This window comes from Dipteris shenzhenensis, chromosome 28 (assembly GCF_047967505.1).
Source record: "Dipteris shenzhenensis isolate YYH24624 ecotype China chromosome 28, Dip_SZ_1.0, whole genome shotgun sequence".
NCBI classification, from domain to species: Eukaryota; Viridiplantae; Streptophyta; class Polypodiopsida; order Gleicheniales; family Dipteridaceae; genus Dipteris; species Dipteris shenzhenensis.
In genome coordinates this window covers 17995185-18067273 of record NC_141623.1, presented here as the reverse complement: position 1 = coordinate 18067273, position 72089 = coordinate 17995185, and the positions used below count along the sequence as shown (strand labels likewise).

General features: G+C 39.4%; 1 protein-coding gene across 1 annotated transcript; it reads left to right on the top strand.

The window, feature by feature from the left end:
• Positions 1 to 35187: 35187 nt before the first annotated feature.
• LOC147883271 (uncharacterized) lies at positions 35188 to 40445 on the top strand. Its single transcript, XM_087399454.1, has 6 exons — positions 35188 to 37323; positions 37539 to 37740; positions 37849 to 38505; positions 38702 to 39488; positions 39604 to 39676; positions 39958 to 40445. Exons 1-6 carry the CDS (start codon positions 35188 to 35190, stop codon positions 40042 to 40044), a joined length of 3942 nt encoding a protein of 1313 aa, XP_087255580.1. The 3' UTR covers positions 40045 to 40445.
• Positions 40446 to 72089: the final 31644 nt, after the last annotated feature.

Sequence of the window (72089 nt, the reverse complement as noted above, 5' to 3'; positions counted from 1 at the left end):
TTCTATATTCTTACCTTTAATTGGTGGTGCTACCCATACATTATGGATTTCCTTGGAAATTACAGTCTTGTTATAATTAGAAAATTTGGACTTGGAATTGGACCATGGGCCTTTTCTTTAACTTGGCTATAGAACCCTTTAAATTTGGAATTCATTTAAATTAGAATACCTTATATATAGAAAATAGAAATGGCCATGAGAGTCTTATTTTAGGAACCTTGGAATTCTTTGCACACATGGCTTTTTACATATGGTAATTCCTCTTCATCTTCCTTGGCAAGTTGTATCATAGTACAGGGGAGTATTTTAAGGGAGTATCATGATGGATATTGTACTATTATGGCAATATCCTTTTATTTCATGTAGATTACAAAAATTTTTGACTAATGCCAACCTTTGTGTTACAAGAATTCCAGGATTTTATTAATGTTGATCTCGATAGAGTGACATGGATAACAATTGTGTGCCAGCATTGAAGCATGGCTTCCACAACTAAAATGGATTGTTCTAACTTTCTTTTGGCTGTGATAGTGCTAGCTGAGTTGGCACACCTTTGTAATTAAAAAGGGAAGACATTGATTTTCTTGATTTGTGTAGATTGTCCCCCCCCCCAACCTATCGAGTACACCCCCTCCATTGCCACCCCACCCACCTCCTAACATGTGGCTCTGTTCCACAATGGGCAACACAACATAGGATAACATATTGTATGCCTCAATGTTCAAAACAAATGGTGTATATTATGTGGCATTCACATAAGAAACATAATGTATCTTATGTGGCATCCACATAGAAAGCATGTGCATCTACAATACATTATGCAATCAAATGGTGTATCTATATACACCACCTATATGTTGAATTCAACAAACTCTTTTCCAATCAAATGGTGTATCTATAGACACCACCTATTAGGCCATATTTGTGTGGAGGTGACCTTTTTGTTGCAAATCTACCCATCTTGATTTATAGAGTGGAGGTCATCACTTAAAACGTTGGGGTTAGCTTTATTAGGCCATATTTGTGTCAAAGTGACCCATTTGGTGCTCCAAAAAACCTAATTTTGGAGTTCACCAGGTGATACTGAGTCAAGGGGATTATCTCAAAAAAAGGTCCAAATGAAGAGAAACAGTCCAAAATTTTTGAATAGTGTGTTCAAGGCCTTGTATGCTATAACTATTAGACATAGAGGAATTGGAAGGATGTGCCATAACCATTAAAAGTCTTTGCCATAAAACATAACTATATACAATGCATGAAGACCATATCTTATTGCTTGTCCTATCCATTATTTCCTAGTGGATTGAAGTAGGGATTGAGGCTCCTAGTGGGTCTTTTTGAAAATAAAGTTTCCACTAGAATCATTCCATGCTCAATAATAAACATGATCCTTTGATAAGATAATGGCATACTGCATTCTCAATGTAAAGGTGTGTAAATAAGAATTCCTTCATACATTATTAAAATTTGACAAACAATATTGCACAATCTCCACCATATCTATTCAATTGCTCATCATAAATTATCCTAGTCATGGTATAATGGCTATCTGTGGTCAATCTAGGAACTTTATTTATGTCTTTAGTGGTATCCAAGCTAGTGGGCCCAGACGTATCCACTTCAGCCTTGTTTGCCATATTGGAAATCAATGTTAGGGAGATCTAGAGTACCATGATGAAACAATTACATATATGAGAAATAGTAACACTTGCTTTCTCTCGATCATAAGACAAGGAAGCTAAATTCTCAACAAATGTGTACCTTGAATCCTCGGTCAATGGAAGAGGGAAAATGTTAATCATGTTTGCCAAGGTCCTCAAATTACTCATAAAACCAATGACATATAAGAGTACACCCATGTTGTTATGATCTTCGACTCTCCAAAATTATCTCACGTGGCTCCAATAAACTCTTTGGCAATCAATCATGTCTAATAGAGAAATAGCATAATAATCATAAGTTGACAAAGTACTGTATAAAGTAAAGGCTCTTTCCCAATTAAGTTACCATACTATCCATAGTCTATATAAATCTTGTACTGTCAATAATGTTTATCCATGATCATTAAAGTGATCATAAACCCCAAGGACTAAAAGGGTCCACAAGTGTGTGTGTGTGTTTTGCCTACTAATTCTATTTATTTTTACCTACTCCCCCATTCCATTTTCACTTCTCTTATTCAAATCAGATGATGTACAATGTATAAAGCTCCCTTATTTTTTTGCATTCTCTGACCATATTATCTTGTCCCAAAAAATATATATGATAACTTTTTTAAGGTTCTATTGTTACTTATGTTCCTAAAACAATCTATTTCTAGAAATTGTAACCGTCATATGAGGGGGATTAGGTAGGTTCCTTCCTTCGTGATCCTGCCTTATTCCTTACCATCAATTCCTAGAGGGAACTTCAAACGAATCATATCATTCCAAAGTTTTTTTTCAAAAGAGTATCCAGGATATCTCATGTATCCTATTGTTCATCTTACAAAATAAACTTCCATGTAACAATCCAACCATCTTAAATTCCAAAACTTAGTTTTTTGAAAAACCATAGTTTCTATTTCTAGTTCAGAAAATTCATATAAGATGTCACTGCAACTAAAATCTTTAGTCCAGCTTCCAAAAAGTAGCCATGTAGTGCTACATTGTCATATGATATGCCCCTATCCTATCCTTATGCATCAAAATGATGGGAAAGGTGGCCAAACTCACCTGCATTCATCCACACAAGCACATGTTAGAACATGAATACAATGCAATGTGGGACTACAGGATTCACAGCCCAACCATGGTTGTTATCCCTATCAAATCCAACACTTTTGGTTAAGGAGTCAGTGATGATGACTTTTAGGGGCTATGGGGGATCTTGTTTAAAGATCATAGTGTTCATAAGGTGTAGCAAGAGTCCTTTTTCCTTTCAAAAGCTCTTAATATTCATAGGATGTTTATAATTGTATTAATTAGGGAGACTGTAACCGTCTATATTATTTACATAAAATGCACTTGATCGTAGCAATGTCTCCCCCCCTATTGTGCTACCCAACAAATGAATGTCTTCCATTTTTAATTACCAATAATGCATCATAACCTAGTGGTAAATTGGAATTTTGCCAACAAAGAGATCATGGGATCCATTCCTCATTTTGCATTGTAGCTAGCACCCCCCCCCTCCCATCTCTCTCTCTCTCTCTCTCTCTCTCTCTCTCTCTCTCTCTCTCTCTCTCTACCACCTCCCCCCACCCCTAAACAACCTATTGTAGGGGGTGGGGGGAGTTTATAATTGAATTTTTATGAAAATAAAGCCCCCCCTCCCAAACTGCTACGACAGGTTGGGGGGGAACCCCCCCTCCTCTCTCTGTCTTTCACCCTTGCCCCTCCCCCCCACTCTTATACACCCCTCCTCCCCCCACCACCGCCTTCCACTCCACATCCTAACCTCTCCCCCCTCCTCTTCCCCTCCATCGCTCCCCCCCCCTCCATTAACTCCCCTTCCACTCCTAACCTATGGCTCCCTACCACAATCAACAACACAAGCACTTGTGCAATATATTTAATATATATATATATATATATACATATTGAGAGAGAGAGAGAGAGAGGGGAGAGAAAGAGAGAGAGAGAAAGAGAGAGAGAGAGAGAGAGAGAGAGAGAGAGAGAGAGGCAAAAGGGAGGGACAGATGAGACGAGAGGAGAGAGGAAGGGAGAGAGGAGAGAGAGAGGGAAAGGGAGAGAGAGAGAGAGATAGATAGATAGAGAGAGAGAGAGAGAGAGAGAGAGAGAGAGAGAGAGAGAGAGAGAGAGAGGTAAGGATGGTGTAAATTGGACCATACTTATAGGGCATTAGGGGGAAACCCTAACCCTAATCCACATCATCTTGCCCCAATGCCACATCATTAAGGGTACCACCTCATAGTGCTAGGTCCTACTCTCATAGCCGACTCTACAAACATAGGAGCATGCCAAGTGACGTGTAGTGCTACTGAGACCAACTATGCCAAATGAACCTTCATGAATAGTGGCTCTAACCCCGACCGTCTACATCAAGAACCAACTTTGATGCAACGCAGACAACATAGGCTCCTAGCTAGCCCTTAAGCAAACATCTGCCATAGCCAACATCACCATAGCAAGACACTCAAGCGCATTGACCCACGGCTGACCTGACATTTAACGAGCTGCAACAAAGACCACATCAACTCCATTTGAGGGTGGAGCTCCTACCAATGACACAAGACCTCAACACAACAACCTTCCTCCATAGCGGCTATCAATGAGCAAACACCTCACATACAATGCCGAGTTCAAGAGAGCATCGGTAGCTACATATAGTGCAAACGGTCCTCTAGCAAGCACATGGCCAATCCAAGAGCTCCAAAGAGCAATGTCGAGATGAACCCAAGCAAGGAAGGAATTTCCATGGCTCCACGACATTTGCATACATCCACCAACCACATCGACGGCTCGTGATGAAAATTTGACACCTGACAAAATCTTTAAGATTTTGTAAGCATCTTATCCTCATGGTGGGTGGCTCATCGATTGCCACTTGGCAACTTATCCACCCATGCCAAACCTAAGGGCCACACATCAAGCACCACATCACCACCATTGACTGACTGCCACGTGAGTAGTGGCCTGCTCTCTTGCCACATCAGCAACTCCTCCCACATCATTGGCCTTATCTGTCATGACACACAAAATGTGACACATCATCACTACCATGGTAGTATTCTATCCATGTCACTTGACCCCGAGGATTACCACATCATCAATTCTTTGTAGCCACTTCATCACCTTGGTCTATGCCATGTCATACTCCAACCATGTCAACAATGTCATATCCAACCACATCATCCAACTAGTGGCCATGTCATCATGACATGTGGACTACCACATAAGCCTCGTGTGCCACATAGCTAGCTACCATGAAAACTTATTTAATTAATTTTGGAATTGTCAATGTACAAATTCATTTTTATAGATACTTTTGGACTAGTTTATTGATAAAATTTAAGGAAAAACTCACTCTTCAAAGGGCATGATATTTAGCACACGACTCAACATAGATTGTATTGATGTGTCTGCAAAGTATTATGTCCATTGGATATGAGTGCATTCAAATGGCACACCTCAGATACATTTTATGGAGGTTGTGCATAACACTTGGTGAAAAACGTGGTTTCTGGCCACTTTGACCATCCATGACATATCTGATGGGCATGATACTATGTACATAGATCAACATAGGTTGGATTAACATAGGTGCAAAGTAGCATGCCCATTGGGTGTGTGCACATTTGAATAACAAACCTAGAGCATGTTTTTTAGCGGTTGTGCATGACACTTAGTGAGAAATGTGATTTGTGGTGAGTTTGACCATCCAAAGAATATTCGATGATGATACTTGGCAAAAAGCTCAAAAAAGGTTAAATTGACATGAGTGCAAGGTATCGTTTTCATCCAGTATGTGTGCATTTAAATAACACACCTAAAATACTATTTTTGGTAGTTGTGCAAAATACTTGATGAAAAACTAGGTTTGTGTCGGCTTTAACCATCCAAACCATATCCGATGGGCACAATACTTTGCATGCACATCAAAATAGGCTATATTGATGTGTGTTCAAAGTATGGTGCCCATCTGGTATGAGTGCATTTGAATAACACACCTTAGATACTATTCTTTGGCAACTGTGCATAACACTTGGTGAAAAATGGGGTTTGTGGCACGTTTTACCATCCAAAGCATATCTCATGGACACGATATTTTTCATGCATCTCTAATTAGGTTATATTAACATGTGTGCAAAGCATCGTGCCCATCGGGTGAGAGAGAATCCGAATAATACACCTTAGATACTATTTTTTGGTAGTTGTGCATAACACTTGGTGAAAAGGAGAAAAGGGGGGAGAGGGAGGGGGAAGGGGGGAAAGGGGGGGGAGGGGAGAGAGAGGGGGGGGAATGGGGGGAGGGGGGGAAAAGGGGGGAGGGGGGAAAAAGAAGGGAAGGGAAAAAGAGTGGGGGAAGGGGAAAGAAGGGGGGGCAAGGGAAAAAGAAGGGGGGGAGAGGGAAAAAGAAGGGGGGGAAGGGAAAGGAGGAGAGAGAGAGAGAGAGAGAGAGAGAGAGAGAGAGAGAGAGAGAGAGAGAGAGATACTTTCCCTCTCCCTCTTGCTCGCGTTGCGCTCTGTTCCCCCTCTCCCTCTTCCTCTCCTTTCTCCTCCCTTCTCTCCCTCTCTCTTCCCATTCTCCTCCCTTATCTCCCTCTCTCTTCCCCTTCTCCTCTCCTCTCTCCCTCCCTTGCTTCCCCACCAGTTTCTAGTCTCCTCCCATGCCTCCCAGCCCTCATTTTTGCTGCCCCCCTGCAATAGTGGGGAGGAATTTTTTTTAATTTTAAAAAATAAATAAATATATATGCTTATTTTCTACCATGGTAGCATGACTCCCTCCCTTCCCTCTCCTCTTATCTAATTAAATTTGTTTTTAAAAAATCATTTCTCCTCTGTCCTTTCTCTCCTCATTGTATAGCACATTTATGCTATTTTCTTTCAATGGATGTAAACAATCACTACTTGTTGATAGTGATCATTGTCCCATAGATCCTGAAGGGTCTCACGAGGATGTTAATACAATCATATAATCTCTCTCTCTCTCTCTCTCTCTCTCTCTCTCTCTCTCTCTCTCTCTCTCTCTCTCTCTCTCTCTCTCCTCCCCTCGCTCTTTCCTTACCTTCTTTCCTTCCCCAAGGCTTCCCCCTCTCTTTTCCTTTCTTTCCCTCTTTATTCCATGTCTCTCCTCCTTCCCTTCCCTTTTCCTTCTTTCCCTCTCTTTTGCTATCCAAGATGTGTCATTTGAAGATTTGTGCTTTGAAACTATTGCAAGGTGTTTATAAAGTTCTTTGAGATTATACCGATGTTGCTTTCTGAAACTTTGAAAGGTGTTTATTGACACCATTATTAAGTTGGCAATTTTTTAGTTCCAAAACTCTAAAAGGTGTTGATTAACATCGTTATTAAGTCTTGGAGATTTTAGAAGAAATTAATCTCATGCATGGACCTTAACTATATAAATATAAATATAAAACCCCTACAGGCATGCCCATCCCACATCGACAAGTGTAGTGCACTGGTCCTACCATATGTATCAATGGCCTTCCATCGATGAACCAAGGAGATGTACGTTCCATGCATGCATGTGCAGCATCTTGTGTGACTCCATATCTACCAAATTTTAGAGTTTTTAAACTCTCAAAAGGTTTTTTTTAATCAAGCCAACATGAAGTTCAAGAACAACCATAAAAGGGAGTCCAGTTGGACATTGTAGCTGACACACTCCATGGGCAGAAAACTTTGCCAACTTCATCATGTGATTCAAAATCATCAGTATAATTCTAGGTTCCATTTTAGCAACAAAAATCATTGATATTTCTTCAACTAGTAGGGAATAAAAAATAGGGTTTAGGGTTTAGAGTAGAAAACCCAACCAAATTTTATGATTTTAAACCCAGGACATCCTACCACTACTACCACTTACCCTTGCCAATCCATTTCTGGAAATAATTAGGTTATAATTTTGTAATTTAGGAAAAAAATATTAAAAAAAAAACAAATTTGGGAGGCCACTGACACTCTAGCAACCATGGGCATCATTTTCACGCAAAAAAACCCCTTGAAAACCCTAAATCTAACATCATGCAACCAGAGCCCTATTTCTGCCGATGTCGGATTTAGGGTTTTCAAGGGGTTTTTTTGCTTGAAAATGATGCACATGGTTGCTAGGGTCTCAGTGGCCTCCCAAATTCGATTTAGGGAATAAAAAATAATGTTAAGGGTTTAGAGTACAAAACCTAGGACGTCCTACCACTATCACTTGCCCCTGCCACTCCATTTGTGGAAAAAATTAGGGTTATGGTTTTGAAACATAGGGAAAATAATAGCTTTGGAGTTTTTATTCAGGCCACATGGAATACAATTAGTTTTAGGGAACAAAATTAGGGTTTAGGGTTTAGAGTACAAAACCCAACAAAATTTTATGATTTCAAACCCTGGACATCCTACCAATGCCACTTGCCCCTGACACATGCCCCTGGCACTTGCCCCTCCCACTCCATTTGTGTAAACAATTAGGGTTATGGTTTTTGCACAGATGAAAGATAATATCTTTTAAAAATCATATTTGGGAGGCCATTGAGACACTAGCAACCATGTGCATCAATTTTATGCCCAAAAAAACCCTGCAAGCCCAAAATTTGACATCGTGTGACCAGAGCCTAGTTTCTACAAAAACCGACATCATGCAACCAGAGTCACACGATGTCAAATTTTGGGCTTGTAGGGGGTTCTTTTGCATAAAATTGATGCACATGGTTGCTAGGGTCTCAGTGGCCTCCCAAATATGATTTTTTAAAGATATTATTTTTCATTTGTGAAAACCCTTATTCTTATTAATTCTTGAAAAATGATATTTTATTAATTTATATAATCTTTGGGTTTTGATGTAATATGTTGGTGGCAGGATATCTTATGGGTTGATGAGTATACCGAGTGCAAGGGTGGAACCAAAGGGTCTTCTGGTGGGGGGATGGCTTCAATCGGCCACTACATAAACAAGGTGGCTCAACACATTTTGGTGTTCCATCGACAATTATCACCGGATGGAAAGATGAACATCATGAAGTTGAAGGTCCTTAGTTGGATGGTGAAGATGAGCCCATCTGTCCTACTACAGATCGTGTTGGTCTAATTAGGCATAGTGTAGCCTTATTTTTGTTCTCAGACACACGATTCGGTCCTCTCCATAGTATTATAGCTATTGCAGGGCTAGCTGGCATTACAAATCCCCAGGCTATAGAGAATGAAATTGTGCAGCCCTCTCTGCTTCAACAAGCAAAAAAGGGATCTGAGCCGCAAGCAGGAAGAAGCATAGACTAGAGTAGCTTATGCATTCAAGATTTGATAATCTTTGTGATAGTACTCTATGTCAATAAAGAATACCATTTTCAAATTATTTTCTCTTCCTGCTATAGAACATTGTTTACTTTTCTATGTTAAGTAAAATTGAGTATTACTTCCTTTTGCATGTTCTATTGAGATTTGATGTTTATTACTTCATTTTGTTGTTGTATACATCATCAAAAAGTCTTTCTTAAGTAAATTGAGATTGCATGTAAGTAAATTAATAGATTGCAAATACACTGAAAATAAATTTGAGATTGCACATACAAAGACAATTCTAAAAAAGACATTTTATTATATTGAGGCTTATAGGCAAAGTACAAGGTAGATGCATGTAGGCAGAGTACAAGATAGATGCCCATAGGTAGAGTACAAGGTGGAGCATACAAAATCCTTAAGTGCCCTTGGGCTTCCTAAGACGTACAATAAATTGCATGTTTGTGGCGGTCACCATGACCCTTTTCCTATGGATGGCAGCTAGCTGGGTGTCATTTATGAGGTCTACTAGTTAGGCCTGAGCTGCATGCTGCATGGCAAGCAAGGCATCTCTAGAAATACACCAGGGATCCTCCACAACTCTCTATAAAACCGAGACTTTGGGCTAAGGTTGAGGTCCTGCATGACCTCGCGTAGCTCCCTTGCAAAGATCACCATTGGGATGAGTAGATTGATGGACTTTCTGATCTCTTGAAGTGCCACCATTCCTGGCTTGAATTTGTACCACCTCATTGGAGGAGGGCCTCTTTGCCCTTGATGTGGAGGGCTTCTTCTTGGATGTTGAGGGCCTCTTTGACCTATACTTGAAGCTCGGGCTCCTCTCCGCCGTTGGCATGGACCCTGATTGTCTATTCTTTCCTTGGTCCTCTGCTCTATCCTTCATTGTTCCTCCCTCATGCTCCTCCTCTGTGCTTTCTGAGTCATCTGTCTGTACATAAGGATCTTCTTGTGTCTTCCTCTGTCCCTCTTGCTCCCTGTCTGGCTTCCAGATTGGTAGTTTCTCCCTTCGATGGGGATCATCAGGGGGAGAGGAGGGGAGGTTGTCACTCTCAGTCTCTGAGTCTGGAGGTGGGTGTGGCTTTGCCAATCTCCTTGGTGCCTTGATCTTAGGCCTGGCCATGGGGGATGGAGAGAGTGTGCGAGACAGAAAGGGTGAGGGTGCGAGAGATAGGGTGGAAAAATCAGGGGCAAGTGGGAGGTGGTGTGGGAGTGGAGAGCTCTTTAAACAATGAAATGAAAATGAGGGCGCATTATTTTATATAGGCCACCCAAAACCCTAAATTTTGAAAATATTTGTTTCAATAAAAACCCTAAAAAAAGTAAAATTAGTGCAACCTTGATCTAAATACTTATAATTAACATCCAATAACACAAAATTTCTCATTTATACTGCAACTCATGTCCATTATATGTTAGCTTTACTGCAAATCACATAACTAAAATTACAAAGAAATTCTGAAACCATCCACATTGGAGGAGTCTACACCATCATTTTTATCTGTCTCCACCCATATGCGCCATTTTCTATGATAGGTTGCATGCCACCTTGCATGATTCTATCTTGCATTCAATGAGTTTATATTCTTCTTTGACGTCCTACGTTAACATCTTGCATTGCATGGGACACTAAGGACTCTTTGAATGCTAGTGTTGTAGCTGCTCTTATTTTGATATGCCTATATCACCATTGAACCAATTGAACCATTGGGCTTGACTTAGTTCTACCAACCCCTGTGTTGGGTCGCTCTATTATATGCACAACATGCTTGCCAATGTGATATTTCCATGCCCTAAGTGGACCACACTCCGATGCTTCCATAATTCCATGTCATGTATGGTGCATGAGCATATAAAATGTGCTGCCACATAGAAAAACAAATCAGCAAATATAGGACCATTAAATATGCACATCTCAATGTCCAAGTTAGATATTACCATGTACTATGTGAAATGATTATTTCCCCAAGCTATCTCCATATTCCGGCTAAAGTCATTCACAACATTGATGAAACACTTTGCGTCATCTTCTTCAAATCTTTTCTTTTGTAGTAAAGGTACCAAGCTATCAAGAGCTAACCACACTCATGCCTTTTCCAGTCTTTTTTGTCCCTTCCTCCCTTGTTCACAACAGGCATTATGTAACTTTCTCCATACATCAAACTCATTAGCACGTTTGATCTTGTCATTCTTCTTCTTTGTAGGAATTAATTTTAAAGCCTTGACACCACCAAAGCTTGGCTTACAAGGAACATTGCCTATTTTTCCAGATCTTTTCTCATCTTTTGTAATATTTACTTGCCCAGAGTGTAGTCCCATATCTAAAAGAACCTTTTCAATTCTTGCAATCATCCTCTCACTCTCTTGCTTGGGGCTTCAAGTTATATGCATTAATGATGTACAAATGCACCAACTTTTCAATTATTCTCACAATAGCATGAAGCACACAAATGTGTACTCACTCAAGAGGAATTTCAAGAATTGGGCTCTATGATGGATATTTCCCTGAAGCATCCCTATCTGGTGCCTTAGTTTAATCTATCTCTGCAAGTTTAGAGGCCCACTGCTTTTGATTCTTTTTACCACCCTTTGTAGGTACTCTCCATTAGGAAAAAAGGGAGCTCATTTTGGGGCCTTTTAGGGTTTCAGAAAAATGTCTCTCAACCAATGAGAAGGCCAACGTAACGTAGAAATTTCACAAAAATAGGCAAAATTATAAAAAAGAGAATAGTACTTTATGTTGTTACAAGCGTGTGGCATTAAGAGAAGATTTGTTTTTTATTCTTTTATGGTTCACCGGTCGTAATTAAGAGATCTAAACCCAAAATCTAAATAGAGCTCCATTTTGAAACCTTCCCACATGGTGACCCAAAACAACCATCCACTTTCTCTTGTTCTCTAGCGCCATTCCTCTACTTTCACAACGACAAGCATTCCTCATTGCATCATTGTTGTTGTGATGCTTTTAAACTTCAAGACAATAAGCTTCTTTCATCGGTTATTCGCTTGTTCTCAGTTTCGTTCATTTTTGTTAAGGTCTTACTATTTTATGTGTGTTTCTTTGACTTTGCAGGTATTAGAGTGAGGATTTCAGATGGCAACCAAAAACTTTGGTCATGCCACTAGGAAGCGGTCTATCGCTCTACCCAGCGAAGATGTGGATGTACAAAGTATCTCTTTGCCACAAAGACCTACCTCACTAATCTCATGTGTAGAAGTTTCCAATACTATGAATGTGGATGGTAGCTGGAAAAGGATAGCAGTGTGGCAAAAGGAGATTGGGTTCTAATGCAACCCAACAAGCGGAGAAAGCAGCAACAATCAATAAACACTTTTTTGGCTTCTTGAAAGGACAGAGTGAAAGATTTCAGAGTATAAAAGGAAGGCACAAGATGCATCAGAGAGGTTCGGATACAAAATTAGGGGAATTTCGAGCTCAAAAAGGGCCTCATAAGGGAGAGATTAAGAAAATGGATTAATTTCTTAATTCTAGGTGAAGAGCTCATGGTAAGGATGGATTTTGGAGGCGTTTTGGCTTCTCTTAAAGGGAATTAATACATGATTTAGCAATTTGGAGGGCTTGGATGCATTCCAACTCCCATCCAATGGTGTTTAATAAGGCCCCTTATGGCCATTGGATCTCTGATCATGATCCTATGGTGTGCATTTTCTATGCTTTGGAGACCCTTGGATGGGTAGAAGATCCAATGATGTGCAATGGTTGGATTGTTTGGTCCATTGGATAAGAAAGTGAATTCAATGGCAACAAATGGAGGTATTAATAGGCCAAAGGCACCTGCCAGACCATGTGGCAGATCCAACGGTGCACGAGTAGCATCGACTTTGAACCATGGGATCATTTGGCGATCTAATGGTGCGCGACTCGCGGAAAATTATCACTGTCGATCTTCAGATGACAAGAGTCAACATCCATAAAGTTGCATAGGATGGCATGGAAGAGAAGCACACCACATGTCCACTGTGCAGGGCCTGCCTACTGTACAGTCAATCTCAACCATTAGATCTAGACTAGATCTAATGGCTCAAAGCCGGTCGCCATAGCAAGTGGGTGCACATTAATGGTCGATGGCACCACCAAATGTGAGCTGTTGGATCCTCCATGATTGACAACTGTGGTGAATGTGTAGTGTAGACCCTTGAGGGCATTCTTTAATCCAATGGCCACAATTGCTAGTTCAAATTTCAAATTTCAAATTTCCCTTTATGGTGGTGAAAGGGGGGAAATTTCTGACAAGTTCTTTGTCCACCAATGAGGAGTGCTTTAGAATCATCCATAATTTTAATGCGTGAGGCTTCTCATTGGCCAACCCTCTCCCAACCCTTAATCTCAATTTCTTAAGGGCTTAATGGAAGAGGCCCTTTTTGAGCCCAAAATTCCCCTAATTGGCATGTCTACATGCACTGAGAACTTGTATTATGAGATCATCCTACTTATCTTCCACACTATAGACCCAATTGTAAGTGTATTTGTGTAATGAAATAATTGAAATGAAATATCTGTTTCTTTCAATGACAGACAGTCTCTTTGTTTTTGTTCAGATATATAACCCTCATCATACAAAGAGTGGCAACCACTAGAGTGCATACTAGGATTCTTTGATGCTTTACATGGTGCTATTTGGGAGCTATAGTACCGAGGTAGAAAATCAACAACCCTAGCTGAATCGGGTATATTTTTTTATTATCACTTTTATCAATTGATGGACAATGCTCACTCACACAGTTTATTAAAAAAGCAAGATCTCCGGGCATGGAATACTGTTGATTGGCCAGTCCCTGATGGCAGCATGACAGAATCCTACAAATCCAAACTATTTTTGAAAGTACGGCATTCCTTGAAACCAAATATTGCTACCAAGATAGTTAAAATCAATGTTTTCATGCCACTTACAATTTTTGTAGAACCTTTTTAGGATTATCCAGTTAAAGTTTATAAAACCATGTTGACTTTTAGAGCAAAAGGGTATGATGAAGTCCCAATTCCAAAATTTTTGGATAATGGTTGGGGTAGAATGGTGGCCAACAATGTGTATTGTGAGGTTGCTCATAACTCCATCAACATTAAGTACATGATTGCCTCGCAAAACTTTATTTTCTCTTTTTACTATAAACGCAGCAGGATGATAAGCACAAAACTTTTGGCAATGGACCAAGATGAGAGCTCATCAGGTCCAATAATTGAAATCAATGTTATTGAGAATGACATCCTTCTAACATCCATCTCACTAGAACAATGATGCACTCTCTATCAGTTACACAATGATATTATTATGGATACTAAGAACAATATCCAGAATGAATTTTCATTCATTTTGAACAATAGGAAAGTAATTTGGTTTCCACCTTGTGTTTCTCCTAATTTGATTCTCTTTACATTTGCATACTACATTTACATATTGCAAAAATTGTATTTTTGTAGATACTTCAAAGGAGCAAAAACAAAATTCAATGCAAGGACATTGTAACTAGAACAATTCAGATAGTACAAAGCTATTGGCTCAGGTATTACTTGCAACCAAAAGCAAATATTTGACATTTGATGTATTAATACAAAATGATTACAAGTATCATCTGTTTTTCTATTATTGCTCAAAATCTCTCTCCTGACTTTTTTGCAGTGGAGACTCTTGAGAATCTTCCACATGCTACTCAGGTTGCTACTGCTGTACACCGTGCCATGGATGCAACTGCTCTACATCCTACTGTGGATCCTGTTGCTATGGATCCTGCTACTGTGGATCCTACTGTTGCACATCCTCTGTCAATACTACCTCCTCCTGCATCAACTCCTCCTGCATTGACTTCTCCTGCTACTTTAGTGTCCTTGCCTCCTCGTCCATGGGCTTGGGCTCTCAGCCTCATGTTCCTTTAATGTCCCTACCTCATCGTGCATAGTAGGCTCGGGCTTTTGGAAAAGATCAAGTAGCTCATCAACACTGACACCTTCTAGAATGTCTTCTAGATTGCTAGTGCCTGGGACATTCTGAGCCTCTTGTTCAACTTGGAGATCCTCAGTGCCTTTTGAGCCCTCTCCTGTATGGATTGGTTGGTCTGGTATTGGAAAAGGGTAAGAGTGCTCTAGCAGCTTTAGAATTGTCTTTGCTTTGAAGCTATGTACATAATTAGAGCCAAAACTATCCTCTTTCATCTCCAACAAAAACAAAGAATGTTTTCAATATTTTTATATCAATGCATTAAATTTAAAACTTCTCAAATAGTATGCAATGAAAGCACTCACAAATTCAAGCTATTTCTCTGAAAAGTATGTGTCAATCATATATTTGGCACTGATGAGAGTCCTTCATCCAGAGGAGAAAGGATCCTCCTGATGTGGTGTCTGTTTTATCAAAACAGAACGCTAAGATGTATATTGGACTATGCAGAGTGCAAAAATAATAGGGAAATAAAGATAAGTGACAATGATTACTGTACCTACAATGACATTGGGTGAGTTGAATCTAACATCTTTAACTTTGGATCACAAGGTCCAGTGCATCCATTAGTCTTTTGAGACAACTACAATGGGAATGAAGGGCAACAAATTATAAAATTCACACTTCAAGTAAATGTGATATGGCTGACTTTTCAAGAGAAAACCTGAAAATTGCATTTTAGATAAAAACTATAGGCAATGAGTAACTTACAATTCCAAATCCTGGTGGGTACCCTTTAAGGAGTTGAATGTATAGCATAGCTTTTGCTATACATCTATATGTACGAAACTCCAATGATTGCTACAAGAGAAACAAATAACATGAGGCGACTAGACCAAGAGGGTGTAAATGTAATTTAAACAATTAGGATTTTGACAACAGAGGGTAGTAGTGGAAAAGGTCAGGGAACATACTCTGAGCAATGTGGGAGGAGAATCATATCAACCACATCAAAATTACAAAAACGAAACCACTTGGAAATGCTTTTGGTTGATGTCTTGTTATCTTTCAGCTTGAAAGATATAGCTGGATCAACTACATAGACAGAGTGTTGAAGGCTCTGGTGGATCCGACTCTTCAAAAAACTACAAAAAATAACTTCACTTAGCTTATGAAAAAGTGAATGCTATAAAGACATAAACACAATTGACATGGAAAGATATACTAACTATAGAGCTGCAAGCATGATTGTGCAAGTCACATGTTTTTCTTTCTGTGCTAAAGCCATGATGCAGTCTTCTGTCAAGTCCCAAGTCACAGGTCATCATTCACAGTCTGGATGGCTACTCTAATCCTTGGTCCAAGTTGTAGGAGCTTCTGTTTGAATTTGCACCATCCTCACTAATGTCTGGGATTGCAAGACAGACAATGTTTCTTTGACTCTTTCCCTGAGGGACTCTTCATAGGCAACCTTGCCTTTGGTATGAAGTTGGTGAAAAATCTCTACAACCTTGAATCCATCATCTTTAGATTTCCTGGCTGGAGGTATCAACAAGATATCTCTCATTTTCAGATCATCCCAATCCTCTGCATTAAGAATCTTATCATATCTATATCTAACCCTAACAAGTGTTTGGATGTCTTTCTTCATGATGGTGACCCTGTGTGCATGTGCTACTACAATCATGGTGTCCATGAAAAACTCTATGAGCCACTCTTCAGCAGCTTCTTGGAGAGCAAGTAGTGCAATCCTTTGCCATCTAATGTCCACATGCCAGTTCATGCATACTACCCTGACTAGCCTCTGGAATGGTGCCATGGGTACTGCATATCCTATGGCTTTCTGAGCCTTCCTGATCTCCATCAGGATAGATCTGCTTTGGCTCACTCTTCTTCTTCCTATTCCTTGCTAGCATGTGCACAGGCTTCCCCTTCTTTGAAGATTTAGACTTGGATGGAGCTGTGGCAACCCCTGCAATGTCAGGTCATTTTCCTTTCCTTCTGGTTGTTGCTTTGGCTCTTGCCATAGTATATTGTGCTCTTCTCCTGGAAAAAATCCCAAATATCACAAGGAAATCAACAACCTAAGAGTTTGCTTGAAAACGTGATATGGTGTAAAAAGATAGAGAAAAGGCTAAAATCACATTTCTTAGCAAATGTTTTTGGACATATCCCAAGAACACCCAACATGCTACAAGTTTTCTAGAAAATGCGATATGGAGGAGAAAAAAAAAAACAAGCTCAAATCGCGTTTGCTCAAAAAAACAACTCATAGAGTGCCTTCGAGAGAAAGCTATGGAATGGTCATTTCACCTTACTAACAGGAAAAAACAATGATGTGATAGATTGCTTACCTAGGCTTGTGTGTACAGTTGGAGCTAGAGCTAGGGAAGTGTGAGATGGACTTGGGGAGGTTGTGGCTAGAGCTACAGTGGGTGGTGGAGCTGGTGAGGGATGTTGGATTTGGAGCTGCAGTGGGACTCTATGATGGAGGTGGTTAGGTAGTGAGGTTGGATCTGGAGCTAGAGCTAGGACCTGGAGCTAGGAGCTACTGAGGTAGTGAGGTTGGAGCTAGAGGTGGTGAGGTTGGAGACAACTGAAACTAGAGATAGGGATGAAATGAAGGGTAGCTCTATTTAGAGGGGGTTTTGTCTCAAAATCTGTGCAAACAATGATGAGGAAATAAATGCATAGGAACCTAGAAGACCGTTTTCCACACGTGTTGCTGACAAGACAGATGTGACATTCATTGGGAACTGTGCCCTTTCCTCTTTCTACACTTTCTCCATCCCTCTAGTAGTTCTAATCTATACTTTCCTCGATCCCTGTAGCAATTCTGATCTGCATCCATGCCATCATCATCCCCCCCCCCTTTACTCCTATCATCCCCCCAACCCCAACCCTCCCCCCACCCTTACTGCACCTGTGCAAGAGCCACAGACAAGTCACCAGGGCCAGTCATGGATAGAAAAAATCCAGGTACTCATTCTACCACTTAGGAATCTTCTATATTTTGTTTGCAGTAGTGTTTTCTTGATTTGTGATTGTGTAGACCTCATCTTTTCTTAGGTGCCAGTACTTGGTCCATAGAGGATAACATTTTTTTCTAAAAAGTGCGATTTGAGGCTCTTTTCCATAAAAACAACCTATATTGCGTTTATCAGCAAAACATGCTAGGTGTGCACAAGCTTGTAGGGAGGACAAAATGAATGATACTCTAAAAAGCCTGGTCTAAAAATAGGTGCATTCAGTCACTAGATACTCTAAATATAGTACCTTGAAGACCAGTTTTGGCATGTGTTTTCTCCCATCATTAGCCCCACCTACCTATACTTGTGCAAAAGCCATAGTCTTGATCTATCTATTTCTACTGCATCAGCAGCTATTAGGCATTTACTTAGACTTGTCTGGACATGATGTTTTTGCATCAAGAGGAAGGAATTTTTGCTAGAAAACGCGATATGGAAGAGAAAAACAAAGAAAGAGCTCAAATCACATTTTTGAAAAAATGTTGCTTAAGCCCAATCTAATCAATTAGTTGTACTCCACCATCCTCCTAAACCCTAGATTACAGATGAGATGTGATCAAAAAAACATTTCAAGGATTTTCTTTGAGAGAAAGCTATGGAATGGTCATTTCACCTTAACAATAGGATAAACCAATGATAGGAGATAGATTGCTTGCTTGGGCTTGTGTGTAGAGCTGGAGCTGGGGTGGTTGTGGCTAGAGCTATAGTGGGTGGTGGAGCTGGTGAGGTTGGAGTTAGAGCTACAGTGGGACTCTGTGATGTAGGTGGTGAGGCAGTGAGGTTGGAGCTGGGAGCTAGTGAGGTAGTGAGCTTGGAGCTAGAGGTGGTGAGGTAGTTAGGTTAGAGCTAGAGCTGGTGAGGTAGTGAGGTTGGAGGCAACTAAAACTAGAGATAGGGATGAAATGAAGGGTAACTCTACTTAGAGGCAATTTTGTCTCAAAATGTGTGCAAGCAATCATGGGGAAATAAATGCACAGGTACCTAGAAGACCGTTTTCCACACGTGTGGTTGACAAGACCTACACCACATCCTTACCTTGCATCATTGCCATCATCCCCCTCGCCCCCCGCTTACTCCCATCAACACCCCCCCTTACTCCCATCATTCCTTTAAGTGCTCGATTTATCAAAGTGATATAAACTCTCTCTATCTTTTTTTCCTTGACGATTTCACACTCATCGAGCTTCACAACAACAAACTTCAAAACTCCTTTACATTCTTCAAATGTGATACTGTCGAACTCAACCATAAGTCTCAGCAATTGTTCAAGATCTACAAAAATATTATTCCAAGCATTATATGTAGTGTTTCCCTTTTCACTTTCATATACACTTTTGATATAAAAGTACTGTCCAATAAACTTATCAATTTCTTGGTTGAGATGACCTCGTTCCTTCCACACTTGTGCTGGTGTTGGTAACAACACACGTTTTATCCATTGATCTTTTAATGTTGCTGACACAACTCTAAATATTGAAGCATATCCCTCTCTTCTCACTTTGCTCACATCAAGAGCCTCTTGAATTTTTGTGACATCAGCTTTACTTTTTGGTACAAAGTCTTCAAGCACTTCATGTTTTACCTTCTTAAACTTCTTTTCCTCCATCATGTTCTTTGCAACAATAGTGGAGACTAAACCCTTCATTTGTTTGACGGGAATTAAATTAGGATCAATGTTTTCTTTCTAAGGTCCTAAAATTTCCCTGCAACAAGTAAACTTTGCAATATTTCAGATTTTCTTGCAAGATAGACACACATATACAAATACAATGGCTAAACAAGATGTACTCTTACCTTGCTTTTTGTACTCTGTGCTTACATCCTCTAGTGCCAACTTTCAACTGCGCTTCGTTGAATTCTCTTGCTGCGTTGTCTCTCTCCAAGAACGGTTCTCTTCATTCTTGCTCTCCTTAGCTCATTCTTTGTCTTTGAATGCTCCTCGAATGCTCTTCGATTTCCTTTTGCAGCTGCTCTTTCAAGTCTGAATTTATCGACATTTCTTGGTCCTTCTCCATTCTTTCTTGGACATACAATGTTTTGTACATTTCCGTAGTTGAATGTTGAGACGAAATGTATCCATACATTCCATTGTTCCCATCACCCACAAACCTCAATAGCATTGTCGGATTAGAAAATGGAGGGCTCGAAATTCTCAATGGACATTTTGGGTAAATATGTCTGTCGCACCATAAGTCGATATGTTGGGAGCCTTCTCTTCTCATGTTTTCCTTTTGCTCAGCATTCACAAAGGCAGAACCTTTCCTCTTTTCTATAGCGGCACATTTTTTTCTTTTAAATCAATATGTAAATGGTGTTGTCGCTTCTTTTGAGGTTCTTTTTCAACAGCATGGTTGCACGCAGCCATTTTGTGAGGGTTGGTTCTTTATCTTGTTTGCTTTTTATAAAACTCATCTAATCTCTCGTGGTAACCATTCAAATATTTAAAAAAAAACGGATTAGTGATGGCGTGATGGGTTCTTTATGAGAGGCCACCATCGAAAGAGATGTAGGATCTATATGGAGAGAGAATCTATATGGAGAGTTTAATGCAGCGTCTTCTCAATTATTTGAAAGGACTTTATTATTCCTCCGTGGACTGACACACCTGTGGTCCTAAACTGATAGATATCCGTATTTTATTGCTTTTTGAACATTTTAGAAGAGATAAAAGAGAAAATAGCGAATTTCTTATAGGGCCCCAAAATGAGCTCCCTTTTTTCCTAATGGTTTGCATGCATAGTGGACAAGGATGGCTTGTATTTGCCCCATGTGCCATATTAAGCATACATTTAATAGTCTTGAGGTCAGCAACAACTAGATACCATTCTACATGGTAGGATCCATAGCCCTCAACTTCAAGTAGCTTGCTATTGTTATGACGTTTGATCACACTTGGGATATCGGTTTGGTCAAAAAACCACTTCAAAATTGAATGTGACTCTTTCGGCACGTGCAAAAAAAACTCACATGTTATTTCAAAATATTCTAAGCCTTTTTGCATTATTGCATTAAAATTCAAATTTTCATCATACCTCAAAGGTAGCCAACCACGAAATCTCATGTTCTAATTGCACGGTTCTAATTGCACACTAAACTGTCTTGCATCAGCAAGCTCAACTTCAAGGTCGATTATTCTATTCATCATTGTCAAACTAAATCTTTCTAATTTTTAACCTTTGACCACCTCACTTTCATCAAGCTTTAGTAAAATCTTCAGAGTACCATTGCATTCCTCCATAGGCATATCATAAAGCTTCACCATGGCTTGTAGAACTCTTCGAAGATCCATCACAAAGTTATTGTTGATTGTTAATTCTAGGTCTTTAGACTCTCCAGCCTTTGTTTTCAAAGTTCGTGTACTACATACATGCTGGGCTCACTGACTAAATCAAGTACGCCCAAATTGAGTGCATGCCTAGCCTTATCAACATCAGTCAGTTTAGGAAGCAAGGCTTTAACTTTTGCTCCCACAGAAAGACATGCTATTTCTAAGCTCTTAAATATGAGCCGATATGCCCTTGTACTTATCCTTGCAGTATCACAAACTCCCTATGTACTAGTTGCATTGAAATTCTCCACAACTTTGTTCATTGACTCAGATGTTATCTCTGATTTTAGACTTTTGAATTAAGATGTTGTATAATAGCTCCAACATTTTTTTCGTAAACACTTCACCCATAGCACCATAGTGTTCATCATAGATAGACATGAGTTCTGAAACACTCCTACAAGCCTCAACGCCGATGACTACTTTTCTTGGATATTTCATCCATTAGATGCAATTTCCTCTTACATAGTCTTGGACCCATTGGAGTATCCTTTATGAATGATTATGTTTTTTCTAACTTCTTGATCTCATCCTTCAGAGTTGTGTTTTGCATCTATAAGTGAATTGCATTTATAGTGCTCTCTCCCAATTGAGCATCTTATGTATGAACCTTTACTTGTAATTCCTGATCTTTCTTCTCTATGCCATCATATGCAGACATTTGAACACTTGTAGCTTGCATAGATGATACCAAATGTTGATTCCAAGCCTCCAACATTGCGATCCTTTTGTCTCTTTCATTCAAAAAAGATTGATATTGGCTATGAAGGCTACTTGCTCCATGACCAATCAACCTTGGACAATATCCTGACAAACCATTCTCACCCTTACATAGGAACTTTATTAAGCTAGTCAATCCATGGAATTGAGGAGTCTAACAAGTTTGTGGATCTACTGGATATATTTTCCCTTCTAACCACAAATCCATATGTGCTTTTCCTTGATTTCGAAGAGCTACTAAATCACTTTCACTTGCTAAGGAGGATTCATTCCTCTTTAAAAATGGTGCATTCTCTGCATCTATTTGAAAATGGATATCCACCTTTTTTAAATTCCGAGTGGCTTGCATGATTTCATGCACTTTCCACCAAATATAATATAGCATTGACATCAACAAAGAATATACAAACATGATATGTTTTAGAAAAGTATCAAACCAAGCAAAAATGAAAACCCCAATTGCATGCAAAATCTAACGATTGAAATCTACAAATTCAAAAAACCATATACTTATCATCAAACACTATTAAACTATGTGAATGAACAATACCTCACAGGGATCTTTGAAGAAAAAACATGATCAAACTTGTCCTCCTCAATGGTCCCTCTTGTAATCCAGGATGCTAAAGTTGATGGATTTTTCTCCAATATTAATTATATGCTTCCACAACTCCAAATCTATTTCAAACCATATTCTCTAAAAAATCTCAATAGTAAGAGTGTATCTTTCAAAACAAAAAAAATATTTCTTCCTCTTCAAATCATGTATTAAAAGAAAACAACAAAATTACCAAAACAAACTATAAATTAACTGCTTCTTCAAAGTTGCATCATAAAATCTCATTATTTTCATTGTCTTGCATTGTTCTAAAGGGTTTCTCACATGAATCTCCATTCAAGTTGCTTTGATAGACCCTGATTTGAGTTGAAAGCTAAAACCATTCTAAAACTACATGAATGAATAGTACTTGATTCTTGGAGCAAGGTTCTTTGAAAGAAAAATGTGATCAAACTTGTCCCTCCCAGTGGTCCCAAATGTGTTCTAAGATTGATGAAGTTGATGGTTCTTGCTTCAAAACAAATTATATGCTCTCAAACATCTCGAGATCTATTTCAAGCAGTATTATGTAGAAAACGATTGATAGTAAAAGTAAAAAAGACTCATCTCTCATGGAATTTCTTACAAAACAAAAAAAAAAATCAACGTTTTCAAACCATGAAATAAAGCAAAACAACACAACTATACAAAATAAACTACGAACTAAGTATCTCTTCAAAGTTACATCATTAACAAAAAAATCTCATCATAATCATTGTGTTGCATTGTTCTAAAGGTTATCTCACCTAAACCTCCATACAAGCTGTCTGAATGGACCCCAAACCTTCACAAATGGTTCGAAATCATGCACCCTTATAGATTGCAGCAGGGAAAGTAACTAGTATTGAGAGATGGGCAAAAGAAAGATTGATTCTCATGCATCAGCAAGTGCAATGCGTGAAAGTCAATCTTCTTTGATCCTTTCTCAAAGAATCTCGTCCAATAGCTCCTTCTAAGCTCCAAACACCTTGCATCATTCATGGCTCACTCAAAAAATTGATTGCCTTGTCTTCCTAAATGAAATGATTTCAGATCATGGGAGAATCTCAAATGAGAGAGGAAGTGGCGAGATTTGAAGGAGAAGTACCTAGAATAGAGAAAAAAGAAGGTAGGTTGAATCTCATTCAAAAATCTTGCACATTTTGAAAGAATGAGAGTGAAATGGGAGGGAAATGCAAGTAGAGAAGAGAAGTGATGAGATTTTTGCTTGAGAGTCCATCCCATGAGAGGGAGAATAGAGAAAGAAGCTTCCTGCTTAGGACCCAGCAGGAAATTTGAAAAGAGGGCTGGAGCAAAGAAAAATTCGAAATGGTGCTCTGAAATGAGGGGCAAGAAAGAGGAATGAGAGAATGAAAGGATGTGGTAGTTGGATGGGAGGATTTGGTTTCAGATAAAATGGTACAAGTTTGGTTGAGAAACTAGGTCTCTAATTTTGGTTATAGTTAAAAAATGTGATGGGAGAGTTGAGGTGGCAAGTGGGTGCTCCACCTCATTGTTTGGGCCATTGAATAAAGAAATAGAGAAGTCAAGCCACTTCCCTCCATGAGCAAATCTTCTGTTGGGTTTTATTCACCTTATTCTTCCATGTCACCAGCCTAAGGGCTCCCTTACAGGGCCCTTTTTTAGACCAAATTTTTTGTAATGAATGTCACATTCTCTTTGCTATCACAATGCTACAGTGTGATGTCACCAAGTAACATTATTTCTTTGATGAGCTGCTCTCTGACATCAATGTTCTTTGTCTTGGAGTGATATACCAGATTCTTGGCCAATGCTTGAGCCGATTAATTATCACAATATATTGTTGTTGCTAGCTTTGATTCATCAAAGTAATTTTATTTTGACAATACTCTTCTGAGCCATATAGCCTCACATGCACATGTAGTGAGTACTCTATATTCTGCTTCAGTTGAAGACAAAGAAACACTTGGTTGTTTGTTTGACAACCACGATCTAGCACCTTGACCAAGGAAAAATGCATATCCCTGTGTTGATCTCCTAGTCTCATGATTTTCGGCATAATCACTATCATAGTATCCATGCAACCTTGGATGACTTCCTCTGTATTTATATTCCAAATTTTCTTATACCTCTGATGTATCTCAAGACTCTTTTGGTTGCATTCGAGTGAAAATGTTTTGGATTCACCATAAATTGTGCTAGTGAACTTACTGCATAATAAATATCTACCTGTGTGATAGTCAGATATATAAGATACCTATCATTGATGGTAGACTTTTCTAAATCTTTTATAAGTTTCAAACTCTAATCCATGGGATTGGTTGCAATCTTGCAATTTGTAGATGAAACTTCTCCAAGAGACTCTCAACATATTTCAACTGACTCATAAAGGTGCTGTCTGAATCACTCCAGAACTCAATACCAAGATAATGGTGCATAAGTCCAAGATCTTTCATGTTGAACACTACAGATAAGTCTTGTTTCAACCTTTTGATGAAGCTATCATTGCTTCCAATCATAATCAGATCATCTAGTAATGTCTTCCCCTTGAATTTTGTAGTAGAGAGTATGATATGCATTGGACTTCATGTATCCCATATTAGCAAAATACTTATCGCTTTAGCTATACCAACTTTTGTCTAATTGCTTTAAGCCATAAAGACTTTTCTTGAGATGGCAAACCTTATTATCTTTTCTTGGTTCAACATAACCTGTTGATTGTTGCATGTAGACTTCCTTGTCTAGGTAACCATTGAGAAAAGCATTCTTAACGTCTAGGTGGTACACATTCCATCTGTTGAGTGTTGCTAGTGATATCAAGAATTATATGGAATCCATCTTTGCTACTAGAGCATAAGTCTCATCATATTCTTGACCATATTGCTGTGCAAATCATTTTGCAACTAGTCTGGCTTTATATTTTTTTATACTTCCATTTGGATTGTACTTCACTTTGTAAACCCATTTGTTTGTTATGGGCCTTCTTTCCTATTGGAAGGTCGCATAATTCCCCATTATTATTCTTGTACAAAGATTCCATTTTTTCATTCATAGCAGCTTGCCATTTTGGCTTATCAACTGCATCCTTGAAGTACACTGGCTCTTTTGTAGCCATGATGGTAGTCATAAGAGCATAGTTGGTGGTTTCAACCTGAATTGCTTTGCTCTTTTGAACATATGTCAATCTGGCTGGTGGTCTTGTTTCCCTAGTAGACCATCTAAGTTGTTGTGGCTCTTCTCGAGGTACTTCTAGAAATTCTTGCTCTTCTTCATCAACCTTTTCTATAGATGACTATGTAATCGGTGTGTCCATGATGTTTTCCATTCTCATTCCTCATCAAAGACTACATCTCTGGAGATAATGACCTTGTGGTTGATGGGATCATACAACTTGTATGCTTTGATTTCTTCATTGTAGCCAACCATGATGCATTTATTTGACTTTGCATCTAATTTCATGTGATCGTTGTCATGTACGTGGGCATATTCTATGCAACCGAATATGTGGAGATACCCAATGCATGGCTTGTGTCCAATGAATATTTCATAAGGTGTCATACCCTGAATTGGTTTGGTCAGAACTTGATTAAGCAAGTAGTTTGTAGTGGCAATTGATTCTTTCCAATACTGATTTGGAAGATGCTTCTCACTAAGCATTGATCTAGCATTGTTTGCTAAAATACTATTCTTGATCCTTTCAGCCTTGCATTCTACTAAGGAGTATCTACACATGTGAATTGTCTTCAAATGCCATTCCTTCTTTAAAAATTCATGAATGCTCAAGACATGTATTCACCTCTCTATCCAATCTCATGACTTTGATCTTAATGCCTATCTGGTTTTCTACCATGGCTTTGAATTTTTGAAATCTGGAAAATACTTTAGACCCAACAATATCTGTTGTAGTCATTGATGAAAGTTTAGTAAAGTGAACAATTGATGCTGCGGGTCTGGGCATAACCCCATACATTTGTGTGTATCAAATCAAGAATACCTCTTGCTCAAGAGCTGCTTCTTCCAAAATTGGTTTGCTTTTGTTTATCGAATCAGCATGCTTCACAAACTTTTCCAAGAAACTAAAGCTCATGAATACCAATTTCCATATTTTGATTTTTGAGCTCTATCAAGCTTTTGAAATTGACATATCTATATCTCTAAGACTTGTTCCATTTTGTGGAAAGTTGCATCTATTGTGGTTGAGGTGACATGGCATGCAAATTTGGTACTAAAGCTAGCATTATGAGTAAGCATCCTGCCTTGACTGCTGCTGATATCCTCTAGATTTGTCTCTGATCATGCATTCATCTCCATCAAAGATGCCTTGATAGTTGTGTTCTATCATTTGACCAGCTACTGTGACAAAAGGTTCTTGCTGAGATTCACAACATAGTACATCTTTCACCAATCCTTTTGTACCAGTGGGATTGTTCATAGGGACAATGCCTTTCCCTTGAATTGGATTTGGTGTATTATTTGCCGTGTAAATGATATTCTTGTATCCTTATAATGGTTTCATCTCATTGAACCATTCTTGATGTTTTGTCATATGAGATGATGTGCCACTATCGATGTACCAAGGATATTGATCTGGTTGGTCGACTTGATAACTCAATTTCCCTTTTGAATTGCAATCAATGTCAAGATACACTATTTCAATCTTCTGCATATCCTTGCTTGCAAGGGACATATTCTCAGGTTCATTGGCATAATGATTGTGACTTGAATGTCCACAACAATGATTTCCTCTTTGTCGAAAATTCCCTCTATTGCTGTTGGATTAACATCCTTGGTTGTACTGCTTCTTGCGGCAATCTCTTTCATAGTGTCCAAAATTATGACAATAGTTGCACTGAATGTTTGACATGTTGGTGGATTCATTCCCTCGTCCTTGGAATCTTCCTCTGTTGGAATGATTTCCTCTTGGATTTTGATGCTGATGTTGCTGAGGATAATGCTGATGCTAACTTTGCTGCTGACTACTGATGACCACTTCACTACAATAATCTTCATCTGCCTTTGCCTCTCCCTCTACTTGTATCTAAAGCTGCAAATTCTTGATCATTGGAATGACCTTTACATGCATGAATGGCTTGAGTCTTGAGTTCTTCACCAAGTAAAATTGACCAGAGATATTCCAGTGTCAGAATTTTTTGTTGAATGGCAATACTCTGGACTAGATTATCGTATCCCTCTCCTAGTCCATTCAGGATGACTTCAACCATTTTTGTGGGATTCATGGTCTCTCCTGCTGCTGTGAGTTGATTTCTGTAATCCTTGATCCTCCTTGATCCTAAGTACGTAAGCATGACCGATTTCACTACTATTGCAAAAACTTTGGTTGATTTGGTTTCTCAATGTGAGAATCCTAGAAGTGTTCTTAGACTCGTAAGGAGCTACGAACATATCCCATGCTTCTTTTGATGTCTTGACTATGTTGATTTGTCCTAGCATGACATCTTGCACATTCTTCTTGATCAAATGATATGCATATTTGTCTTTCTTGTCCCATTCTTCCTAGTCTCAAGAAATGGCAGGATCTGCTATTATAGGTGTGGTCACTATTGGTGTAGTTGTAGATCCCGCTATTGGTGCTACGGTAACAAGTGGAGTAGAGCTACTACTAGTTGGATCATCCAATGGTCTAGGTGTAGACCCATAGACATACTCCCATTTTTTTGAAGTACAAGAATGGTCTTCATTTATTGGCAACAAATCCACTTCTTGCATGCACATCAGCCTCTACATCGATGCATTTGACCCAACACCTAAAATGAACAAAGAAAAGGAATTATTTGTTTCTTTTTCATCGCTTGACGATTGGTCTAGATCTAGTTAAGAGTACATTAGATCATCCATAGCAGAGAGAACTCCCAAGGAGCCAATCGAAGCCATGCCAAAAGATTCCTAAATAGTTCCTAAGTCCCTTCCCTCACATGCAATTTCACATCATCACATTTCCTGAAACCCAACGTTCCACACTTCAGTGAGTAGACTTCAAAGTGTTCAGAGGCATTGACCAATTGTTCAGTGGGTAGATTGCACATGATTTGATTTCACACACACATGCGATCGTTGTAAAGCCTATTTGGCTATTTTTCATCATCGTGCATATTATTTCAAGCCTTGTAAAGCCTCTTGGCTATTCCCAGCATCATTTTCCACAAGCCTTGTAAGAGATTCAATTATATATTGCACTTCTATCTTCATTGATAGTTCAAATTTCACTTGATACAGTCGGTGTTTTACAGTTGATTCATACAGTGATTTCACAGACACTTTAAGTACATTTCTTGCACAATGTCTACGACTAGAAACCTCAATTTGAAGGCATATATTAAAATTAAAAACTCCATCCATGTGGCAATGTTGAGGTGGACTGCTGACTATGCACAGATGAGGTGGCACTAGGGATTACGTGGCCTTGATAACATGGCAAGTGACCCTTATGCTGATGTGGCTCTACTGAGTCAGTAGATGATGTGGATGATGATGTCATCTTGCTGATGTGGAAGCTAACATGGCTATGTGGCTTATGTGGTAGGTGGCTACCATGTGGCCTATGGAAAAGGGTGATGACATGGAAGATCAGGTGTTGATGTGGCATCTTACATGGTAGATAAGAGTGGTAGATGACATGGCATTAAATTGTGGTGCCACATGTCAATAGGTGGTTGATCTCTGAGGATAAGATGGAGGCCACGTGTCCCTTAGAGGGCGCACCATGTGTCACAGTGGAGTGGCCATTTGTGGAGACTCCCTTTAAACCAAAATCTTAATGGAATTGATGGAATCATTTTCAAGATTTCGTATGTTTGACGTTGAAGCTATGGAGAAGACGTTGATGCACCTGTGGGGTGAGCATTGATTGAGGCCCTTCTTGGATGCTTTGCAGATGGAGTCGACTTGAGAGACTCTTTCGACTACTTGTTGTGAATACATGTGCATACTTTGACATTGTATGATTAAAAGACACCACTCCGCCAATGATTTACGATACTACATAGCCATTATTTCCTTCTATTCCGAGGAAGGTAGTGTCTCTCTATTTCATTTGATCTTTCTCTTAATCGCCCCTTTTCTACACAAATTTATAGCCATTTAGTTTTTCAAAAACTTTTTTAATCATACCCCTTTGCAAATATTTTGTCTTGGAAACATGATTTAAAAAATATCCTTCTCTTGAGAACATACTCGCATTTTTCTATGTGGCCCCTCAAGAGCACATATAACAAAATTAAGCATTTCTTCAAGTAGATCATGCCTGTTAATACATTGTTTCCTTAAAATAAGGTATCTTTTACATGTAGTATTCAATAGATGCACCTTTATTCTACATAGATAGTGGCTTTGATGGGAATGGAAGAAATGGTGAAAGGGGATCGAAATGCATTTTATCCTACATAAATAATGGACTTAATGATGGGAATGGAGATAATGGTAAGCAAGAATAGTGTGGATGAAATGAATCTTATAGCAAATGGAAATCTATGGAAATTCACATTTATAGTTTGAATAAAAAGGCACACAGGCTGTGTTTTATCTAATACTACTTCAATAGATTATAAATTTCAATTCTTTATTTCTCTAAGTTTTCAATTTGTGATTATTGGAGACAACAATTTCTCTAAGTTTTCAATTTCTATTTATTGGAGACAATAAGCTCAAAACATGTCTTTTCAATACCCACCCTTAAAAGTAGCTATATATTTTCACATAGATGCATGGGTGGATCTCATTATTATCACAATATAATGCACATGGATTGGTAAGTATCTAGAAGCCTCGCAAGATACCATGCATTCACCTATAATTTGGGAATGGTGGTCTGCTGACTCCGAATGAGGTATCTTGTGAAGCTTCTAGATATCCAATAAATTTATTCATTCCTTGCCCACATATGGGCGAAAGGTAGCATACAATATAGAGGATGTCGATTCATCATGTCTTTGAAAGGTTTATATTTTTTCATAGAAACATGAGACTATAAGGGTAGTAGTATATATTTTGGTTGGACACTTGCAATGTCATGAGATTCGTATCTTTACACTAGACAAAATTGTTAAAAGAACATTGATAGATAGACATAAATAATCAAATAAGTATCTAAATTTTATAGTGATCACATTAGTTTCCACACATTTGGCAATCATAAAAACTGATTTCTTCACTAGTGACAATATTTTAAACTTTCTCTCTATGTTGAGTATGAATGTTGGCTATTTTAATCTAATTAGGATAGTTATAAATAATTTGAACTATCCTTTCCATGTTTGTACATGTAGTTATAATTTTTTGAAATTGTTCTTGTTTGCTCACAAAGTTCATACTAAGCTACTTGATTTATGTGAGTGTCAAAATACTTATGTCAGTATTTATATAGTAAAAGAGGGTAACTACTTACATCCCAAAGTCCTTTACAACTCCTACATCAAAGATGTGGCAAGGAAAACCTTAGCTAGGAATTAGAAGTATCCATGCACACAGTATGGATATCATCGTATGGATAGCAACATCCATCATTGCATACCTATACAAAAAGCCATATACCTATGAGGAGGGTTGGTCTATCGGTCTTGTATATCATACAACCTTGTAAAACCAAGTAACCATGTGATCACCGCTTAAGGGTTGACAACTTTTAAATAGTTTAGGACTCAAATTTTATGGAGGGACTAGTTTAGAATGTAGAATTAATTTGGGGATCCTCAATTATCGGTATCCTCAACCTCAAATTTGTCAATGCAAGTGGTTTCAATGGAAGCACACACTTCCATGCAAAGGTAAAATGAGCAATATTGATTGAATTAGCATGGAAGAAATATCAAATTATAGTTTATTACTTAGAATAATGTTTATCAAGAGATAAGATATAAGTGGTTATAATGTTTATCAAAGAGATAAGATAATAATGTTTATCAAAGAGATAAGAATGCAAATTTGATGCACAAAAATTGTTATCCATATTTTATTTCTTGTTAAATCATGACATAATCAAGAGTATCAAAGCCTAGTCCTAGTTAGGAATCAAGAGTTTACCATTTTTAGTAGTTGGCTAGGAGCCATGAAATTTGACTACTCATTGATTCTAGTTGCTTGCCTCCTACATCCCTCTACTTTTTAAAAACATTTCTAGTGCCACGGCTAGATACGACAATCATGTTTATGATATAGACCTTTACATTGAGGTGCTTGGAGCCATGAGTATTTGAAACTTTCTACACACATTTCTAGGTCTCTTGTTGCTTACAAGAGACAACTATAGATGATGGAATAGGCTAGTGTTCCCCATTATAACTTGGGATATCTCGGGTATTGCTCCCTTACATGATGGAGCTAGGTTTCCCAAAAGGTAAGAGGCATCTCTTGCAAAGGAAAGTACATTTTGCTTAAATTAACTTTGGGGTTGCTTGAAGAGCTTGATAGAATTACACATTTACTTTAATAGATTCAAAATGCAAAACGTGGAAGCATAAGCACCATTTCTATTTTAGAAGGTGTTCTAAGAGGTTATATGAATTAGTCAAGGTGTTACTTTGTTTAAATATGTACGCATGCATGTGTGTGTTTTGGTGTGTTGGGAAAGAGAGTTTGGCTAGGTCAAATAAGAACCAACAAGTGGAGAATAGGGATTCTTGTGGGTTGGGATAGGTAGGGAAGGATGGACATTAGAATGACCTTCCATTGAAATCATTTTATGCTTTTTTTTATCTAATTGATGCTTCTTTATTTTAGGGCAATTGCATTAGGATGAGCTACACTCATTGAAAAAATAAGGGTATAGAACTACAAGGCACAACTAAGCATTGGAAAAGGCTTACTATGTTCTTATGTATGTGTGTATGTATGTATGTATGTACATGTGTGTATGTACATGCATGCATGTATGTGAGGATTTACAGAATAAAAAAATATCAAAATTCCAAAGTATGCCTTAGAGATGAGTGAAATAGAGCTAGACGATGTTAGTTATATTCAAGGGTCTATGGCATTGAGTGAGGGACTTGGAGAGAGGATCTAATTGAGTACAGAGAAACATGTACTTTTGCATTAGAGGGAAATTTTTTGGCTTCTTGGTTTGTAATTCTCCTAGTATGGAGTTTTAAGCATTGCCCCATTAACATTCACTATAGAAGTTGTATATACAACTTCATTCTAGTTTAGTTAAATTGCCTTGTATGGGCCCTAAGTACTTCCATGCTACTATGAATTATTGAGGTGTTGCATCTCCTAGATTTGAACTCAAATGAGTGTTGGAGAGTAATGTCCAAGCCTTATAATGTACAATTTATGGATACTCCTTGAGTCGAACACTGAGGAAACTACAGCCCATGGCTTCTCATGTGGAATCCTTAGACACTTCTTAAGTCCAATCACTAGTAAGTGGCTCTCGTAAAAGTGGAAGCAGTGGCATGAGGATAGGAAGTATATTATTGGGAATGTGGATAAGAGACCTAAAGGATATGTCATGGGGCTAAACTAGCTCTTTGGGGATGGTAATGCATGTTGTGTGTGATTAGTACATAAACAAGTGTAAGGAAAGGCTTAGTGCTTGGGGTAGAGTAGTGTTCATAGGATACTGACGAGCTATGTACAATAAAAATTACAAATTTTCAAATCTGCCTTGGGGACTTACTTTTTCAATTTCAAAATTTTGTAAAACTTTTGATATTAGAGTTACGCTTTGGCCGTAAGTTTTGGGCCGAAACAAGACCACATCCACCAGCTCCACTCAAAAGTTGTATCGTGAGACACAAGGCTTGTAAAACTTAAAGTTGTGTGTGAAGAGTGGGGTAGAAAGAGCGAGCCGAATGATGATAGTAATAGCTATTGGTGGGAAGATTGTGCAAAAACATGGATGCCACAAGAGTGACAAGGTGGAGAGCAACAATATCGCCTGGACTTTAATTCCGTCCAAATTTAATAATAAGATTTGCTCAATCTCTATGTAAGAGTTGTCGGGAAGCGGAGGGGAAGTAAAGGCCACAAATCTTTGTCGAGATCCGACGGCGGAAAAGCGGCCAGCAGGACGGCGAGGACCCCACAATAGATAACGTGGCCAGGTGGCGGACTAATGATTAAAGAGGTGACGTGGCCGGAGAAGCACGGGTAAATTTTTGGAGGCCGGATCCAGGGTTTACCATTAATGGGGTCGATGAAAGCGGCCCCGCGAATCTTGAATGAAAGCGACCGACGTAGTATATTTTGTAGATTCATGGGAATCTACGGTCCATGCACGTAACATTAAACCACAGCATGCTACCCCTTGGATTATCGTAGATCCAAGCGTCTTCCATTAGACACGTGGCTCCCTTGGATTATTGTAGATCCAAGGGTTATCACGTAGACACGTGTTCCACGAGCTTTTCCTACAAGTGCCAGTCAAGAGATCGAACGGTGGACGGGAGCATGCACGTAGAGATGATCGTAAGATCCAACGGCGTTTGTTCATCGTGTTCATCTCTCTTCAAGCGTACTCATCGAGCTTGCCAATCACGATAGCCATCGCCATAGCCCGAAGCGGCCCGATCACTGCAGAGCTTGCAAGCCGTTCCGTCATCCCTCCACAATTCGTGATATAACACCCCCACCAATCTCCCAATCTCTCACTCGGCTCGTCTCTCTCTCTCTCTCTCTCTCTCCGTGTTCATTCTGAATCACCTCCCGCGTCTTCCTGAATGAATCCTGGGACCTGATTCACCTGAAGCTCTTCTTCTTTTTCTGCAGCCTGCTACTCGTATAAATGACTCCCTCCAGCTTTTGGTATTCAATTCATCCGTCAGCCTACTGATGTAGCTTCTGCAGGCTACTACCCTCCTGCTTTTCTCTCCGCCCCGCCGCCTGCGACGCTAACCCCTCGGAACTTGTTCTTGTTGTTTTCTGCTGCTTCAAATTAACGTTGTTGTTGAGCATCACCGCGTGCTTCTCAAAAAGGACCATGGACGGAAACGTCGTTTGGCATCGCTGCAAAATGACAACGTTGTTGAGGTGTGCAGAGGCCGGGCCAGGGTTGAAAGTTGAAACGCTTTTGAAATCTCCCAAAATGAAAGCTCGGTTGAATTCGTCGTCGATAAAACGAAAGAACAGAGAAACAAGAGAGAGAATCGGTTGAGTGTGAGCTCCTAACTGATATTCAGTTGATTATGCTCCGCTTGCCTCGAACTCTGCCATCTGCTCTTGTCCGCGTAGCCTTGAGCGTTTTGCTTCTATTTTTGGGCCTTGTCCTCGCGTCTTCTTCCTCATGATCCTACACCATCCTCGTTTTTGGCAGGGACCTCCTGTCCTATCTATCGCATGCAAACCTCTCTTCCTGGTCCCCAGCTCCCCCACCACTGGCTAAGCTATTTGCTGTCCGGCCTTCGGCGTACATATTTCTTTAGCTCCTGGTCTGCATGGCCGTGCCGCACCCTGCGGTGCGAGGGACTCTCTCTCATCAATCTCTCTCTGATGAGGCTCCCCTTGTGCCCCGCTCCCCATCTTCCCATTCGTGTAATTTGACCTCCCGCACTGCTGCTTTCCTCTACTCGTAGTCTGGACTCTGGAGTCTATGTACCTCCTCTCCCTCACAGCCAATACCTCAACTTCATCGTTCTTCCTCACGGATATCTCGTCCTCTCATCTTTCAGCCTGGATTCCTTCCGTCTCGTCACTCTTCGCTTCCTAGATCACCTGTAAAGGAATGTGAAATAGCAGCACAAGGGACGCTGTCTACATGGCTGACCCAGCTACAGTTCCACGGGCTATCAGACCGGCACGGAATCCCACCACCACTCCTGTGGAGCAATCGCCCGTTCTCAAAGCTTCTTCTCCCGCTTCTCCCTGGTTTGCGACTGGCCTCGTTTCTTACGCAAGAACTGAGCTGGACGAACGGGAGAATCATAACGGTATGTCAGAGGGCGATCGTCCTCTTAGGAGGTCTTGTAGTAAGGGGAGGGAAAAAGATGTTGGAGAGCCAGACGGTGTTGCCTGGGACTGGCGCGCGAGGAGGTGGGTTGCAGGATGTGAAGTTGGGCCATTCACTAACGAAGCACACGGAAATAGAGCAAACACCGCCAAAATGATTATCGAGACGAAAGGCCCTGCTAAAGGAATAGAGCAGATTAGGAGATCCATGCAGAGGAGCAGACAAACAGGATGGGTGAGTGAACTAGAGGGAATTTCTGAGAAGGAGGTGCACGAGCCCAGAAAAGATGGCGGTCAGATTTTAACCAGGATACGGAGAGAGAAGGTGGGCATACGCACCAGGCGACGAGGATACCATGTGGTTGATATACAGTCAAGGAGAAAGCTAATGCGCAGAGACCATCTCCGGAGAGAAATTCGAAGGTTAGCTTCCGATCGATCCCAAGTAGCAGGAATAAGCAACGCTATAACGAATGCCCAAGCTGCCTGGGCGCTTTCCCTGCAGGCGGGAGTTGAAAATCTTTACGCCACAAAGTCTTTCTCTCTGTTAACTCTAGATGAGTATCTGAAAGAACGGGCTTCGGCTCGTCAACAGCTTTCCCACAATGCTGAGTTCTTCAATCCAGAAGCAGGACCACCCGATGATCCTGTTTCTTTCGACCCTGCCGAGTCCCATGTCAAATATTTGGAGCAGCCGAGCAGGATAACAAGGAACAATCATATGTTGCTTCGTTCGGGAGATGCTACGAACGACCAGCTTCGTGTGTCGCAGTTTTCCGGCAATGAAGTGGATGAGGACATTGATGCATTGCATTCTGAAAGATCAGGCTGTGGAATGTCCTGGCATTGGTCCACCGGCCATCACACGAAAGATGACATTTCAATAGATTATGCTGGAAGTTGCTTCCCTGTCGCCAGAAGGAAAATTGGCAGGAAAGTGGTTTCCAGGAGCAGGACGGGTTCCACCAGAGTTGGCAAGTACAGCTCCGAGAGGTCCGTTTCCTCCTTCGATTCAGACGTAGAAACCGTTCCACTGATGACCGAGCCAGAGCCATTTCACGAATACAGCGACGATGTTGCTGCGTCTTCTGTGGATCTTGAAAGGGAGTCCCCGCGCCAGCTGAAAAAGTTTAGCAGATTCAAAGAAGACGGGAGAAATGTTCACCAGAGAGAAGATAATAGAGAACTGCTGAATCTGCCGCTTCCGAGAAAGCAGAGGGAGTCTTCCGAGAAGAACAGAAGCTTAAGTCAGAAGTATCGTCCAAAATCATTCAAGGATTTAGTAGGACAAGGGATGGTTGCACAGTCTTTATCGAATGCTATATTAAAAGGAAAAATTGCCCCAGTGTATTTATTCCAAGGACCAAGAGGTACAGGTAAGACATCTGCAGCTAAAATTTTTACTGCTGCCCTGATTTGTATGTCCATAGAGGAACTGCGGCCTTGTGGCTTGTGCAAAGAATGCACCGCTTTAAACGCAGGAAAGAACTTCGACGTTCGGGAGATTGATGCGGGAGGAAACGATGGGATTGAGAGCATGAGGCTGCTCTTAAAGCATATTTCTTTGCCTCCATCATCTTCTCGATATAAGGTGTTTATTATTGATGAATGTCACTTGTTGACATCCGAAGCATGGAACGCATTCTTGAAAAGTTTGGAAGAGCCGCCTAGCTATGTTGTGTTTATCCTAATCACAACTGACCCAGAGCATCTGCCTCGCACTGCAATCTCCCGCTGTCAGAAGTTTTTGTTCTCTAAGGTCAAAGATTCGGATATAATATTGAGACTCCGAAAGCTTGCTTTCCAAGAGAAGATTGATATTGAGCTAGAAGCGTTGCAGCTTATTGCCAGTAAGTCGGATGGCTCCTTGCGTGATGCAGAAACCACTCTTGATCAACTCAGCCTGCTCGGAAAGAGAGTCACTCCAGCAGTGGTGCGAGAACTGGTATTATATCCGTCCGCTCCTTGTTATAGGACTGCTTATTATAATTGAAACTGATAGAGATTAATCTCAGGTGTTCCTGTTTCACGAGTGCTTCTCTACAACAAGGCTTCTGGACTCTGTTAAATACGTTCGTGTATTGTACTATTACCAGGTATCGTTTCTCCATTTTATCGTTGTTTTTCTGACCTTCGGAAGGATGTTTCATAACATTGCAGGTTGGGCTCATTCCAGACGATAAACTGGCAGAATTGCTTGAAGTGGCTTTGTCAGCTGATACAGTAAGCACGGTGCACTCCATCAGGGAGCTTATGGAGTCAGGCGTGGAACCTGTGGCTCTTGTCTCTCAACTTGCTACGCTGATTACTGATACTCTCGCAGGGAACAACAGCACCACACTGGGATACACAATCAAGAAAGGTACTTTTCCATTCCATGGACAAATACTCCGGCTTTTGGCAGATAGTTAGGATTCTTACTGACTCCATCATCTGATGCGTAACAAGTTGCATGTCGATGTCTTTGCAGTAAGAAAACTCGAACATGCGCGACTACGTCAAGCTCTAAGAATTCTTTCAGAAGCTGAGAAGCAGCTTCGATTTTGCAGCGACAGAACAACTTGGTTAACAGCAGCTGTTCTGCAGCTTGCTCCTAATGATTCTTGCCTTCCTCCCTCTTCATCTCTGGGGACAAGTGTAACTCAAAGTCCTGTGAACTTTCTTGATACAAGTGAGAAGGAGACATTAGACTTGGAGAGCACAGGTACAAGACACATGTGGTACGGCACTGGCATGAACTGGGGTTCTCCACTGCAGCTAGAGTACTCGACAGTCCCTAATCAAGGAATCAGCAAGCTAGAAGGAGAAGAGGTGCAAAAACGGCTAACCAGCTACGACAACCAATCCTCAGGCCCTTTCATAGACAATAGAATCTATCCTTGTAATCAATCGCCTCAGTCAGGTATCATTCTTGGAGAAGGTAACTGGGATGCAGGTGGACAACGCCCAGTTATGCCCCTCGCTTATTCTAGTGGCGCTGGTAAAGCAGAGCAGAGGGATGTCAGCGCAATGAGCCCATGTACTATGGACAATATTTGGCGGAAGGTTTTGGAAGGTAGCCGTTCAAATGTGCTCAAGCAGCTCTTGCGGGGGGAGGGTAAACTGCGCTCACTTTCGGTTACTGAAGGTAGTTTACACGTGTGATAACCCTTGAATTCTTCTTGCTGTTTTGCGTAAGTTCTAGTCTATCAAATTTTTTTTTCGTGGTGAATGCAATGAACGTGTACACTTGAGTTTACACAGCTGCCGTCAAAATCGCGTTATCGGTCTGGCCTTCCTTAACACTGCTATTTATTTCCTGCTTTTTAACTTCCTGCCTCCAGCATTTGCAATTGCTCACCTCGAATTCCGGCATCATGAGCACAAAGTCATGGCAGAGAGAGCAAAAACAAACATTGCAAATGCATTTCAGTTAGCGCTTGGCTGTCCGGTAGAAGTAAAGATCAGCTTATCTTCTCTGCCAGTCGGTGATAATTTTGCTAAGAGGGGAGACAACTCATCTATACCTGGGATCCCAGGACATCACAGTAAACACAAGCGAATGGCATCATTGCCGAAGGCAGATGGCAAAGAATATCTTATTGAAAATGATAGTGGTCCATTACAAGATCAAAGGAGAATTAGAAGCAGCTCATTCAGAAAGGCATCCGGTTCTTTCAAGCATGTGGCACCTGTTTCTCCCAGTCGTAGATCTCACATTTTAGAAGCTAGGAAATCAAGACAGAGTTCTGAAATAGAGGGTAGCATACACACTAGGCATGTATTGAACAAAGACAATGATAGAAGCAGGCTTGACAGAGGAAAGACGAAGTATGGGGAAGGTAGAGGAATGAAACCGAACCAGCATGCAGTGGAAACTGATGAAGCAGAGAAGAGAAGTTTGAGTAACTATCATGAGGTGCAAAAAGGTGTAGGTCGTTCAGGCAGCAGGAGTTCCGATCCACTATTTTCTAAAGAAGCTGAGGATTATCGCACTTGCCCGAGTATGCCAGATGTCACAACTGGCCGCAGAAGTGGATATCTCAGAGGAAAGGCGGAGCGTGATGAACCAAGGTTTACTGTTTCTTTGGAAGGGAATGACACCAGCAATTATGTAGATAAAGATACCTCGTGAGATCCTTACCATGACCTTGTTGAAAAGATCCTCCTGTAATTTTATTGGGTTGAAGGAATAAACGAAAAGTATTTTATATCTCATTTGCTTATACTTTGTTTGATATTGCAGAGACTCGGAGACTCAAGGAGAATATGAACCTGGCTTTCTTTGCTGGAAGAGAACAAGAAGGAATGATGGAAAGGTAGTAAAAACCTTCTTGCATGATTCTTTCAAATTGAGGCCACACCCTCATTCCACCAATTTTGTTTGCAAAAGTCATAAAGTAAACTGAGTTTCTCAGTTTCTTCATCATAAACATGGGATCTTTTCGCAGTATAAAGTTATGCGTACCCTTTGTGAAGTGTCTATAATCATGTAACTCCTAATTTATGTGGCTAGGGAAAGAAGTGAGAAAGAGGATGAGCTGGAGACTATTATGAGCTACTGTTATTTTAGTAAACATTTACTATGTTTTTGGGACAGGTAAAGCACCAAAGGCTGAGGAGGAGGAGGAGAACCAGATTTCTTCTGAGGCTTGTGCCATGTGCAAGAGGAGAGGGCACGGGTTAGTAAAGTAGCGTCGTTTGTATTGAAGGAATTATTTAAGGCTATTGAAGGCTGTGTTACAAGCTGGGATCTAGTGGCACTCGAAGACAAAGTTCTTTGACAGATTCATCTGTAAACGCTATGGAAATATGAGAATTGGCCAATAAGTGTCCATTCAACTGTATGGAAAAGAAAGTGACTCATCCCAACTGTATCATGAAAACCATGGAATGGTTTTGTGACGCTGCTGGCATGACCTTTTGGGCTGGCTTTTCTACAGCACATAGCTGTCCTTTTGGTGCTGAGGCTTACCATTATGTGAGGGCATGGCTACTAGTCAATTGTCCAAGAGCTAAGTACACTTTTGTAAGTGATATTTTTCTTCATGCTATTGCATGTATGAGACTTCTCTATTGTATTATACACATTTAAATTGTCAATGGTTCATAAGTGTGTAGGCTCTTGGCAATGCCACAGAATAATTTGGCAAAATCCCTATTTCCTTATTGCTTAATGGATGTAGCTCAGGGATGCATCAATTGTATTGCAATACTCTTACAATCTTTCCTGCATTGAATTTCCTTTACGCCTCTCAACAATATGAATATCATGATGATATGTAGCTGTAAGGAAAGGGGGATTAAGCTAGAAACAAAACGAGAGAGAGAGAAATCCAATGATGGGTATAAATGAGTGATTGTAAGGCCATATACATGCTCCTTTGGTAACACCATGAACTTAGGGCTAGGAAATATATTTTTAGTGCTTTCTTTTTAGGAAGGACTCTAGCTTTGACAACCTTGTTTTCCAGCTTTACTACAGCCATGTCCATGTCGCAGCGGTCCCTTAGACTGTGGCCATCTGTCAAGAAGTAGGGCCAGCCAAAAGGGCCGGCACAGAAGGAAGACACAGGGCAGCAGTGTATAACTGTCACAGGCTTCCACATCATCAATAGCACATCCAACTGGTCCACATGGCTGCCATCCAGGCAGCCATGTGGACAGTCTGGGTCAGCACTAATGACCAGGACAATCCAGCCAGCAGATCGGCTTGGGATAGGTGCTGCATGGCCATGTGGGAATCAGACAAGAAATAAGGATATGTTCAGCTCAGCCTTCTTCTCCGGTCGCATCAGATAAAAGGGGCTGGGGGTCCATCAGAACATCAAGGCAGATCGGATTGGGACATCAACAGACAGGTGCCGTACTGCCATGTGGGAGTTGGCCAAGAAATAAGTATATGATGACTGTGTGTCAGTCAGCTGCATCAGCCGCAAACAGGTCTGGGTATCTTGGAGATCAGCCTTCTTCTCCATTCACGTCAGGTAAAGGGGCAGGGGGGTATCAAAGAATAGAAGGCACCCTGACCCCTTTCAGGGCAGCCTTGCTCTCCAGTCGCAGCGGATACAAGGGGCAGGGAAGTAATCAGAAAATCAAAGGCACCCTCGATCCCTTGTTCTATCCACCAGCCAGCACAGCATCCTTCAGCCCTAGTTCAGCCTCAGCTGTCCCGTAGCCCACAGCCTCTACAATAGTGAGTTGTTAGGGCTCAAGACCTTCCTACTCTTCAACCAAAGGATTCGCCCCTAATGTAGGCTGACGAGTAACCATTGCTGACTGCCAAGGCCATAAGCAATAAAGTAAATTATTAGCACAACTCAAGTCTTCCATTGTGAGCTCGTCTCTCTGTGTCTGTGATCAACACCATGGGTCTTATGAGTGTCTTTTATGTCTGTTGTTCTAGTGAGCACTCACGCTTCCACACTCGATAGATTGCTCTGGTGGGCTATTTAAAGGGAGATGTAATCCTCATGCTAGAACTCCAAATATTCTTCCTTGAGATTGTGAAGAGGAATCGTGGGGTTGGCATGGCACCCTAGGTTTCTTCTAGCAGAGATAGCCTCTCCATGAATTCTCTCGGTCTCCTCTCCATTCTATTTCAATGGTAGATCCAAATTCCAATGGAATATTGCATGGCTTCAGGACTCTGCGACAAGATCACTATGACTCTAGCAAATTCGACTTGAGACATAAGCAACAAGTAGGTAGACATGCCTGCCCTCACTAGAGGGTCAGCCCAATACGTGTGGCCTCAAATTAAACCGTCTAGCTGAATGGGTCATGATACAGATGGAAGCCCAACAATCAATGATTCTTATCACAAAGGGCATACAGATGTAACAAGATGACGAGGCCCTTGGAGTTCCTTGTGACGCAGACCTGAATGCTACGAAAGGGAGACCAAGGAAAAATGGGAGTGGACTCAGGAAGCCATGGAACGATTGGACCCTATGTTCTGCTTGTGTCTAATTTAGATTAAAGTAGCAAAAACAGTGAGGCCCGTTCTTCCACTGGCCAAGTTTTGGTTCCCAGGAGAAGCTTCATTTTGATAGGGAGGACAAGAAGATCGATCTATTGCTTCTATTTAGGATCAACTCGTTCGAGAACTGTGTGTTATCATAAACGCTAAGGACAACGAGAAGTGCATCCTAGCTTCCATGCACTTGACTAAGAGAAGCTATTAGCTGGTAGCACAATTGGCTTACCAATCATTATAATTATAATTGTAATCTAGAGACAGCAATGTATGATTGGGGACGTTTCCCATGCTAGAATACTTCCACCACTACTACAGTCCGAGATGACACATATATAGTACATGAGCATGTCGCGCAAGTGGCTATACAATTAAAGGAAGAAAGTACGTCCTCAGCTTTGATATCCAAAGGTACTAAGACGCACCATCTGAGCTCGTTTGAGATTTTCAGCCCGTGAGCATGGAAGCCCCACTGATCCAGATGAAGTACAGGGCTCCATAGACCTGGGGTACCAAGTCCAGCATCATTTCAGAAGCCAGATTAGCACAGCAGATTGAAAGAAGGGTGGTTTCTTCAATGCAGATAAGAAGGAAAGACATCGTCTTTGATACCAATATTGCCATGAACATGTTATTCTCTCCTCCTTGTGCTACACCGCGATCCCACCTAGGTAGCGACCAGAATCGTGATGACAGTAAAAACTCAGGTTGGGGTAGCAAGTTCTTCTTATGTGCTATTCTCAGACAGGAGAATTCAAGGTTCAAGGTTATGGTTCTCTTTGATGGGGACAGCTTAAAAGATTTAATGGAAGAGCATCGAGCAGTCAAGATCTCCTAAGGGGCTAAGAAGTCCAAGAAAGTAAACAATGCATTTGGTCACACCCGGGAACCCCAGATGTCCAGTAGTGCGTTAGTGGAAGGTAAAGAAGCGTACATTTTTATCATTATCGTCTTGCGACCAGTAGATATCCTTTAAAGTCCCAGGTTTTTACGATGTGGATCTAGGAGTCAACATTACCATTTCACACATCCCGAGTAAGTTGGGCAACAACGAGACTTTAGGAGAAAGCAAAATATGGCAGGTTTTCCGGATGTTTACACTTGCTTATATAGGTCTGTGAACGTCAAATAAGTCTTCTTAATAGGAGAGCTAAGAGGGGTGAAAAGGAAGGCTCAATTAACGTAAAGTAATGCAAAATTAACGTAAAGTAAGTCTTCTTAATAGGGGGGCTATGAGAGAAAAAATAGCATTAATTAGTTTAGGAGAGCTAAGAGGGGTGAAAAAGAAGGCTCAATTAACGTAAAGTAGATGCAAAATTATCGATGTTTACGGAAACCTCCCCGTCCTCCTTCGCTCCACCATACATACTTCCCTCCACCACTCCGTCCTCCTGCGCTCCGCCATGCACCGTTGTCCTCCTCTGATCACCCCGCACTTGCCCTCCTCTCTCGCTGTGTCTTTTGCTTCCATGCTTCTGCATGCCACAATACAGAACCTAAGGCCGTCACCGCGCGGCTAGGCGCATGGCAGAAATGGTTCGTGAACCGTATCGACTACTGGCTTGGAGGCTTGGGATGGTCCTAGGAGTTTCTTCCATCAGTGGGCGGAGTGTGGAGCAGTGGGGGAGGTGCTACAACTTGCTTGGGACCTTCGCTCGCAGCAGCTGCTCCTCAGTGGAGAGGGAGATTTTGTTTGTGGGAGTGTGGGACAGATGGAATTGCGCGGTGACGGTGAGTTTTGGACGGGATGAGGAGCTTGGGACTGCCGTTGCTGCGATTGGAGGAAGAGTAGGGAAAAGGAGCGAGGAGGGGAGGAGGCGCTGTTGCGCTTAAGGGCTGGCGACGAGGCGGAGGAGACGTTCGAGGTAGAAACGGAGGGGACGGAGAAAATGAATTTTTTTTTGAGTGATTGGGGGCGACGGGGGAGTGGCTTGGTGCAGGGCGGTGGAGGCGGAGTGGCAGAGTGCAGGTTGGTGAGGTGAGGTGAGGTGAGGTGAGGTGAGGTGAGGCGACGCGAGGCGGAGGGGAGGGGAGGGGAGGTGTTTTAATTAAATGTAGATTAATTTACATTAGGGGCTTAGCTCACGTTAATGTTTTAATGAAATCACCTATCAATTTTTTCGGTGAAAGATCTAAATTTCCTAACTTTCCTTCCGAATCCAAATTCTAAATCTCAAGATGAATGAAACACAAAATGACAAACCTAGTGCAAAAATGCAGTACAAATCCGATGTTTAGTTTAGGGGATATAGAATTTAGGAATTTGGGAGACCCATTAGAGAGACCCACTAGATAGACATACATCAGTCCACCTAGCTCGGAGGTAGTAGACATGCCCCCCACATCCCTCTACCACATTTGCATGCCAAGCTACTTTCTATGGAGAAAACAAGACTCTAGCCTTCATTGCTTCATCGAACTTGTTAGTAAAGATTTTATGTCCTTGGCCTATTTCGATGGACCATCTTTAAGGGCATGATGATTTTGTTGGTATTTTTGGCATAGTGGGATTTCATGCTTCAATTTTTTCCTTACAAAGGTTGCTTGAGATGTGCTTCTTTCCCCATGCAAACGTTGCTTGAGATTGCATTCATGAACTTAGTTTGGATTGTGAGAACATTCAGCCACAAAAAACTAAGTGTTTGAAATGTAGTTAAACTACAACCAAATGAGATTGGATTTTAGTGTGTTTAAAATTACTCAAATTACTGATTAGAATTAGCTTATTGGTGATATCCCCATGCAAACGTTGCTTGAGATTGCATTCATGAACTTAGTTTGGATTGTGAGAACATTCAGCCACAAAAAACTAAGTGTTTGAAATGTAGTTAAACTACAACCAAATGAAATTGGATTTTAGTGTGTTTAAAATTACTCAAATTACTGATTAGAATTAGCTTATTGGTGATAGAAATATTGATTTAGCCTTTATGGAAAACATGTTCTAACGAGCACTCGTGATGGATCTCACACATGACACAAATTAGTATAGATTTGAATGTATGCCAACCCACTAGTGACAAAATAATGACGGAATTGGGATAAAGGTACTAAATTGGGTTGATGTTATCTAAGCAAATCTTAGTTTGTAGACTTTACACACCTATTATAGTGGAGTCATCACGAGGCATGACACGGATTTGAGAGGAGCCTCCTAATGATGCATTTATTGCAAGATTGCCAATGTACAATGCAATAGAACTTGGCCATCTCATAATAATGCTTTATATATTATGTGTCACCGCATCTGGTACTCATTGTTGAGTATTATCTAAATCTCCCATGCCAATCGAATATTAAATCTTATCTATGATCCAAGTGGATAGTTCATATCTGATTGGTTGAGGAGACAATAAAAGACATATTAGACAAATAGTTCAAAAATTGCAATTTGCATACTTGTTCACCTTAAATTATACATTTACACTAGCAAATCAATCATAGCTTCAATTTGATGGTTCCATGATCAAATATTCATGTTATATAGTTGATTTAATAATTATAATTTGACTTATAGTTTTCGCACAAATCTATAAATACAAGTTAGTGTCTTTTCTTCTATGATGATAATATAAAATGTGTACATCTACATATATATGTAGGCATGACTAACCACCGATGTCACCTAAATTGTTTTCTACTCAATCCAATGCTGCACTTTTTATGTGTAGATCAAGTTCCTGAAACCCAATAGCTAGGTAGCTCAGTGCATGCCAGCCAACAAACTAGTTAATGCATGTGAACAAGGTACTTGGTGCATTCCTCTTGATAGTCTTTCACACAACCCAATATATTTCTATGTTTGTTCATGTTCAATGTTTTAAAGATGACTTTTCCCTTCTACTTTGATCAAGGAACTAGTTGTAATTCAGTCCTAACACAGCCCATCTTTGGCCTTTTTAAACCAACTAGCTTCAACTATAATACTCCATTTGCTTTAGATTATGCCCTACTAATCAACAAGTGCAATTTAACTCGCTTTAAAATTGTGAAACACCCTATGCATTAAATGGCTACTGGAACTAGAGTGTAAAGATTGTGCTCTAGCCAAAAAGATTGTCAAGTCATGTTATTGCTCACTTTGCTTGCTATCATACTTGGGTATGTTAATGGATGGTGGTAATATAGATCATGCTTGACCACTGGCCCACATTGGCATCATGCTCCCCTTGGCATGGATAGACACAAACAAATTTCACACTAGATTTAAATTTACCAAGCTTTTGATCATAAAAATGAAGGACTACCTAGCTTCATATAAAGGAGGATGGCAATTTCACAAGCAATCGGGCAGTGAGACAAACTTTAAACCGAGAAAATGTGCAATAAATGCCAATTAAAGACAGAAAATAGAATGCGCAAAGATCTTTAAATAAATCCAACACTATTTACAAATTTGAATTGTTTCTTTTTTCATGCACTTGATTGCTATATGGGTCATAAGCATACCAAAGGTCATTGCATTTCATAATACATGGCATCAAACCCGATAGCATGCCCTTTGGCCTATTTGTGTTTTGAAGCATTTTAGGCCACATTGCACTTGTTTGGGATATCCAATTCTACGGACATGTATCGCCAGAAGGGGGGGAGCCCGACATCTAAAAATTTAGGTACTCCTGCGAATTTTGAATTTTCACACCTCTTGCCCATCTAATCTTGGAATATTAAGTACTTGCAACCTTCCCACGGCTTGCAAATGCTCAGGGCGCAACCCACATGCACCTCGATGTGACCTTGCCAAGATTTTGGTTGGGCATTTGTCTTCTTTCGAGTAAGTTGTCTTTTATTCTTTCATCACCTCATAAGCTAGCTTCTCTGGGTCTATTTTGGACTGATCATGGCCACGACATCAATGGCAACATGTAGCTTGCCATGGCTTGCAAGAGAAGCAGACAGAGGCTACGAGACAAAAAAGCTAAAAAGCCTGGTCAAGGCATAAGGAACATATTGTGGGTCAAGGAAAGCCATGGCACGATATCGAAATGGCAACAGAAGACACTTTTACAACATTTTCAAAGGGAGAAACAACGAGAAGAAAGAAGACTCCTTGTAGAGCAGCAACAATAGGAAGCTCAAAGGGAGAAACAACGAGAAGAAAGAAGACTCCTTGCAAAGCAGCAACAACAGGAAGTAGTTTTGCATATGGAAGCATTTGATCATTGCCATTGGAGTGAAGAACACGAGTTATGGTGTCATGATTGGTGGGAGCATTCAAGGCAGCAACATCAGGCCATTCAAGTGAATACCAATCTCGAGTCTTCACAAGCTATAGCTTCCACCCTAAAGTTCATAGAGTAACAACCCTACCAACACCTCAAGAGATGCAAGGCCAAGAGGCCATGCTCTCTAACTTGAGAACTGATCTACAAAAAGTGAAAGGGGTGCACAACTTAGATTAATTACTAGCTGCAAAAAGGGCGACATTAGCTATGTTGGTGTCACCTGAAACAAAGGAGAAATGTCTTGGGTGCACAATGTCGAAGATGTTGTCAACAATCAGAAGGACCAACGTAGCTTGAGCAGTTGAACATAGAGTAGAAGCAATGCATGACATCCTGATCTGAGAAGTCCATGGGCTTCAACAGAATGGAAGAAAAGAAGAGACAACCTAAGTGCAGAAGTCATTGCTAGAGTAACAACGTTTTGGCACAAAAATACAAGAGTTTCTCTCTATAGGAAGGAAGATATTATGTAAAAAGTGGATGGGATGCAAGGTGTTTGAGGAGCATATCATACACATGGCATCCCTAGACACAACACAAGTCAGTGGTGCCTAAACCAGCCTGGTAGTTGTTTGTGACTGAGCTTTGGGATAGTTTACTTCTTTCATTTCTTAAACTAGGCTTGGACTAAATGTGATTGTCCAAAACTAGCCCGGTGGTTGGAACATGATGCAATCGTAGGCTAGTTCAACTCAATCACCCTTATGTGATTGTCTTGAACCAGCGTGGTTGAACTGACATTAGTTACAAAAAAGCAATATATTGTTATTTTACTAAACCAACCCGGTGGTTGGAACATCATGCAACCATGGCTGCTTCAGCTCAATCACCAGTTATGTGATTGTCCTGAACCAGCGTGGTTGAACATACATTAGTTAAACCATGGCTGCTTCAGCTCAATCACCAATTATGTGATTGTCCTGAACCAACGTGGTTGAATAGACATTATTTGTTGACCAGGCTAGTGGAGTGGTTGAGCAAAAATTAACAACAATATATTTCACAATAGAAAAGCAATATATTGTTATTTTACTAAACTAGCCCGGTGGTTGGAACATCATGCAACCATGGCTGCTTGAACTCAATCACGAGTTATGTGATTGTCCTGAACCAGAGTGGTTGAACATACATTAGTTGTTGATGGTCCCAGTGGTTGAAATTATTGTGCTTCTTAGTACTTAAATTAGTTAAATTTCATTTCCTACTATTCGGGTCATATACTAATTAATTTCTAGATGGGGATGGCTTGGACTTTCCTAAACCAGCCCAGTGCTAGTTCAAGACAAACATCAGTTTTACTAATTGAAACTGTGATTGAAATTATGAAATTCAAAAATGAAAAGCAATATATTGTGATTTTCTAATTGTGAAATTCAGATATGAAAAGCAATACACTTTTTATTGTCTAATATGTGACATTGAGACCGTTAGGCTAAATTAGCCCGGTAGTTGAAATTGTGACTATCCTAAATGTGTCCTAATCCATCCCGGTGGTTGATTGTCCTAAATGTGTCCTAAACCAGCCCAGTGATGATTGAAATTGTGACTGTCCTAAACCAGCCCAGTAGTTGAAATTGTGACAGTCCTAAACCAGCATGGTGGTTGAAATTGTTTTGCTTCTAATAGCTTGATTAGTTCAATTATTAGATGGTTAGTTCAATTTAGATTCATTATATACTTTAATTAGATCATGTTTTTGCGTGTAGTGTGTTTTTCCTTGTTTTAGAAGTGCAAAAAGGGGGCTCACTGTAGTGTTATTCCCACATGTTGGGTTCAGTAGATAGAGTTGTATCTCATGTTTATGGATCAGACTCCTGACATTTCAATTGGGTAGAGGAGCTTTGAGCATTGTAAGCCCAGGTACGTCGGGAAACTCAAAGACAAGAATGTTTGTTGCAAAAAACACATAGACTTTGACCTAACCCATCAAGCTATAAATGATTTGAGATCTAGTCATGTTGGAGCATTTCTCCATGGGGATCGATGCCCATGTCTCCCCGATGAATGCACAGTCTATAGGCCACCTAGATTCCTCATCATGTGTTGCAAGGGAGAGTAGGTTTTGTAGCCTAAGGTCTCTGTGGGAGCCAATGGTTTGTCCAAAGAGAAACCCTGAGTGGCACTGCATTGTATGCATTTGTGGCACATGCAAGCATTATAGTTTGAAGCTAAAGAAGAAGACTTTTCATGTCTATCCAAATGAAATTAGGGAAGACAACCATGTTACTATAAAATGGAGGAGATTTGAAAATTCCAATGTTGAAAGATTTGATAAAAAGAGATGGCTATCATCGTATAAGAGCACTCAACGGAGGGAGCTTACAGGTCATGTGGTTCAAAATCCATCCCAAAATATGTACTTCATAATTTCACGGCCAACTGGTAGGATAAGTAGTTCAGGACGTAACTTGCCATTTTTTCCCATCACACTATTGTCTCTATCATTGATTTTGTGGAAAATTATTCATTTCAAGAACAAGATTAGATACAAGTGCTCACATGTACAACAAGCAGATAAAAACTCTTATGTATATCACGTACAATCATTTACTTTATTCTTCTACAACTGATGTCAATTTGATTGCTGACTCACAGGAGTCCAGGTCAATGCAAGGCACATACCATTTCTACATTTCAGATGATAGGGAACATGAAACCTTATTTTTGTAGCATGCATCTCTACTACATTGGGAATGGCTAAAAAAGAAAAATCCCCATGCAGAAAATATAAAACAACATTGGGTGTGGTCAAAGACTTGGTAACATCATCTCAATATATGTGCACAAATTCAAGGAAATTAAATGGCTGCTCAAATAAGATCCCTCTATCATATGCAAGGCCATGGACTTGTAATTTGTCTCACTGAATTTAGAATCATCATAGATAGCATGACCATGTTTTGCTTTGGATCCAAGGTTCACCTACATATCGTGCCTCAACTAATAAAGAGATAGAAGAATTTGTTGATAAATACATATGTTTTGACATATCAAAGCTTTACCTCCCAACCCTGAGATCCAATCCCATAAGCATAAGAAGACTTGCAAATGTAGAGGAAAGGCTTGCCAGTTTTTATCCCCTCATCCACCCATGCACACAACTAGGCTTTTAATTCCTCTACATAGAGAAGATACCCACAGTACATGGAAAGAACTATGGAAATGTATCACTACACTTTTAGGAAACACATCAATGTTTCAACTAAGATTTGATGCATACTTAGTAGAACTTCAGATTAATAATAAATAAGAATACATTTTGACATTGTGATCAAATATTAGCCATCCTACATGTTTCTAGGACGTGAGCCTAAGGACATGTTCATAAATCTTTCAATCCAATGGTATCAAAATTATGGAAAGCTAACACTGACCTTCAATTCATATTGAATCCACATGGAGCTGCATCATATTTCACATCATACATGACCAAGGTAGACAATAAAACTTCTAAAGCTGAATGTAGAGCATTCATTGAGTGCATCCAATCAAATGTGCTAACTAATGAGCTCATAATATGCAAAGTTGGCAATGTTGTACTCAATACATAACATATAAGTGCTTACCAAGCTATGTACTTCTATTTGTCACTACCTCTAACTTCAAGTACTAGGGAGTTCTCCTATATTAACACTAGCCATATTGAGGAGAGGACCTTGTTGCTAAAGTGAAGAGGAGACCTAGAGAAGTTGGACCCCGACAGCAATGACATCTTCTTTGCTGATGTTGTCACCAAGTACTTACAACCAAAACCACAAGTTTGTTTGCATTATTTTTTAGTGAATATGGAGGAAACAAAAACACCACTAAAAATACCAATCATGTTCAAAGAATAATTGGTTTTAATAAAAATAGCACGACTAAAGATCCGAAAAATTAATTATAGGGAATTATGATTGCTTTATTTGCCTTTCACCGAGCATGAGCATTCACTAAGTATGGGCATTCCAACATGGCATGATCTTTATGAATACAACAAAGAATCAATAGTAACAAACTAATGTCCTTAAGGGAAACAACTTTGAATTCTATTATAACGAACTCTTGCATCATCTTTAAACTCTGGCCACCGTGGTAGAAACCAAGAATTTGTCTTGCAAGTTGAACTTCCTAAAACTCACAAGCAAAGTCAATTCATTGAACATGTACACTTCACATATGAAGCTTAGCCAAATGACTAGAGTATCACACCTCAATTAGAGCTTTGAATTCCAATCAATACACAATAGTGTATGACCTTCTACTAAAAAAATGTTTGAGGCCAACAGTCCTCTTGCACATATTTCTATCGGGTAATGTAGACACAGAGAAGACATTGACATTGCTTGTGTTGATCCAAGAATTACTAAGGCACTATTCTCACTACAACTCAACAGATGCTAGCGTGCCAAGAAATTTTATCTTGGCATACATGGGGAAAGCTGCATTCAATGTGGGTCGAACAACCATTCACTCTACACTCCATGTGCCATTGATGACCTCAACATAAAAATCCTATATATAAGAACTTGGACTTAATAGTTTTTATGAGGATTTCCTCATTGGGCAAAATACATTTATTCCAACGGACATGCATATCTGGCGATATCAAACACAACCATTTGGAGCCATTTGGAGGTGTGGATGTGCTACTTTGTGGAGACTTATGCCAAGCAAGCCCAACAAAGGATGCATGGATCTTCTTAGACAACCTTGCAACCTTAACTATCTTACCTTCCATTTGGAAGGACCACATAATGTACTATGAGCCAAAGAATCCCATGCTTCAAAATGATCACAAGTTTTTGGAGATTTTAACTTGCGTTCAAATTGGAATGCAAATAGACATGGATTAATCAAGTTGCATATTTTCATGGCTATTCCCCGAGGATTCACCTCAAAAAAATTTAGTGTACCACGTGCATTCAAAATGAGGTATATTTTAATTTGACTTTTGGGAAAATTTTAATAGCTTTACAATAATAGGAGGGGTTTTTAAATTTAACTTTAGGCAAAATCTATTCGTTCATAAGTAAAGAGGGTGACTTTATTGGGGGGGGATTTTAGTTGAGGGTTTTTAAAATACCCCTTTAATGCACATGATACATAGGATTTCTTAGTACTGCACCCCCGGAGGCCTATTCTCTTTTGATTCACCCCCAATTATACCCAACATTTTAGTAAAGACTGCCATAACCTTTCTACTATTGAAAAAGTAATAAAGAAAGTTGGAGGTCCTAGCTAGCACACCATGGCAAAAAGACTTTTTTGGAGCTTGACCTTGTACTTTGATGATGTTTGCAAGGAAGCAAAGTTATGATAACCAATGTTTAAATGAACAAGACCTTATACATATATGTTCTTTAGTGCATTTTTTATTTTCAATTTATGCCCATGCAATTATGCTATATGCATGCATACCTAGGTTGATGATAAGACGAGGCAAACAAATACTTTCATTATTTTGAAGAAAAGGTTTTCTATGGACATTGCAAAGCGATGGATGTTGCAAGTGAGTTCCAAATTTGCAATCTCTTGGTACGAGTACAATCTGGTATATTGTACATGCATGGGTGGCCAAAGAAGAGATTAGGAAATGCAAGCTCTTCATAGTGTTTATCCTATTTGAAGATTCTTGGAGGTGAGAATCCCTCTGAAGGAGCAACAACTATTTTTTTGTCTTGAAAGTCAATGACTTGTTGACCAGTGTAAATTCCATGGACTACGGTGACAACATTGAATCTTGAAAGTCAATGATTTGTTGACCAGTGTAAATTCCATGGACTAGTGTGACAACTTTCAAATGTTCGAAAAAGTTGTTGGTAAGGCCTGTAGTGAATTGCAAGCTCTGGATGCATTGAGCCTAGGTGGAGTTCAAGTTCACATTGTCCTCCTTGTATAGTGGGGCAAGTAAAGTTTTTTCAATGTATGCATTGTAGAGTAGGCTTGACCAAGCCAGTGATGCAATTGTGTGTATACTCAAGTCTCCTTTTAATATATCTTCCTCGCTGCTACTCACATTTACTGTGTTCAATGGCATTTTTAAATTAATCACATGTCTTACATTTTAATATCCTTTGCTTTGATGGTGTCTTGACATGGCAAAAATCTCTACAAATTTTGTACAAGATTGACCATGAAATCATGCTCTTGTCTCTGTATTGTAAAGTTTTATTGACAGTTTCTAGGACGACCTTCTTTGTCATTCCCAAAGGAAGATGTTTTTGACATTCGACACGTCCATCTAGCATTGTTTGTTGAAGATGAGGCTGTGGTAATGCATGGTCTTTGAGAACTTGCTTTAATGTTGCGGTTGCATTTATAGTGCTTCCATGCCATTTAAGCTGGTAGGTATTTCCATGAATTGTATGAATCACTTTTTCTTTCACCTCTACCTTGATGGTCCAATATGTGCCATGTGATAGTCCAGTTAACCATTGATATCCTCGATTGCAAATGGGTTTCCCATTAACCATGGGTTTCAATCTAGGTTTATAGTGTCTTGTGCTCAAATCTTGATTAGTGCCTTGATGAAGAAAGCATGAAAACTCTTGAAGAAGATAGTTATGTCTATTAGGTGCTGTCTTACTCCAAATACCAAGGCGTAGGGCTGCACAATCATCTTTCCCAACTTTTCTAATGCAAAGTCTCTTGCAACAAACTCACATAAGCATCCTTTCCATATGCTCCTTGGATAACATTTCATGTCTCTTTGGTTCTGGAATTGATGCCATGATTCTTCGCCTCTTCACACTCACATACTTTCTTTTTGTAAATATTGTCTTGCATTTTCCAGTTGTAAGACCATCAAACCTCGAATCCATTTCCCTTGAATCTTCATCTCTATAATCAAATGCTGCATGGGCTTGAGAATTATTTGATGCCTTATAATATCTTGGAAATGGCAATCTGGTAGACATGTTCATTGATGTCAATTTGTTGCCAATGCCTCTTGAATTTTGTGGTTGAACTCTTTCTCCTTCGTAACTCAAGATTCTCCCATCTATATTCTCTGGCATGTTAGCAACAATATTACGAACAACATGACAAGTCTTAGATTCTCTGCCCCCTTTGCCCTGCATTCGAGTGGTAACATCATGATCATTGTCACTAATATCATCAATTCCTGTTATTGCATCACTTATCCCATCGACCTTTGCATGTATTTTTCTTTCTGGTCCCATCTTATTATTCTCAACACAAGACAAGTCTTCTATATTAGTAAGCATGTTTGAGTCACTTGGAACACAGGACAAGTCTTCTATACCAGTGAGCATGTTCGAGTCACTTGCAACATAGGACAAGTCTTCTATACCAGTGAGCCTGTTCGAGTCACTCGCAACACAGAACAAGTCTTCTATACCAGTGAGCTTATTTGAGTCACTTGCAACACAAGACAAGTCTTCTATACCAGTGAGTATATTTGAGTCACTTGCAACACAAGAGACCTTTTGTGCATCAACATCTATTACTATAATGTCCTCAATACATGTGAGCATGCCACTATGATACTCTTGATTACTACTATAGCTTCTTATCAATTTGGATCCCATTTTTGTTATAGTCCTTTTCTTCTGATAATATTCGGTTGCATCTTCCATGACATTGAAGGAAATTGTCTTGGGCAAACTTGATTTCAAGAAAGCTAACCCCCATTTACAAGTACTATGAACTTGTAGATGAGACGTAATATTATGGACGTCTAAATGTGAAGTACTATCCATTGCATTTTGAATGACACCTACACTAGTCAACTTAATTATCTCCACTATATAGAGAAAACTCAGAGCATAGCCCTTAAAGTTACCAATTGCTAAAACTTCTCTGGAGCAAGATAGCATCTCTACTTTTTTCCCCTCAAAATAAGTTTTCTTGATATCTTGAAAGTACATCTTTGGAACAATTTTGTCTTGGTCCCAGAGCGTTCTATGTGCTTGCATATCAAATATGTCACATTGTAAATTATCTCCCAATGTTTCAAAGTCTCCATGTGGATATTTTAAATGTACTTTAGGATTTACAACGTTGGTGATTATCACTACACATCTTCTCTCACCATAACATTGTAAATGACACACATTCATCCAAAAGCCACCACTTTATTCTTCTTATATAACACCACATCCATACCCTCTGTTAGGGTGAATACCTATTTTATGTATAAAAATAGATTAGCAACTCAAAAAAAGACACAATAAATAATCATTGAGCTTATTATTACTTTAAACTTTAAACAATTAAAACCAAAACATCTTAACCACCCTAAATCCTAAACTTTAAACATTTAATCCCTAAATCCTAAACCCTAAATCCTAAACTCCTAAACACTAAATCCTAAACCCTAAACCCAAAACTCTAAATCCTAAACCCTAAATCCTAAATCCTAAATTCTTAACCCTAAACCCTAAACCCTAACCTTAAAATACAATCAAAATTTAATTAATTTTTTTGATTTGTGCAACAGGTTGGATATATCCCCCAACCTATTGCTTGAGCAATAGGTTGGGGGGTATATCCAACCTGTTGCACAAATCAAGAGACATGTTGCTTGAGCAACAGGTTGGGGAGTATATCAAACCTGTTGCACAAATCAAGAATTGTGCAACAGGTTGTATATACTCCCCAACCTGTTGCTTAGGTTGGGGTCCCCATATTGGATATATCCCCCAACCTTTTGCTTAAGCAACAGGTTGGGGGGTATATCCAGCCTGTTGCACCAATCAAGGATTTTCTTGATTGGTGCAACAGATTGGATATACCCCCCACCCTGTTGCAAATCCTTGATTGGTGCAGGGGGACGTGGATATACCCCCCAACCTATTGTTCAAGCAACAGGTTGGGGGGTATATCCAACCTGTTGCATAAATCAAGAAAATTCCTTGATTTTTGCAATAGGTTGGGTGCACCATTAACCTGTTCCACTTGCAATAGGTTGGGGGGTATATCAAACCAATTGCACAAATTGAAAAAAATCATTAAAGTTTGGTTGTATTTTAGGGTTAGGGTTTAGGATTTAGGGTTTAGAATCCAGGGTTAAGGATTTAGGACTTAAGATTTAAGATTTAGTGTTTAGGGTTTTGGGTTTATGATTATGGTTTTAGGGTTTAGGGTTTAGGGCTAAGGGTTCAAGATTTAGGATTTAGGGTTTAAGATCTAGGGTTTAGGGTTTAAGGTTAAAGATTTAGGATTTAGCATTTAGGGTTTAGGGTTTATGATTATTGTTTTAAGGTTTAGGATTTATGGTTTAGGGTTTAGTATATAAGGTCATGAGCTTAGAGTTTAGAATCTAGGATTTAGGATATGGAAATTAGGTTTTAGAATGTAAGCCATAGGGGTTAGGATTTAAGGTTTAGGATTTACGGTTTAGGGATTAGAACTATTATATAAGTTTAAGAGCTTAGATTGTATAACCTAAGATTTAGGGAACTTTAGGATTTAAGATTAGGGTGTAAGATTTCAGGTATATAGACTATATAAAATATGCATTCCAAAGTATTTAGTTTAGATATATTTAGACTATATACTATATGCTTTCCAAAGTGTTTTGTTTATATCCAATACTAGGTATGATCCTTTACAAAGGCTTTACTTTAAGTAATTATAAGTCTACCTAGTCAAAGTATCCTACTGATTAGGGACAAGCACATAGGCTAAAAGCACACTGATTCATATTTTCTTACATTCATGCTGCATGGTGTATCAGAAGTATGTGATAAGAAATATTCAGAAGAAATATGTATTCCATATCATGGATTCATACCATGGATATCTGGTGGTTGCTAAAGTAGAAAAATGATATGCATTCAATGATACTGTAGTTTTGTGCAAAGCTTTAAACAAAGTTTAAGGCTTTTGCAAAGTATTACATATTGTAACAAAGATAAGCAAGTATGCTAAACCTCTTCCAGATTCTATGGTTTTAAATACCTACCTTATAAATGCATTATCTAATTCTTTATTCTTCGACTAACAAGTACTATACACATGGAAGAAACGCATACATGCTAAAAGCACGTGTGTAAAATTTAATATTTCTTTATTTTTTAAATTAATTTAATTCTTTGATTGACTACTTTTTAAAATTTAAAGGTTATTACTATATAATATACATAATTTAAATGTTATTAATCTATAATATTAATAATTTATATATATTAATTTAAATTTATACAATAATTACATTACATTTATATTAGCTTTTAAGTTAATAATGTATATTTTTATTAAAACTAAAATTTAGTATCTAGTTAATAGCAGGAAGAATATTGTAGAGATTTTTCATATTAAGAACTATCTTACAAATACATTCACTATTGAAGAATAAGTATTATATAAAGCACATATTTTCATTGTTATATTTTTAAAATTAATATATTTATATAATACTTATATTAATTTATAGATTAACAATATATGCTTTTAGCAAAATCATATTTTAACATTAGTTAATAAAAATTTATTATATTATGGAGTAAAAATATTATAGATGGATTTCTCACATTAATAAAGTGTCGTGAGAAGAGTTTTTGGAGAGATTTATGGTTAAATTTTGTTTTGAAGTTGTTGCATATGCAATAGGTAAGGAGGTTTGAGTGGTTTTAAGATTGAGAGAGAAGTTTATAATAGATTGTTTTGTAATTTATTTTTTTTATAAAAATGTTGTGTGGCCAATAGGCTGGGAGAGTTTGAGTTGGAGAGAAATTTGTGACCATACGTTGTGAGCGTTTAAGAGAGTTTGAGGTAAAGAGGAAAATTTGTGGGAAAAAAGATTTAATGCAAAAAATGGTTTTTTGAAGTTGTTGCATACGCAACAAGTTTTTGAGAAAAGAATCGGATTTGAAAAAAAAATTCAAATTTAAAAAAACTTGATTCTTAGAAGTTCTTACGTACGCAATACATTGGAAATGAACTCACCTCTTGCAACATTTTGAAAATTTTGAGAATCTTGCAACAGGTTGATGAGAGGAGAGAAGCGTGGAGTGTGAAAGAATGAACTTTGAATGAAAGAGAGAGTGAAGAACGTTCTACTTATAGTGAACCTAAAAGAACTAAAAAATCCTAAAAAACTAAAAAAAGCTGACTTGACCTAAAAAAGTTGACTTGCCCGAAAAGCTACCCATTTCTTATAAAACTCTACTCCTCATTCTCTCTCACAACTTTCCTCGAGCTCCTCCACCACCTCCCACCCAGGTACTCCCTCTCTCCCTCCCTTCCCCTCTCCTCCTGCTCCCCATCCCCTCTCCTCCCGTTCCCCTCCCTTCCCCTCTCCTTTCGCTCCCCTCCTTCCCCTCTCCTCCCGCTCCCCTCCCTTCCCCTCTCCTCTCGCTCCCCTCCTTCCCCTCTCCTCCCGCTCTTGCTCCTTCCCCTCTCCTCCCTTCCCCTCCCCTCCCTTCCCTCTCCTCCCGCTTCCCCCTCCCCTCTCCTCCCTTCCCCTCTCCTCCTGCTTCCCCCTCCCCTCTTCTATTGCATCCTCTCCCTCCCTCCCCTTTCCCTTCGGTCCTTTTTTTTTGTCTTTTTTTTTGGGAGCAGGGAGGTTGGGAGCGGAGAGACGGAAGGGCTTTTTTTTTGGGGGAGCGAGGAGGTAGGGACCGGTTTTGGGGATGAGAGGTAGAGGCAGGGAGGTGGAGGAGAGGATGGAGGCAGGAGGTGGGAGGGGGGAGGTGAAGGAGGAGGCGCGAGGGGAGAGGCGAAGGCGGGGAGGGGAAGGCGAAGGCAAGGAGGTGGGAGGTGGGATGGGGGAGACGAAGGCAGGGAGGCGAGAGGGGGGAGGCGGGAGGCGGGGATGCAGGGAGGCGGGAGGGAGGAGGGAGGAGGGGGGATTAACCCCCCCTAACCTGTTGCGCGTTAATCCCCTCCCCTAAGGCCCCTTAGGGCCCTTGTTGCACGTGCAACAGGAGGCCCACAAGGACCTTAGGGGAGGGGATCAACCCCTCCCTTAAGTGGGAGCCCTTTGGGCCCCCAAAAAAAAAAGAAAAAAGAAAAAAAATAAAACAAATTAAAATTTAAATACATAAATAAATTTACATAGTTTAAATAAATAATATATTTTTTAAAATAAAATAAAATAAATTTAATAAATTTAAAAAATAAAATAAAATATATTAAATTTAAATAAAAAATTAAAAATAAATAAATATATTAATTAATTAAAAAAATTAAATTAAAATTTAAATATATAGATATATAAATAAATAAATTTAAATAAATAAAATAAAATTTTAAAAAAATCAAATAAAATTTTAGAAATTTTAAATTAATTTTTTAAATCTATGTTTATAAAATATTTTGAATTAAATTATTTAAGTAAAAAAATATAACATGTAGCCCTCAAGTTGTACCGCCAATATATGTGGCGATAACTATGGTATCTCTAGCAAGAGTAACTACAATATCTACGACAGTAACTACAATATCTCCAATTGTACCTACACCATCGATTACTGTAACTACAGGAACAAGAAGGAGTGATCATGGAGCAGATTCAAGTTCCACAGCTATTTCCAGAAAGAGAGCCAAAATAACTCCTACTCCACGTGCAGATCGTTCAAGTGCATGTTATTTAAAACTAGGTAAAAAATTGGATGGTGATGATCAGAAGGATCCGCAAGAAGAAGATACAAGTCTCGTAGACTTTTCTATAAGTGTGGCAAACTTACATCCTCCAGAGGATGAGGGGTACATTTGGGGATTTTCACAATTCAGTGTGGCCACAATGCTTATTGATCGAGCTTCATTGTTCAAAGAAAGCTAGATAAGACGTTTGCACGCAAATTGTATCAAGATACGAGGAAAACAAGAACTCTAGTTGCCACTAATATCACTCTTCATCTTATGGCATTTAAGAGACTTTAAGAAGATGATCCTACATTGCCTGATGTCACATTTCAAAAGCGTGTGGACTTTCTTGATGCTTTTGAGAACTTTAGGAGTGACTTTGTTCGTAAAGAGGCTTTGTACCAATACCGATATGGGACTGACATCGAGAAGAGATACATGTTGGCAAAGAATAGATTCTTGGAAAGATGCAGCTTTGAGCCCATTGATGGGCAACACTTTTGTGAAGCTTGCAGGATCACCCTTGATGAGGGAAGAAAAGGAAACTTGCCATAGATTGAGTGGATGGAAAAGTTTCAATGAGTCATTTCTCATGTATGCATATTTAATGATGACTCGAAGTACATTCTAGAATTAGAAAGGCTGAATTCTGCTTTATTTAGGTTGAAAAAAGGCTCTTCTCTTTCTGAGATCTTGATAAAGGCAAGGGAGTTATGGGTGGGTTGTGGAAAGCCACAAACAGTGAAGGGCAGGAGACCTACATCTGAGTACATGGAAAAGAGGACTCGGTTCTATAGATGCTTGAAAGGTGTTGTAAGCAATACGCAAGGTGTACCAAGTAATAATGTTGAGGCAAAGGATTTGAACACCGCCGTTGCAAGATACAGGGATGTTACTTGCATTGTCTTCCATGAGGACTCAGTGTTTTAGAGCATCGTGGATGTTTGCCAAGCATATGAAACATGAAAGATATCCTTTGAGGCACCAGAGCACACTACAACTCAGAGGAAAGAAATAATGAAACCGATGTCTATTGTTTTTGGTGGAGACCATTAAGGTTTGTTCTAGATGCAATAACAAAAGAAGTATGTAAGAAGATCTTATTGGATTGTCTTTAGCGGGCATTTCACCTGTGAATCAGGTCCCAGTTTGATAGTGCTAATATAGAGCCATGTGCTAAGAGTGCATGTTTCTTTTGTGAGTGGCTAATGCATTTTGCTCTTACTATGATGAGGGTGCCATGTGCATAGACCAAAGCAAGTATGTATTGGGGCTTTTATTCATGCAATCTATTCGTGGTGCTCAAAACATGTGGCTCCACTATACGTGACTAGTGCGGTGCATACATTCCTCCTATTTGCTTAATTTGCTAAGAAAATCATAGGGCAGCTAGGACTCAACCATCAATTTTGAGCCCTAGGTTGAAATTGGTTGAAACTACCTACATGTGCAAAGAGATACATATTCCTGTGAGTGCTTGTGATACAATCTACTCCTGACTATGGAAGACTTGGGGCCCCCAAATCTTCATTGGCTTGCATGTTGATGTAGTAGTGCTTCAATTGGCTCCCGTTTATTGTTGTTGTGAACTAGACTCCATCCTAGTACCATATCTTCAAAGCCATACACCAATTGAAAAGATGTAATTGCTGTACTGACCTTGAGTGTGGTTCGATACACCCATAAGGATGCATTTAGTTTCTTAGCCCAATTAGAATGCTTTGGTTCTACTACCTTGGTGAGGAAAATGCATAATATTTTGTGGGTGGATTCGGCTTGACCATTCCCTTGGGGGTATTAGGGTGTGCTCTTTCTATAGATCACCATAAAGCTAGACATGAGTTATTGGATAACCTCATTGACAAAATGTGTGCCTCTATTAGACATAATTTCAATGGGACATCTGAATCAGGTGATCACATTCTCGTACACACCTTGCTGTGCTTCTAGCATCTACCTTTTTGACTCCTTTAGATTCAGCCCATTTGGTAAAGTAATCAGTGGGCACAATGATATATCATGCCCGTGTTCCCTTTTCTACTAGATGTATAGGACCCACAAAATTAATCCCCATTTTTCAAATGGTCTTTTTAGAATGATTGTTGTGAGGGGATTGAAGTCCTTGTGTTGTGGTTTGGTAATTCGCGGCATACATCACAACTTTTGACATATTCATAGGCATGTGCCCAAAGTGTTGGCCACTAGTATCTTGGAAGGAGGACAATTATTGCTATTGCTTCCCCTTGAAAATGTCCATCTGCAATGCCTTTACGGACTTCACAAAGGATTGGCATGATCTCATGTGGCATTACACATCTCCTTAAAACCTAATCCTTGCCCATCTTGTATAGTTGGCCTGCAATGAGTTGATAGGGTGCAGCTTTTAGAATTAGTTTTTTGGCATCCACTGCTTTCATTTCAAGAGGTGGTCTTCTTGCCATTAAGTACGCAATGATGTCTGCACCCCAGTTAGGCACAACATCTATTTGAAATAATGTGGCATTTGGTAGGTCATCTTAATATATTCCTTTGGACTCTTCTCTTGTCCTCAATTGTGACATGATCGGCATCTGGTAGGTCATCTTGTATTCCTTTTGACTCTTCTCTTATCCTCAACCATGACGTGATTGGCAATGAAATGTTGAGCTCCTTTCCTCACCAATGATTTTGAAATTGAATTCTTGTAGCAGTAGAAGCCACCGAGTGATCCGGCCTATGGTACATGATTGATTCACAAGATATAATGAGGCTTGATGATTTGTGTAGAAGATAAAGTCAGTAGAAAATAGATAGTGTCAAAATTTCTTCACCCTATAGATTATTGCCAAAGCTTCTAGATTTCTGTTGTGGCGTAATTCACCTTCGCATCATTTAGCTACCTGCTTGCAAAGTATATTGGGTAGTCTTTGTTGTGTTTGCCAGGTTGACATAACACACTCCCTACTGCATAGTTAGAGCCATCAGTATGTACATGAAATTCTATGTCCCAATTTGGTACCATTAGAACACGGGCTGTGATCAATCTCCACTTGAGGGTTTTGAATGCTTGTTCGCATTAATCTGTCCAGATGAAGTTGACTAGGAGCTTATATAGGGGTCTCACAATCATAGCATACCTAAGTATGAACCTTCTATAGTATCTGGCATGGCCCATGAAGACTTGGACACCCTTTGCATTTAGTGGGGGGGAAGTTCCATGATGATCTTCATTTTGTCCATGTCAGTTGTTGTAATCCCATGTCGAGAGACTACGTCCCAAAACTACTCCATGTGTGACCACAGGAGTTGACATTTGAGAGGATTCAAGGAGATTCCATACTCCTTGCATTTCTTCAATACATTTTCCAGGCATTGCAAGTGATCCTTTTTGCCTGAGTGTATTCACAAGTTGTCTAGGAAGACTTGTAGGAACCTATTGAGAAACTCCTTGAAGACAATGTACATGACGCTTTGAAAAGTGGATGGGTCATTGCATAAGCCAAATGGCATGACTCTGTATGTAATTTATGTGGCAAATGCTATCTTTTCTTGATCTTGAGATGCAATTTGTACTTGGTTGTACCCGTTGAAGCCATCCAAGGAGCTATATTTAGACCCAGCTACCCTTTCTAAAACATTTCTATCAATCATAGGGGGTAGTGACCTCTGATTGTTGCTACATTGACATTCTTGATATTCACACATATTTTGAGCTTCTTCTTTTTCTTAGGAATAATCACAACTGGTGACACCCAATCGGTAAGCTTGATCTCATAAATGAAACTGGCATCCAATAACTTTTCTAGTTCTTCATAGACATGGGTGCCATACTTGGGATTTGTCCACTATGGTCCACATACCTTAGGTCTGGATCCTTCCCTAATTGGTATGGTATGTACTACAACTTTAGAGGAAATTCCTTTCATTTCCTTGTAGGAACAAGCCATGCAATCTCTATATTCCATCAATAGTGCTTTTAATTCTTTTTCTTCTTCTAGAGTGAGTTGTTCGCTGATGTACACAAGCTTTTCTTCTTCTCCATCCAAGGCAAGATTTAGTTTCCTTGTCTTGGCTATCCTTCATACACTGGGATCCCCAACATTCTCTATTTATGTGAGCTCTGATTCCCTGATTGGCCTGGGCATATGTGTTAATGCTATGGGCCATAAATGTCTTGATGTGCTTCTCCTCCATGATTTTAAGTGTGGGGATGATGATGCCTTATGGTTCTCCTTTAATCACGTATGTCAATATGTCTTAATTAATGGTCCAGTTTGTGGCATGGGAGTCAAAGCCATTTTGGTTAGGGGCCAACATGGGGTGAAGGAACTATTTAGAGATAGTTAATGGACCTTCTTGGTTGTCGATGTCTCTGTAGAATGTTTTAATTTTCATGTAGTGAGGTGTATCCTCCCAATGGTGTAGGTGGACGAGGGGTGGATGGAGTACATGTTGGAAGTAGTTGAGTGCAAGTATGTCAAGTTAAAAATGGTTTCTTGGGGGTGATTGGAACATGACTCTTTGTGGGATTGATAGATCTTCATAGGAAGGAGTCTTGAAGGGGTATTTATGGGGTGAGAGGGAACTTTGTGAGGAGTTTGTTCTTGAATGGGGTCTTGTTGATTGTCTTGAGCTTGATGCTCAGGGTTTAGAGGGCTCACTTGGAACAACAAAAGGAAGGGGGATGATTTTTGAGCTTGCAAACTAGCCTAGGTTTTATGCCTCTGAAGTGGGATGGTGGATGCAAGCTCCCATAAAAGGTAGCTTGTGGCTTTAGAATATGTCTCAAACCACCTTTCTATTGAGTGGAGATTCCCTACCCCAATAGTGTTGGGATGGTCTTTTAACATTTCCTTTAAGTTTGATAAGTCCGATCTTTCCAATAAGTCCTTTTGTGCCCTTATGTCCAAGTTAAATGGAATGAAAGTACCTCACAATTGGATGATTCTTTCTTGTGTTGGGATGTAGGGATTATATAGTTGTATATTTATCTGCTCATGATTGGGAAAAGAAAGTGAGGATATCTAGAGATAAGAAGGATGAATTGCCATGTCAAGGTAAGGGAATCTCTTCTCTTGGCCTAAGTATATCTCCTTCAGATTTGGCAGTTTCCTCCTTGTTAGTGATTACTAAGGAGGCTCTAAAAGATGCAAAAGCTCAAAGGGCTGAGCATGCTAGGATTTTAAGTAGAGAGTTATGGTTGGAAGCAAGGGATGCTGCCTCAAAGGTTTTCTTTTAGTATGTGAGGAGGAGACATGCCCGGGAAGTAGTGGATCATATGTAAGAGTCTCATGGCAATTTGATATTTGACTTTTGTCATATTTCTAATGATCCTCAAAAGGAATTGACTTCTATTGTGGTATGTCTATTGTGGGCTTGTCTACTTGTTTGAATGATGAGTGGAAATCTACTATTTGCAAAGTTCTAGAGCTTATTAAAGTGTGGGTCTCAAAGGTGGATATGTTAAGGCTCTCTCAGAGCCTCACTATGTAAGAATAATGGGTTACTATGTCTGTTATGGAAAATGCTAGGTCTCTTGGTCCTCACAGTTTGACGGTCGAGTTTTACCATGCCTTTTGGGAGATGCTTAAGATTGACCTGGTTGATATTGCTAATGTGGATTTAACCCATGGAGTTCTATCAGTAGATGTGAATGAACTTATGAAGCTCTTCCCTAAGAGATAGAACCAATTGAGAGTTGGGGATTGTTGGCCCATAATGATGTTGAACACATCATACAAGCTCATTGCCAATACTATTTCTCTTTGTATTCAAAGGATTTGTATGCATTTTTTTGACATGGACAAAAATGGATTTATGAAGGGAAGAGTCATATTTGAGAATGTATTGAATGTGTCCTCAATTTTGGATTATGATTGCTCTTATAGTCAGACCTATATCTTGTTTGGTCTTGATCTAGGTAAACCTAATAACCATATCCATTGGAATTTTATTGCTACTTTGGTTCAATTGGGATTTGGTTGCTATGATCAATGGTTAGTGCCTACTTGGAAATGTCTCTTCCATTTTGTGCCTTAATGAGGGAGTTGTTGGTTGCTTTGATCTTCATAGATCAATTAGACAAGGCTACCTATAGGTCCCCTTGTTATTTGGGATGTGCACAATCCCCTTGATGGGTGTCCTGATAAATGGCATGCATAAAGGTTGTCTTAAGGGGGTTACTCTCCTGTTAGAAAATAATGTGTTGTATCACCTCTTTGCAAATGATATTGAACATTTATTTCATTAATTTTGGACTTGTCAATGTACAAATTCATTTTTACATATACTTTTGGACTAGTTTTCAGATAAAATTTAAGAAAAACCCAATCTTCAAAGCACATATAAAAACATAAAAACAAGCATTTTTTTATATATTTTTTAAGGACATGAAACTAAAATTATAAAATTTAACGCAGTCTAGATAAGTTACATGAAAAAATAAGATTAGGTTGTTGTAAACTCTCTTAATATTTAATGGTGTTAATAAACACCTTCAAAAGTTAAGCCTGAGATAAGTTACACAAAAAAGAGTGGTCCATTAATTGTAAACTCTCTTTATATTTATAATAGTGTTTAGGAAACACTTTCAAAAGTTACAAGTGGAAGTAGCAAACTCTCACAATATTTATAATTTAGGTGTTGAAAAACACCAAAAGTTACAATAAGACTCTCATTGAAAGGCAAATTACACCAAAAGTTACAATAAGACTCTCACTGGAAGGCAAATTTATTTTCAAGACTACAGCCATTCAATTTGATGAATTTTCTATTTTCAAGTCCTTAGCCTAAATTCAACCCATTCAAGAGCTGAGCTCATCTCATCCTCATCGATGTAGTTAAAATTATAGAAGAGAAGTAAGGATTGATGAATTTTCTCCTGCATAACACTTTGTTTATTCCGAATGGCTTGCGCTTCCTCGGGGAAAATCTTCCATAACGAGCCACACGCGAAGATATCTCACTTTGAAAGTCTATCAACTCTCTCCCATATGACTGCAATTTATCTATTTCAGTAGTAGCCATACTTATTTTTCTTTCCTCTTCCTTCTCTAAGCCCTTCTGACAAGCAAAGTCATCCTTCTCGTACTGGGTTAATGGAGCTGGATTTTGCTTTCTCTCCTCTCTCTTCCCTTGGTTCTCGGCAATCCATTCTTTGAGGCTGCTAATGGCTTGCTCGACAGAATCGATTACCTTAAAAAGATCCATAATGGCTGCAAGATGAAAGGAGTATGCTTGAGAAGAGAAGGTAAGGCTGCGGGCAAGATGGAAGGAGCAAGCTTGAGGAGAGGAGTAAGGTAAGAAGAGTAAAGTGGAAGAAGTGTGGAGAGGAGTAAGGTAAGAAGAGTAAAGTGGAAGAAGTTTTTGCTGCGGGTGAGATATAGAAGATGAACGAGGTGAGGAAGGTAACGAGAGTGAGGAAAGATATAGAAGACTAACGAGGTGAGGAAGGTAACGAGAGTGAGGAAGAGAGTGAGGAAAGATATAGAAGACGAACGAGGTGAGGAAGGTAACGAGAGTGAGGAAGGTAACTAGAGGAGATAAGGCAAGATGAAAGGAGTATGCTTGAGAAGAGGAGGCAAGGCTGCGGGCAAGATGGAAGGAGCAAGCTTGAGGAGAGGAAGGAGCAAGCTTGAGGAGAGGAGTAAGGTAAGAAGAGCAAAGTGGAAGAAGTGTCTGCTGCGGGCGGGTGAGATATAGAAGATGAACGACTACTAGGGAATTTATAGAACTACAAATGCAAGACCGTAATGCGAGATGACTAGATGCAAGATCGTAATGTGAGACATTATAAAATAAAATGATGGGATGCAAGACCGTAATGGGAGACATTTGAGACATATAAGATAGTGATAGTACATTGAAATCTATAAAGTAAAATGATGGAACACAGGAATGATATAGTTAATAGAATCTCATCATGAAGAGCAAAGTGCAAGAAGTGTGTCTGCTGCGGGTGAGATATAGAAGATGAACGACTACTAGGGAATTTATAGAACTACAGATGCAAGACCGTAATGCGAGATGACTAGATGCAAGATTGTAATGCGAGACATTATAAAATAAAATGATGGGATGCAAGACCGTAATGGGAGACATTTGAGACATATAAGATAGTGATAGTACATTGAAATCTATAAAGTAAAATGATGGAACACAAGAATGATATAATTAATAGAATCTCATCATGAGATACTTGCTGTACATAATAAATGATAGATTTTGAGTACATTGAAATCTATAAAATAAAGTGATGGAACATAAGAATGATATAATTATTAGATTCTCATCATAAGATATTTATTGTACATAATAAATTAGACTTTCAAAAAAGTAAAACCTAATGTATTGTAATGAAAAAATATCATAAAATATCCTAATGTATTGCAACATTTAACATAAGTTTTAAAAACACTATCATTAATCAATACAAACAAGATAAAAATCTTCAAGGACTCATGTTTCTTTCTACATGTTTTACAACTGAATAGAGTCTGATGAGTCCTCTTGAGGCTGTGATTCTCTAAGAGTACATTGAGTCTCTACTTGTGTGGATGGTGTACATTGAGATTCTACTTCTGGTGCAATCGTCGGGATAGAGTTAATCTCTTCCTCCTTTACAAGATGTGATGTTGTAGATGCACATTGAGTCTCCACTTCTTGTGTAGGAAGAATGCATTGAGTCTCTAATTCAAGTGTAGACTGTAATGCTTCTACTTGAGGCTGTGATACAGAAGGAGACTGAATTGTCTCTTCTTTTTCTTTGGCTCCCTCAGGTTCTTCATTGAGTCCATCATGTTGTTTCCCAATGATAGCAGTTAGATAGTGAACAGTCTTAGCCACAAAATCTTGTAGCTCGAGCTTGGTATATGCTTCTATGGAGACATGTTCAAAAATTTCATTGAGATACAACATGAAGTTGTAGGCAATTCTCCACCCACTACTAAACATGTCTTTTTGGTCCACTGCGAGGCGTGTCTGGAAATTTGGTTGGTCTTGATGCTCCCTGATTTTCATAATCGCAGAAACTAACTTGTTTGCAGACCTGTCCATCATGACATATGACAAAGTGAATTTGTGTAGTAAATAGTAACTTGATGCATGTTCATAATGATATGATAAAAGAACACTTACTTGAACACCCCGTGAAAGCCTGTAATTGAGTTGACAAACCAACAATGGTTGTCATCAAGGTCCCATACTATCAGGCTCCAATGTGAACTACATCACCAATAAAGAGCGATAAGATTTATCACAATATTAAGTATTAATTGACACAATATTATAAATAAGAGAGTAAAAGAAAGATTGAGACCATACTTACTTCTCATAGTATGGCATAAAGACAAGTAGTATGCCATCCAAGTCTAAAGGTTGTAGAATTGAACAAACATCATCTACTGTCTTCTTGGTATCACTAAGTACAGCTGAAAGAAGAGAATCGAGCATACAGACGCGATTCTGTACTGATCTAGGAAAATGAGATGCAGCAATAAATAAACAAATGTTAGAAGCAGATTGAATCAAATGATTAAAGTATCAAGTCAAGAGATGTTCATATCAAACCTGAGGATGGCCATCATGACTTTGTCATTAGCCTCTTTCAAAGGGTCGGAGAGGATTGTAACTTCCTCGCTACCAAAAGTCAAAACATGAGGTTGCTTGCTAATGATGACCTTAACCTCAGAAGAGCTCCCCATTTCGTCCAATACAGCGGTTACATCAGGACAACAACTTATGGGCGTAGCAACCAATGTTTCCTTTGGATGCTCCACCATGTTATCAATAAATGCCTTAATGATAGATGACATAAATGCATATAGATGCAAGTCTGTATATGTGGACAATGAGGTTTCACCGCCTCTCAAATCAAAAATTTGAGCAAGGAGCAAGAAGCAATTATATCCAACTCTCCACCCACAACTGTGGTCATCATTCTGCTTCATTGCAGGGCATGTTACATACTCTATTTGATCTTCCAAGTCACCCTCCATTTGCATAAGTGCATCTATAGCACTTACCAACTTTCGAGCAGATCTACACATCAAAATAGAAAACATAAATGAATGTGCGCATTGCATAGGATGCATCTCATTGACATAATTATGACACAAGTAGGTTATACTTACTCTGACACACTGCCATGGATAGATGCTATTGAATTGACAAAGAAGCATTGCTTGGCTAAGATGTCCACAATTACCAAGCTCCAATGCAAGCTGCATTATCAATTAAGAATAATTATTATTTGATATAATCCTCCACAATGTAAGAGATAAGCTAGGTAGGGATTGATACTCACTCCTCGTGATATGCGGTAAAGATAACTCGCACCGCAGTCAAATCAATAGGTTGCAACCACTTAAAAATGTCATCTATGGTCTTCTCCTTATTGCTAAGTACACTAGAAACAAGAGGATTGACCATATATGCACATCTTTGTATATATAGCGGAAGCTGTTGTAAAACCATACTGCAATAAAAAGAAAAGAATATTAGTTCATTTGATCCAATGGAAATACAAAAGCATAAAGTCAGTAAAAAGTTTGTGTCAAACCTGAGGATGGCTATTATAACCTTGTCATTGACCTCTTTCTTGAAGTTTATGAGGATTGAAATATCCTCTTCATCGAATATAAAAGTAAGAGGTTGTTCTCGAACTTGAAACCTAACTTGAAATGACTTCTCCATTTGTTGCAATGTATGATTATTTTCTAGAGTCATCCGATGGATAGCCAGAGCAGCTTTGCTTTCTTGAGATGAGCTTTCATGATTCTCTGCTCCAACTATGTCCTCCTCATCCTCCTCCTCTCCCTTCTCCTATAAAAGGATAAAATAATTATGAGATTCAAAATTTTAAATTAATTATAAATTTAAAAAGACCTTTAAATGAATAAAGAAAATTAAACATAAGTCTTCATACCTCTACATATCTTCGTGGTCTTTTTATGTAACCTTCAGAGGCAAGGTCAATGTCATATCCATCTTCTTCTGCTTCCTTGCTATCGCTGGTGTCCTCACTATTATATCCAGAGCTTTGATCATTTTCATCATCTTTCTTGCGCTCATCATACATGATCTGCTCTATGTCATCCTCTTCATGTGAGATCGGACCTTTCTTATCAAACTTTATTGTGAGAGAAGCCACGATATCAAGGTATTCCAAGCAAGCAGGGCTCTCAATAATATTTACATTGTGTCCTTTTCTTATAAGAGCTTCGAACAGATGTCCCATTCGGCACAATGTGACTTCCCATCCAGACGGTAGCAAAAATTCCATCATACTAATTAAAAGATCAGCACTTTTTGCTGGCCTTTCATAGTGATTTGCATTGCGATGGAGGGGACTTGGAGCTTCATGCTCTTCCAGCAGTAGTTGCAATCTCTTTGCATTCCCTCTTATATTGTTTTGTAAGGAGTGATCATTATAAGGGCTCTTCATGCACAAGAAAAAGGTTTCTAGACTCTGTATCTTGAGACCGCATTCTCTCTTGTCTCTTTTTCTTGAGTATATCCCATTGTAAATCTTGAGCTCATTGCCATATTGTTTTTCTAGGGTAGCAGACATTTGTTCCTTGTCATCTTTATCAGCAAATATGACTATATTACATTGTCCCACTCTACCAATGGTGGTATGTAATATTCTGTCAAGGAGTGGACAGATGTCATCCGCTGATATTTCATAGACAAAGAAAAGCTGAGGTCTCTCCCAAGCAGTGTCGTCGGACAAAAAATCACTCAATGAAACTCCCTTGCACTCAACACTCTTTCCAGACTCTGAAATGATTTCATGTATGAAATAAAAGCCCTTGTTCAAAGTCTTTTCTTTTCTGAGAGTGTGGTTATTGATGACTTTTTGTGCATATGCATACACATTTTCCGGAATGTCACTTCTCATAGAGGGAGTAATTTCAGATCCATCATCTTCTACCTTCACCCATTTATGCGCCCAAGCCTTCTGTTTAGCTGACGGTAAAGCTGATGCCATCTGCCTCACAATGTTATGATCAATTT

Coding starts and splice junctions, on each gene's coding strand:
- LOC147883271 (XM_087399454.1), top strand. CDS start 35,188: ATGGCTGACCCAGCTACAGTTCCACGGGCTATCAGACCGGCACGGAAT. Junction 37,324..37,538: donor CAGCAGTGGTGCGAGAACTG/GTATTATATCCG, acceptor ATAACATTGCAG/GTTGGGCTCATTCCAGACGA. Junction 37,741..37,848: donor GGGATACACAATCAAGAAAG/GTACTTTTCCAT, acceptor ATGTCTTTGCAG/TAAGAAAACTCGAACATGCG.